The sequence below is a fragment of the Acomys russatus genome, chromosome 14, assembly GCF_903995435.1.
Source record: "Acomys russatus chromosome 14, mAcoRus1.1, whole genome shotgun sequence".
Classification (NCBI taxonomy): Eukaryota; Metazoa; Chordata; class Mammalia; order Rodentia; family Muridae; genus Acomys; species Acomys russatus.
Genome location: NC_067150.1, coordinates 41,646,763 through 41,718,851, shown reverse-complemented (window position 1 = coordinate 41,718,851; position 72,089 = coordinate 41,646,763).

Here is a 72,089-nt window from a genome sequence, read left to right as displayed (position 1 = left end):
GATGCTGGTACTCACAGTGATCAGAGATAAGATCTCTGAAAGGCTCTCACATCCTCGGGAATTGCTCATACCCAGAAGCAACGGTCATGGAACAAGCAAAACTTCCACACACTTCTGAACGTGATTAGTCACACCCACTTAAATGCATAAAATGCCAGGAAAGGAGAGGCTCTTATGATATAGATTACATGTTAGAAAGCTGACTTGGCCGGAGCAGGTGGCATGGATGGTAGAGAAACACAACTAATGAATCACTGGCATTAAAGGTGCCCTGGATAATGCAGTCTCAACACTGATGGTGAGAGAGGAGAGAAACGCTTCCTTCTGTCATAGCTGGCTTAGGAGTTGATGGTGACAGGTTCAAGAAGCAGGAGAATTGATCTTGACTCCTAAGCAGGATGACCAACTGGGACAAAACGCAAAGGAGGCGGGGCCCAGGCCTGACTCACTGTCTCCTTCCTGTCCTCGAGCCTCTAGCGTCAGGCCCCCCTCCTCTGAATGTTTTCCTCTCAAACACAGTTCCAGACAGTATCTATGCTCCCTAACATAATGGCAGAGCCTCCTGCTCTCAAAATTTATTAGCTAAGAATTATTATTAAGGCTTACAGTGCTATTCTAGGAACGTCTGCATTTTAATAACTTTGAAGTCTTTGAAAACTCAGTTAATAAATCTCTGGGAAGAGGACTTCGGGCCACAAGTGAGGATACAATTGTTTAATGAGAACTCACTCTCTGCTTGTCCTGTTTTGTAGACTGAGACTTCAGCAATGAAGAACAAAGCTTCCCTCAGTGGCCTCATTGTCTTCAGGGTACAGAGCCAGGTGCTATGCAAATAAGTGACTCCAAAAAAAATTTTTTTTTTAATTTATCCTTTGAGAATTTCATAGATGTATGCAATATAACTTGATCATATCTACCCTCTACCTCCTCTTTCTTCTTTTGTTCCCCCAACACATTTCCCTCCCAACTTTACATCCTGGTTTGGTTTATTATTTTTAAATTTTTTGCTTAGTCAAATTAGTATTGTCTATATATGTATTGACATCCACAGAGACAGATGCTACCTGCCAGCAGCCATGCCCCTGAAGAAAAATGATTCTTCTTCCTTTAGTAGTCATCAACGGCCAATAACTCCTCAGCTCCAGGTGGGACCTTGTGTGCCCCTCCCCAATCCAGCCTGGAGTGTTGACTGGCTTGATCTTGTGCAGGTCTTATGTTGCCAGCCAGGGCTGCTATGAGTTGTGACTCCAAGAATATTAAGTGCCATGGGGAAAAATAAAGCGAGAAAAAAAATTTGGATGTACTAGTGCACATGAGCGTGTGTATGTGTGTCTGTGGAGAGAGAGAGAGAGAGAGAGAGAGAGAGAGAGAGAGAGAGAGAGAGAGAGAGAGAGAGAGAGAGAGGTATAGCTAGGTGCAGGTCATCTACTGATATTGCCATGGCCCCAAAATACAAAGTCTCTTTTGAGGAATTTCATTCTTAGCTTGGTGTTTCATGGATGAAAGCCTATATATCATCTTATGTTTTCTCTCTGGCGTTCTGGAAGCAGTCTGCACAAATCAGCTGAGGAACAGGGGTGGGACTTCTGAACCAGCCTGGGAGCAGCTGTGGATGCCTCAGGAAGGCCTCCGACCCTGGGTGTAGCTGTGTGCTGTTCTTCTGTTCTTTCTCCACCACACCTCTCGCTCCTGAAGGGGCAGCAGTCTAGTCAGAGGTGGAATCAGGTGCCCCATGCTGTCTCACAGCAGCCTGGTCAGAGTGTCAGCTCGATTCACTCAGGGAATGAAAAATGACAACAGTTTCTGGCATCCCAAACAGCTCAGCATCATTTGCAGGAGTCTGGGTCTCAGGACACGTGCCCTGTTTGCCAGTTCAGCTTCAAATGAAAGACGAACAAATGAGTTCAGGCACACGCACACTCTTTTTCAGAGCAGGTTCCTCCCCTGTAGACATGCACAGGCCTCTAAATTTCTCTCTTTTCCTTTTTTTTTTTTTTTAAGAAAGGCAGCATCTCCACCCGAAGCCACTCATGCGTCTTGACTTAGAGCTGAGCCGACAAGGAACATTCTTCCTTTTTCTGTCTGTACTTATCATTCTCTTGGGCTGGCGGCAAGGTCCACTGCTCAAACAGTTAATTTTTTTTTTCTGACACCGCAGTGACTGTGTTTGGAATTCAAAATGTAAAGCATGTTGAGTCCTACGTTTCTGAGGGAGACTTGGGCTATCAGCCAGGTCATTCATCTGGCAGATACTGAGCTTGCAATAGTGCAGTGGGGGGAGGGGAGGGAATAGAGGAGGGAGGTGGAGAGAACAGATGGGAGGTGGGTAGGGGAGATAGGAGAGAGATGTGTCCCGGTGACTTTGCAGGACAAAATCCACCAATGGAGACAAGAGGCTCTGGACATGCCCATCTCTGCTGCCAATGGCTGAGTGACATTAGTGTGTTCTAACTGCCATTTTTGCTCCTTCACACATATCTCTACCAAAACATGGTCTAGTGTGTGGCTTAGATGTCACTTTAAATGTAAGAAAAATGAGAATGCTCTTCTATCAGAAAGGGAATGATATAAGGTACTTTTATAATGGCTTTTGAGGAGTCTCACCTCTAAAGTGTTAAGGCCCCAGATCTCCTAAGTCAATTCCAGGATGTCTTTGGATTAGAGGAGCAAATTCTCTGCATAAAGAGATGATTGCTTACTTTGAGACATAAGACAGTAAGAGCCAAGAAACCTTAGGGTCCATGAACCCACCTCCCACCCAGACGAATAATCCCTCTTCCACATTCCTCCAAGTTCCCACAGCACTTGGCAGCACAACGCTCAGAACCACTTGCTTTTGTGTCTTAGACTCACAGGCTGTGTCTTTCTCCCCTTTAATCCAATGTTCCCTGGAACAAAATGAGAGCTTTGAGTAGACACACAATAAACACTCTCATGAACGAACGTGACTGTACACACTCCTGTATTCGTTCCTTAGATGGGGTTAGATGTACCAGTGGCAAAGCTGACAGTGCAATTGTCTCATTTTTGGCAGCTCTGATGGTCAGAATGGTTTTCCATGTAGAGCTAGAGGGAAACTGCTTAAATTCTACATACTTTGCGGGGGCGGAGTGTGTGTGTGTGTATGTGTGTGTGTGTGTGTGTGTGTGCCGTCAAGGCGAGGGCTCTAAAGAAGACCAAGGAAAAGTCTTTCATTGTTTTCATCTCTTTTGCTCCTCAACCATGCCTGCTTCCTAAGTCTCTCTTCATATTGCTCTTTCTCACTTTGGTTTTGAAAAGACATGTGAACATAACTCTTAAAATGAGATGCCTAGAATTATCCAAATAGGATTTTGCTTGCACATGGTTCATAAGAAAATACTTAGTAAAATTCATTCTTACTGGGTCTTGGTACCTTCAAGGAGCACCATGCATATCGCTAGATCCTGGTACCTTGATGGAGGAGCATCATGCCCGTTGCTGGGTCCTGGCACCATCATGGAATACCATGTTCATGAGCTCATTCTCTTTCATTAAACTTGAGGACCACCCTGTGAAATGAAGATCACCATCTCTGCTTTACAAGACATGAAAACTCCACAAGCTCGTTCACTGTGGCCGAGGCTTCGTGGCTAGGATGGCAGAGCCAAGACCTGATCTCAGATGTATCAGGTAGCCTTTCTCTCATCCAGTAAGTATGAATCACACAACTACTGTGTGACATACGGCAGCTGTCCCTGTGATGAGGCGACCTCAGGAATGAGTTCCTCTTATGCACCAAGCTGCCGTTTGTGACTCAGGACTACATCACTTGCCTGTGGTAAGCTGGGGTCAACACAAGCCCACGGTTGCAGCGACACCACATTGTAGTATATTATGTGTGCACTCTCCACTTCCTGTTGCCTCTTGGTGTCTCTCTTGGTTCTCATATACCTCCATCATGAGACGAGGTAGTTGCTAGAGTGCCTGGCCTGGGATAAACACTAAGCTAGTACTTATGGAATGTTAAATCCAAAGTCATGCCTTTCATGACTCAAGGTGGAATTTCAGGAAAGAAAATGGGATAATACCAGAGAAGCGTGCCTTTTTAGCTGAGCAGGAAATTGAGCCATTCCTGGCCACTGCTGCTATGACACAGAAGTTGAATGAAACAACGTTGTGTCCAGTGGGACACTGACTTTTCTGGCCTGGAAACCGTTGCTCATGAACATGTATCTGATGGCAGCTACTATAATCCTTTTGATTTTACACCCCTCTGAAAACTCAAGGTATTTTTGAGGATCTGAATTTGGGGCTTTGTGACTGTGTTAAATCTCATTCACTACCTAAAACCTATTACTGAGTATGGAGTTTGTGCATGTTTTCACTTATCCACTGCAAACGGTGTCAGCTACAAACTTAATTAGCCTGCTTTCTGAGGTTTCTTTGTTTGATTTTTAATAATTGATAAAATGGTGGGTCCTTGGTCTAACATTTCACTTGTACTCTCCGGAACCCCAGGCCCCAAAATTCTTGATTAACAACAGCAAAGAGAGAACTGGAGAGATTTTATCAGTTGAGAATGCTTACACTCTTGCAGAGGACCCTAGTTCACTTCTGTTTATAGACTCCACATCAGGCAGCTCACAACAGCCAGGAACAACAGTTCTAGGGGATCCCATGCTGTATTCTAGTTTCTTTGGGCATCTGCACACACATGGTGCACATAAACTCATGCAGGCACACACACACATCCACATAAATAAAAAAATAAAATAAAATAAAATCTTAAAAGCAAAGAGCACCCAAGATAACCAAATATTGGAAAGGCTAAGGCAGATGATTTTAGTAGGAAGCACCTGCTTTTCTGAGGGCCTGAAGGTGTATCCTAAATGTTACTATTGATACATAGCTGGAAATCCTAGGAGGGAATCCAAACAACTGGTCCAAGTTCTCACCCGGCTTCTTTGTCAGGCTTGCTCCAGAGAAAGTCCGAGCAACAACAGCCATACTGACACTTCTAAGTCATCTTTGTCTTTGCCTCAATATAGGACTCCAAAGTGGCCCTGTTTTGCCATGAATAGAAATTTAGAATAAACAATAAATTGGATCAGTGTCCCCTCCTGTGTCATCTCATCATTGATGGCATGTTCCTCTGTTCCCCAGAGCTGCTTTTTTTTTTTTTTTTAGTTTTGTAGCAAATGAAATTTACCTCCTTGCCCTTTAACTGGAGGTATGCCCATCTTCCTTCTTGAGTCAATGGGATGCTAGTGATTATGAAAAAGTAATGAGAGGCAAGAGTAGGCTTAGGCTTTCTCTTCTGACATAGCCAGAGGGAGACATTCCTAGAGCAGCCCATGGGTTCAAAGAGATAGGAAAAATGTAGAATATGGCGGCCAGTTGATTCCAAAACTGTCTGCTTCCAGCTGATGATGGATGGGTAAAAAAGAGATTTGTCTCTGGGACTATGGGAAGTGTGTGTGTGTGTGTGTGTGTGTGTGTGTGTGTGTGTGTGTGTGTGTGTGTGTGTGTGTTGGTTAATTTTGATTGTCAACCTGATCGGAGTAAGGAACATTCTGGTGGTGTCTCTGATGGCTTGTTCAAAAAGGGCTCTGAACTAATGAATGGAGCAAGTCCTTGATGGAGTCGTGCTATGGTGGCATTATCCAAAGATGGTGAAAGGCGGGAGGTGGGGTCTAGGCAGAGGAAGCAGTTACTGGGAGGGAGGCTCTCCAGGGCTATGTTTTCCCTGGTTACTTCCTGCATTACCCATTCTTCTCTGTGTTTCCTGTTAAAATAAAGTAAATCATGTGCTCCAGCCATCAAAATGTCTTTCTCAGGAGGCCACGGGCTAAACTCGTAGAAGCCACAAGTCAAAACAAAACTTTCCCCCTTTAAATTGCTTCTGTCAGGTATTTGGTTCCAGCAATGACGAAATAATGTATTGTGATGTAGGTCTACTGCAGCAAGACAGAGCGTAATTTTCCATAGCCATTGGCCTCCTGCTGCGCAAAACCTGTTGGCTTGAACATGTGGTTGCAATGTCCTTGGCAGCTCCAGAGCTAGGCTCTCGCTGATGGCTCCCACATGGAACGTCATCTTTGAGCATGCATCCACAGCCCTGAGCTTCAGTTCTTCTGAGGCGGTTAAATATTTACATATACCCATGCCCACACATATCTCTTTTCTGTCCATCAGGACCTAACCTGCAGCTTCTGTTGCCTGGAAGGGCTGAGCTATTTTGGAACTGAACCAATTAAGAGCAACAAGGCCCTGAGACTGATGGGAGGCTCAGCAACCACAGATCCTTACAATGTACAATGCTGGAACTAAACTGACGTGCGTGAGAAAAGTGTGAGCTCTTGATTGGGACAAAGCCGTTTCTGTGTCTCACATGTAAGTACAATTCTGGTATGCTAACTCATCAGAAGGCATTTGAATATTGTTATTAGGTATTGTGGTTGAAAGGTGGGGTGAGCCCATTGCTACTTCATACATGGTGGCAACTGCCTGTTTAGTACAGTCCTGTTTAGTATTAGACCAGTTAATATATAATAATGATGGTGATGGTGGTGGTGGTAATTATAATACATAGCAGTACTCTATTCATAAGACCTAACATCCCTGTCAAACATATATTTTATCTTGTTCAATCTAAACAATAATTCTGTGAGATTAGCATAGTTATTGGTTATACTTATGGACAAGGAACTGAGTCTCAGACAAGCGGAGGGCTTTGCCTAAGGTTCCATGACCAGTAAGTGAAGGCGCCTGAGTTTGTACATGAAGCTTACATGTACATGAAACTCACATCTTAATTAATAGCTCATCTTACACATTTTAACAGAAGGAATTTTAAAAAAGCTTATGATTGATAGTCTAGAGGTAGGGCATGGGAGTCAGCCACAAGGCAGAGAAACAGGGCATTCTGGTATTGTAATTTGCTTGAGGAGCTTCATTGGAAGAGAGTCTGTGGATGATCAGGTGTGGGAATAGAGGGGAAGGTTCAGGAGGACAAAGGTGTGGCTTGGGATTCAGAAAGAACTGCTAAAAACGTAGGGCCAAAAGGAAAGAACCTTGTACCGGATGGTTTTGTGTCACAAGCTAGAGTCATCAGAGAGGAAGGAGCCTCAGTTGAGGAAATGGCTCCATGAGATCCAGCTGTATGACATTTTCTCAATTAGCGATCAACAGTGTAGGCGGGGCAGCTCATTGTGGGTGTTTTCATCCCTTGGCTGGTGGTTCTGGGTTCTGTAAGAAAGCCAGCTAAACAAGCCATGGGGAGCAAGTCAGTAAGCAGCACCCATCCATGGCCTCTACATCAGCTCCTGCCTCCAGGTTCCTGCCCTGCTTGAGCTCCTGTTCTGACTTCCTTTGATGAGGAAAAGCAATATGGAAATGTAAGTCAGTTTAACCCTTTCCTGCTCAACTTGATTTTTAGTCATAGTGTTTTATCATAGCAGTAGAAATCCTAATTAAGACAGACCTGTTTGTGGTCCTCAAGGGAAGAGCACAACTGGGGCATCTGCACTGCATTGGTGAAGTTGTGTTCAGTAAAATCTACAAAACAACAAAAAATGCAAACACTACTGAGGATGATATAGGATTTATTAAAAAGTGAAGAAGCTGAGGTCACAGCCAAGGGTGGCACCGTTAGAATTGTGTTCACAGCATGAGAGCAGACCACACTGAGCATCTTTGCATATCTCTATAGGAAGCAATGCATTCCAGGCCTGACTTAGCTAGAGGCATGGCTGGCTAAGGACAGAGCCTTTGTGGAGGTCAGGTTAGTTCTGGGCCAGGGAGCAGGGCCAGGGTGTGGACTGGTGGCTGGACCCCGCTGCTGGTTATATGTGGGTATGTCCAAACTTCATTAAAGACTGTAGGCTCCCAGTAATTTCTTTCCTAGCCTGTGGTAGAAAAACTCATTCTGCCTGAACAGAGGGCACCCAGGTCGTAAGGGTCTTACATTTACGGAAAGTCCTAGAAGATGAGTAGGACTTTGATAGACACACAGTGGAAGCAAGTTCTTCCTGTCCCTAGGAAAACCAATGTAAGTGTGAACTTGAGATCCAGCAATGGCTGACAGTGTGATGGGCAGCAAACCGGAACTTCCCACAGACACTCTCACAGGAGCTTGTCAGTCACCTCAAATAAACACAGAGCAACAACAGCCTTCCTGTACCAGGCAGCATAGTTTCAAGGCGAGTCTTCTTATTTCATTTCCAGCCACTGTAGCGCTTCTCTCATACAGATGAGGCCACAGATGCACAGGTGAATAAGCTATGGCACAGTTGTGACTGGTATATAAAGAGGGACGAGTGTGTGTGTGTGTGTGTGTGTGTGTGTGTGTGTGTGTGTGTGTCTGCCTGGAGAGGAGTCTAGGAAGGATGCTTGACTGAAGTGAAAGGAGTCACGAAAAGGAGAAGGCAAGGTTCCTGTCACAAGGTCCATGGGGGAAAAATCTATTCCTCAGCATCTGGTCTTACACCAGTTGGTACATGTATTGAATGACCCCCATCTCCCAGCTAGACACTCACAGAGCAGGACACAGGACAGGTGACCACAGATACAATGGTGGCCATAGCAAGGGGATCTTCAAGGAAAAGCTAGGCAGAGGTAGAATGGAGTCCAAAACCACAGTGATCCAACAGATTCCTCATGATCTGGGACAGGAAAGGCCCACAACAGAAGGCAATAAATGTCCACTCCCCCTTACAAACACTGTGTTAATTACGATGCTCTTAAGCACCAAGGTACACAAAACGACAATTGTGTTTCCCTCTGCCTCTGATGTCTTTCCTGGGTCTGGCCTGAAACATGTGGTGTGGATCCATCACCTTGCCATCCTAGCCATGTCAGGATTCAGGTTTTGGAATTCATAACTATAGGCAACTGGCTGTCTAGCAATTTTGTTTTTATTCTGGTACCTTAGAAGCCCACAAGAGGAGGGCTCCCTATGCAAGCCCTTCAGTGGGAAGGGAGAAGCAGGCCAGACTGGGTAGGATTTATTCCAGCCAACTGGACAGAAACAACAATGGGGTTTGGTGATTGACAGCTGTGCATTAACCCTGGGCTCCTGGGGAAATGCAGCCTACCATGAAGCTGTAACGTATAGCTTCTCTTCCTGGGTAAGAAGCACCAGTTGGACCGCCTATCTATTAATCACATCTTCCATTAATCAGGGTACCTCACCATAATTGTGATTACAGTTGGGAATCAATTAATGTTCACCTTAAAATAATGTGTAGAGAGGAAAGCAATTAATGTAATAGAGTTAGAGCCTCAGAAGGACACAAATGTTATTGACAATTATGAAGCATGTCCTGCAGTGTTGTGTGGTGTCCAGGGCTCTTTCACAGAGAGGTTGACAGTGCAAAGGGAAAGGCAGGATCCAGTAGGAGCTAAGGTTGGTTCCTCCTGTTACCATCCTCTGAGAAGCAGCTTGCCTGGGCTTCCCAGCTACCTACCTCATCTCTACCTCACAGCTCAGCCACAGCCACTCAACCTCCAAAGACAAAAAGAAAGAGGCTGAAGAAGAGCCATGCTTTCCTGTCCTTTACCACTGAAGGCCTGGTTTATTATTATTTTTTTCTACCTAGGAACAGTCTGTGGTCTTCCAGGATTGGATCTGTCTGGGTATTTGTTTGATGGGTGTCATTTGGAAGAGATTTATGATGTTCGGTAGGTTTGACCTAAGCCAAAAACAAGGAAGCATCTTAAACTCCTTGTGAACTCGTGTGTGTGTGTGTGTGTGTGTTGTGTGTGTGTGTGTGTGTGTGTGTGTGTGTGTTACATACACATGAGTATGTGAGCTTCTATTGGTGTTTGTCTCTTTCCCTTGACACAATGTCTCTCACTGAACCAGAAGCCTGACATTTTGACAAGCTTGATTGACCAGCAAATTCTGAATTTGCCTGTTTCTTCCTGCTCACTCCAATTCTAAGTTTTCAGGTACATGTACCTGCTTGGCTTTTTTTTTTTTTCTCATGGATGTTGGGGATTTGAACTCAGATCCTCAAGCTTGTAAGTAAGCACTGCTTCTCACTGAGATATCTACCTAGCCCAGCTATTTTTAAAAGATAGTTTTGTAGTGTGTCTCAGACTGGCCTCAAACTTCCTAATCTTGCCTCAGCTTCTTGAGTGCTTGGATTATAGACATGTGCTACCAACATTTGCAACCATATTACATTTTTCAAGGAAGCACCCCTACCTGTTTGTGTATGCTCTACCCTCTAAAAAGAAGCCAGTGTAAATGAATATATGACCTACTGAGGTCACACTAAGGTGATTTAAGGGCAGGAAGAAACACAGTACACTGCCTTTCTACTAGGTCTACACCAAACAATCAAGATACTGTATTTTTTGCACTATAAGACGCACCTGACCATAAGATGCACCCAATTTTTAGAGAAGAAAAACAGTAAAAGCAGCAATTGGACCATAAGGTGCACCCTAATTCCTCCCCCCTCTTTGTATGTAGTGGCCCTCAGGAGGTACCCTGAGTAAAAGATCTGGGGTTCAGCCCTAAGACCTGAAGCTTTTGCCAGCACTTGAGAATAAAACGTCATAGTATGCAACTTCATCTGGGAGTGCATTTTCCAGATGAGAGAACTCAGGCCTGGAAAGGGGAAGGGGGACCGGGGAAGGGGGAAAGGGGGAAAGGGAAGGGAGGAAGGGGGAGGGGAGGGAGAAGGGGAGAGGAGGGGATGATCAGCTCCATATTCGACAGAAACTACAGCCTCATTGGCAGGGAGCTGCAGCAAGGCTGAAGTCTGGGTACAGATAAAGCCACAGCGACTGAAAAGGGAATCTCCGGAAAGCTTCAGTAGAATATTTTGGGTAGGTGCTGTCTGTGTGGGGTCACGCCAAGTGTTTTACCCATCTTAATGAGGAACGCGCATGCTTGCCCACGCCTAGTGTTGTTTATTTGCTTTCTCTCTTAAGCTCCCTGGAAAAGTCCCGACTCACATTTCCTTGATACGCTCTTTCTCTGAATATTTATGTCATCTGTCTTCAGAACAGCCATTGCAGATGACCCTGAATTCTGCCACAGCTGAAGTTCTGGGGCTCATCCCTTCCCAGGCCATTTTTATCCCCCCCCCCCCCCCCCGTCTCCCTCCTCAGGCTGAGACCTGGGGCCTCTTGGATAGAACGACGGAGTTCATTTGAACCTTGCTACAAGTACTCTGTTTTCTTCCTCCAAGCTAAGGGTTCCTTCCCGTCACTCTGGTCATATCCAAGGTCTGTAATGACCCCCGCAGTAGCCTCAGTGGGAAACTGGATTGTGTGGGCAAGACTGTTCTCCACAGCAAACGGTGATTTTGGTTCAGCTGCCAAATAAACTCTCATCGATGACCCACAGGCACTGGCATTTCATATTTTCTCGTATTTAATCGATGTCAAGGCACAGACATTGCGCAGGAGAATATCTGAGAGTCACACTGATCCTTAATTCTTACTCGTAGGCCACTCTAAGATCTGCTGGCCCAATTAAGTATGGCTTCTCTTAAGATCGATAACACTTGTCTTGTCCATTAGGAGTTAGAGCGGCAAAGGCCTCCAAATCCACTAGATGGCAGTAGTCAGTTAATCATGTAGGAAAGGGTTGCCTAGAGAAGCAATTCCCAGCAGAGCGGCCACGCTCTAGGATTTATAATCAAGTCCAGAATGTCTAAATATAAAGATACTTTCTCCCTTCCTGCATTCCCCAAAGATTACTTTCACTCTTTCTAATTATTATTTAAAAATAACAGCTTTGGGCTGGACCATGCAAGACTATAGCAGAAAAGAAACAGCAGCATCCAACCCTGAAGCGGTTGACTGGGGAATTCAGGAGTCAGAACAGGACCAACTGAATTCAGCTGCCGCCTCCTCCCACAAGCAAAAGGTTTCTTCCTAGCCGTTACTAGCCAGCGCTCTGTCAGCTTCCAGGCCTTCAAATCAGGCACCATGAGCCCCAAACCACACAACTGTGCTGAGCTCTGAACCAAACCCTAATATTAATTTATGGAACCACAAAGCCATTACAAAGTTGTGTTCTATTTTCCTTCTAGAAAGAAAGGGAGAGGGATGGATGAAGGTGGGGGGAGGGGAGGAGGAAACGAACTCATAGTAAGGAGTGATTCGAACTGAAATCAAATCTCCATATATCCTAGCGCCTTGGGGGCTGGGGCTGCAGGAAGTTCTCTGAATCTGGCCTGAACTGCATGTATATTTCACAGCCCTGTTGCCCTGGTTTGAGCCATGGCTTTTGGAAACAACCTTGATTTCTTCCGAAGCTGCGTTCAACACTATCCTGGCCTCCAGTACTGGTGTTCTACAGTAGGCTTGTGTGGAATTGTGCCCCCCGGCCCCCAGAGTAGCCTTTTACACAGAGATCCCCGACTCTTTTATGAACTCCTTATTAGGCTATTTTCTTGTTGGTCTCGGTCATTTCTCTAGCAGCCAGCGAGTCTGGTGGTTGGACCTGAGATTTATGTAGGACACTTGGCTAAAACATAAACAGTGGCTTAGCGAAGGGGAATCTGCTTCATGTCAACAGTAAGACTAGGCCGGGGGCCTCCCGGAAAGCTGAATTGGATGCTTATCCACGGAACAACATTACTAAGGATTTTGGCCCTAGCCAGCGGCAGTGGCCCAGCTGCAGAGCACAGTCTCCTAGTCAGGGTCATACTCTCCCAGACCCAGCCTTACCTGGGTTGGCAGGGAGGGAACCCAGCATTTGACTCCTAGTCATTGGTTAGCAATAACGTAAGCCACTCACAGTTTTGGTATCCACTTCATTTAATCTATTAACCAAATAACCCTTTGAGCAGTTGAACCAAGCTTTTTTTTTTTTTTTTTAATATAAGGTTTGGAATTTGTACAATTCTGGAGGAAGAGTAGCTATAAGAAAACTTAAGTCAAGATTCCAAGTATGATATTGGACAACAAAGAAAATGCTGATTTAGAATGACACAGGATGAATGGCGCCCTTACAGAGTGCCTCCAGCCAGGGCTTCTGAGTGGAGGGCTAAGGAGGGATGCTCCACTAGCTTCCTGCTCCCAGAGAAATCGTTCTCCAGAATGCCCTAGTGACTCTGAGGGAGTCACTTGTCCAGGGGACCACTTAACGTGGGGCTCTAATTCAGTTGTGAAATTACAACTTTTGACTCTCGAGATGTTATACACACTTGCCATCCCAGTGCCCAGCCCAGGCGCTGTACATGAGAACTGTGAATTCCAGGGCAGCTTGAGCTACACCTCCAGCCTCCATCCCTCTAAACTCTTCTCAACTCTTGAGCTCTCTCCATTGCACTATGCCATCTCCCTCTGTCACCAGACTGCTCCAGGGCTTTGTGTCCACCTTGAAACCTACAGTGCAGAGTTATTATTGGTGTGAGTTATTAATTTCCACAGCCCCTTTCCTAGTCCTGAGGCCAAGGAGGATCTTTGAGGCAAGGAACGAGAAGGTGGAAGGGCTTACCTCCCCCCTCCCCCCCACCCCCCGCCCCAGATATAGTCCACCTAATTTATCCCAACTCTGTCTCATGGGATGCGAGCTCTATTCTTGCTTTCTGAGTCATACACTATAGCCTAGCCTGACTTTGAAGTTGAAGCAATTCTAGGTGTGGCAATTGCAGGTTGGCAGTGCCATGCCCAGCTACCAGCTTCCCATTTGCTTGTTGACTTCTGAACCCTTGAGGGGTTCAATCTTTAGCAAGAAGATGCTTCCTCGGGGAGAGCCTCCCTGAGAGAGGCTTCTGGGGTGGCAGGTCTTTTTGAGATAGTGAGCTTTCTAGGTCAGTTCTAGACAGGTCCTGGGGCCTCTGAATGTCCATGGTTTCCTGCGGGGGGGGGGGGGGAGGGTCACATTCTCCTTTAGCCACTGAGTGCCCTTTCTCTGAGCACTGTCTTCACTCCTTCCTCCCTCTCCCAGTGAAACTTTTCCCTTGGTGCAAGGCTCTATTGTTAGTCTTTTGTGTCTTAGGGTGAATTTAAGTCATCTGGTTTCTTCCTGTGCATGAGCAGCAATTCCCCATTAAAGGAACAAAGCTCCAACCTTCAAAGGAGTAGGAAGTTGGGAGTGGATGAGGGAATGCCCCGAGTTGGAGGGCAGAGGTGGAGGGCAGCCTACATTTTAGAAAGGATGGCACAGAGGCAGCTACTCCAGTGTTTGTAGGGGAAGAGAAATAGAAATTTTAAATGAACTATTGCCTGGCATGGGTCATGAATCAGACCCTCTGGTAGATGCTTTCAGAAATATTCCTTGCTCATAGGAATTCTGTAAGGTGGGCATACAATGTTTAATAGGTGATGTAGCCAAGGTAACAGACAGGTACAAAGTGACACAAATGCTGGAAAACAATATTGGGACAGCTGCCTACTTTGTACCTGGCACACAGCTGTGTCATCTCATGAATATTTGGTATATTCTACAGGTCTGATGAGCATTCAGCATTGGGCCCATTTTTTAAAAAATAAGAATCCTGATACTCAGAGCTGTGAGGTAACTTTCCTAAGGTCCATGTCATGCACAGTGGTAGGTAGCTTGTAAGTTCTAAGCAAGTGGCTTCTGGGGTTTTAGAATAGACTGGCTCACAGAACAAATCAAAGCACTTGGAGTTCAGTTTACCATATCTGTTTAAAACACACAGCAGGGGCAAGGAGAGGGGGATGGGTAGGTTGACTCAGGAATGGAGTGGTACAAGCAGGTGGAGGGACCACACTCTTTGAATCCCAGTTTCTACAGACTCATCTGTCTCCTTCCTGTCTGCTGCATCCTTCCTCCCTGCTGATTCAAGAAGGCATAAAGCACAGAAGGTTCCTGGCCAAAGCATACGGTTGATCTCTGACAAGAGGGTCATCATGGACAGAACAAGTGTGATTGAACAGCTATGGCTTGCCCAATTTCCTTTCCTGACATTCAGGGATGTTATGTCAACTTCTTGTATAGAGCCTGTGGGGCCAAAATGAAACCATATGGATGTTCACAATGGGTAGCTGATTTGGAGTGTGTGTGTATGTGTGTGTGTGTGTGTGTGTGTGTGTGTGTGTGTGTGTGTGAGTGTGACAAGATTTCAGCCCAGAGGTGATATTATCATAGTTGTCTTCTCTGCATTGGTTTCACTTTACATTCTACTTGCTCTGTATTTCCTTAGCATGGCTTGCAGATTGCCACTTTATTATTTATGGCTGGCGTGCCTTCTGAGGTCTTCCTACAAATCACAAGCCGCCTCCCTACTCATTATCCACACTTTACACATCTCCTGCGTTTTGCTCGTGAGTGACTTGCTTTCTGTCTTTGCTGGTTTAGTTACCTACTGCTGTGTAGCAAAATGGCTGAAAACTTTGAAGCCTAAAATAACAGCTCAGATGTTTTTGATGCATATATAGTATTTTAAAATTACGCTTTGAGAATTTCATACATGCACACAATGGATTTCAGTCATTTCTCCCCTACTTCCCTGTCCAATTCCCTCCTCATCTCCCAAAACCCCTTCTAAACTTCATGTTAGTTTTTGTTAAAAAAAAAAAACAAAAACAAAAACAAAACAAAAAAAACATTCCACTGAGCCCAATTAGTGACTAGGTATAAGGACATTCACTGGAGGATTGCCAATCTATGAGGGACTTTCAGGAAACCCATCCTTAAAGAACAAGGTCTCCCCATCTCTTAGCAGCCATCAGTTGTCAGTAGGTTCCTCAGCTGGGAATGGGACGTGTGCACTCCTCCCTCACCGACACTGGGATATTGACCAGCCCGACCTTACACAAGTCTTGAGTAGATAACCACAGATGCCAATAACTTACATGCTTTAGTCTCTGTTTCTGTGGACAAGGAAGTTGGGAGCAGTTTGGTTGAGATGTTCTGGCTTAAGGGATCTTCAAGAGGTTACAGTTATCTAAACTTAGCTAGGACTAGAGGACCCACTGCCAAGATGTTATAGCCACAACTGGAAAGATGGTCGTGATGCTGGGGATTCTCAATTTCTTTGTGCATAAACTTCTCCATAGGGCACAATGAGGGTCCTTATGAGCTGGCTGCTATTTTCTCTCATCTGAAAGACAGAGTATATCCTATTACCTAGCCTTGGACAGCACACATGATCACATAAGACAGCTCTGTCTAGCATGAGATAGTATATATATATGTGTGTGTGTGTGTGTGTGTGTGTGTGTGTGTGTGTGTGTATACATGCATGCATACGTACATATGTACACACACACTCACACACACACACACACACATATGTATATGATATAGGGAACAGAAAGCTAGGATCATCCAAGTCCTCTTGAAGACTGCTTTCCATAATGTGTCCTAGGTAACACAATGGTCACCTGTCCTTCTTAAGATTGTTATCCATCCAGTTTCTTTCCATAATCCTGTAAAGAAACTGTCCATTTGGAAAGCGGCATGGCAAGCTTGCATTACCATCCTGTACATAGTGGGTGGTATCCATCTCCAAAACTTTTCTGGTCCCCAAGATGCTCCCATGGGAGGCTCTAAGGTCTGAGGTTTTCAAACGCTTCAATAAAGCAATCATAACTGACGTAATCACCACTATCATGACCACCGAAGCGTGCTTCTCAGGGAGTTATGCGGGGCTGAGGAGATGGCCCAGTTGGTAAACAGCTTGCTGTGAAAGCATGAGGATCTGAGTCCAGGCACCAGGACCCACATTTAAAAACAAGAAAAGCAGTGGTGGTAACAGCAGGGACATGTGCTTGTAATTCAGAGGTAGAGATAGGCAGATCCTGGGGCTTCTTGTAACCAGGGAGCTTACTTGGAGACCCCCAGGACAGTGAGCAACCCCGACTCAAGAAAAAAGGGATGAGACACATGAGAAGCAACACTAAAGTTGTCTTCTAGCCTCCACACACAGGTGTACACAAACACCTACGTGCAAATATGTTTGAAAACTTGTATACACATATGCACACACACACAAGCACATACATGCAAACATACACAGACACACACAAGCATACACACACACACAAGCACATACATGCAAATATACATAGACACACACAAGCATACATACACACACACAAGCATACACAGGCAAGCACGCACACATGCGGGCACAAGAACACACACACACACACACATTGGGGGGTGTTATGCATAAGATCTTCTCAGAACCACTAAGAAGGAACTCTAACTCAGCATGTCAGTGGGAGAAGGTGGCTTTCTCCTTTACCTTTCACATGGCCTCCTCTGAATGGCTCCTTTCTTGTATCCTCTGGCTATGAGTAGCACCTAGAAGTCTTTAATTCCAGACAGGAGATGCTGTGGTGCCTCTGACATATAGGCAAGTAATATCAACTTATGTTTCAATCTCTCATCCCCACGAATTCTGACCTCTCAGGAAGGCAAAATCATTTCTGTCTGTGATGTTGGCCTGTGTGTGTGTGTGTGTGTGTGTGTGTGTGTGTGTGTGTGTGTGTTTCTTCTTCTCCCTTGTCCATATATCACATCTCTTCTAATCTGTGGCATCTCTTGGAGTGGGGTGGGGCATGAAGAAAAAACACTACTAATTCATTCTTGATTCGCCCCAGATCATCAGTTGGCTGGCATTATCAGGAACATCAGTTGTTTAAAGCTACTGTTTGATGATCTGTCCCACAACCAGGCTTCACTCAGGATGTGACTGGCTATGATTGCTTGACACTGGCCAAACCGTATCATGGTGATTCCAGTATGTTCCATATTACTATGACATTTCTTTATGCTTTGCCAATGGAATAAAAACTGAGAAGCCTAGGGCCTAGGTTGGGATATGCATAAAATTAGATTTTTACTTATTCATGACTTCTTTCAGGAGCAGAATGGAATGAGTCTCTTCAGAAGAGACACTCATTAGAAATCTAACCATTTTCATCCTTCAATTCTTGATATGGTATTAGAGTTGGAATGTAAAATAGCTCCCAAGGACTCATGTGTTTGAACGTTAGGTCTGCAGCTGGTGGTTTGGGAGAAGCTGTGAGACCTTTGAGAGATGGGGCTTAGCTAGACTCCACAAGTCCCCAGGACAGGCAGTGAAGGTCACACCCACTGCTGCTTCTGATATTTGCTACCTGCTGAGATGAACTGAAATCCCCTGAAACCATAGGAGTTACATAAGCCCTTCTTCACTTAGGTTGCTATACCGGGCATTTTGTTACCGCCACGGAAAACATCATCAGTGCACATGGCTAACTACAAAGCACAGTGCTTATAGGAATTATTATGGGCGATAGCTGATGTTTATTGTTTTCTCTACTGTGGCAGCTAACATAATGTGCCGGCTTGCCTGGCTGCAGAGGGTTCAGATACTGGTTCATATGTATGTTATCCTGGGCGTTGCTCTACAGTGGCTTTAGATCAGCTTTGTGTTTAAGTTGGGAGACCATGCAAGCTGGTTGACCTCTCAAAAATGAGGAGGCCTCATCTAATCTGTTAAAGGACTGTCCCGAACAAAGCATTGATCCTCCCCTAAGTGAAGACCATTCTTCCTGTCTGGTGACCTTCAAATGGGGACATTGGTTTCTCTCCCACCTTTACACTTGACTTGAGATATTAGCTCTCCTGGTCTCAGATCCACCAGCTTTGGGATAGCAATGACACACCATTGGCCCTTCTGGGTCTCTAACTTGCATACTAACTCCTCAGATCTTGGAACTTACTGGATGCCACAGTTATGAGCAATTCCTTATCAAAAAAAAAAAAAAAATCCCATTGGTTCTGTTTCTCTGGAGAGCCCTGCTCAATACACCCTCCTGTGGTTTGGTATCAGGACATCATCTTCATGGTCAGGCATGCCACAGCATTTACATTCCAGTGATGGTCTGTCTTTTCATTTGCCTAAGCAAGGTCACTTTGGCCATTTCCGCCCCCAAAATACTAGCAACGAGATACCTTTACCTGAGAATCCTAATAGCATACTTCACTCTCCTGCCCTGGGTCACCATCTAGTGCAATGGGATCCTTTTCATCTTCATCTAACTCCAGCTCTTTCCCAGGACACATGGTAGTGCACAGATTGATATGCCTTCCATCAGGGACCATTTGATGATCTTCACAAAGATTTGATAGACTGGAAAATGACTCCCTGGGAGGCCAAGATCCCAGGATCTTTGTCTGGATCTTATCAGGTGTGAGACATTACACTTTCGAAAGGACTATAGGCAAAAATGCAAGCCAGTGTTTATTGACACTAGGCTTCTAACCTTGACTTCTCAGACATATCCCTCCACTTTATTTTATGTAGGCCATTTACCTTCAGGTTGGGCCCAAGACATAAGAGTTTTGTTTGTTGTTTTCTGTTTGTTTTGTATCCTAGTAAGGGATTGAACCCAGGGCTTACTACTAAACTATATATTCAACCTTCTCCTCCTTTTTTTTTTTTTTTTTTTTTTTTTTTTAAGACAAAGTCTAGCTAAATTGCCAGGCTTGCCTTCAACTCACTCTATAACCAAGGCAGAACTTGAATTTATTACTCTCTTTTGTTATCCTCTGTAACAGCTGAGATTACAGGCCTGACAATGAAAGTTCTTGAGTGGGAGAGAGGCCAATGAAATGAGCTTTGGTGTGGATATTTGTTTTTTTACATTTTACTTAATTTTTATTAGTTTGTGTTAATTGCACAAAGTAATTTTGTTGAGACATTTCTATACATGTCGTGGTGTTCTTGCATTATATTTGCCCTGTTATCCTTTCATCTCACTTCCTGTTTTCCTATTCCCCTTCTATTTTCTACCATTTTCCCCATTTCAACTACCTTTCTCTCTCTCTCTCTCTCTCTCTCTCTCTCTCTCTCTCTCTCTCTCTCTCTCTCTCTCTCTCTTTGAGACAGGATTTTTCATTCACCAAGCAGGCAAGACTAGCTGGCTAGAGAGCTTTTAGAGATCTCCTGTCTCCACCTCCCATCTTTCTGTCAGTGGCATTAAAAGGCACACACCATTGGTCTAGCTTTTACATGGTTCTGTGGAGCAAACTGAGGTCTTCTGATCACAAAGTCAGTGATTTACAGACTGAACCATTTCTCCAGCCCTCACAGTCTTTTTGACTAGCTTATGTGATCAAGTTTCCAGAAAGAAATTGTTCCTTCCACTGACTCTTCTGCAAGGCAGGTTAGCCGAATGTAGAGAGGCTGGAATGTTGCAGGCCCTGAGTCTAATTACAGTTTGTCTTGGGCTCTTTAGCTTCCTAAATGACCGTTCCTTACCTACCTCTGTCTGACCTTACACACGGTGAGGAACAGATAAAACCTTTTAGAGGATGTTAACTTGACAAAACCTAGCTTCCACCAACTGAAAGGCTAGGAGTGTCATCAGATAGACTCCCAGTCCTGTAGCTGAGGTTTCTCTATTCTGCTGTAACCACTTACTTAATGTTTCCACCAATGTTTTTGGAAAGTGCCTTGATTTATGACTTTCTTTGGGCTGTTACTATAAGAATTTCATGAAACTGTTATCACATTGGAATCTGGGGTAGCCTGAATCTGTGGTCCCAGGCCCTGGTCACAGAATAACTGTCACTCACCTCCTTTGATGTGAAGGTTGTGTTGTTTTGTTGATACCTACTACTCTCAGGATCATTATTACTAAAAAGACTTTCAAAAGTCAACTGCATCCACTTCTCTGCCTATCTTTTTTCTCCATCTCTGTGTTGCATATTGCCCAATTAACACACCTTCTGAATGGCTTCCTTACTCACTGAGAGGTCCAGAATCTGGGTCACACAGATTAGGCTCATATTTTTTGTGATTGACTCCTGATAGCATCTGTAGCTCTGATGTCCCAATAGCTGGTTGGTAGCAAGCTGGGCCTATGTATATCATCCTTATTTCCTTACATGGTATGTGGCATGACAATTTCTGCTTCTTCCTTTTAAGGATGTTTTTCCATTTGCACTCTGCTGAGAATTCTGCTCTTTGTCTTTGAACATGCGTTTACATCAATATTTATTTTTTCTATGGCTTTAGAAGACATTGGTTTTTTGTTATTTTTACTGTTTCTATGTGCTCAGTAAAGAGGGAGATGATATTATGTATTCTGTTTGCCCTTATGAATGAGAAAGAAGCTTGATTCTCCCTTTCAACCCCAATTCTTCCTCTTTTCATTGTATAGACTGCTTATCTCTATATTCCCTACCCTACTTGGCTCTGAACCCCTGTTTATATATGCAAAGACACATTGATATGTCCTACTAAATAGTAGAATATATATATATATATTTATATATATATATATAATATATATATATATATATATATATAGATATGTATGTATATATGCCATCATTCCTCTTTGGCAGTCTAGAATAATTGGCAAGAGCTTTGAAATTTTCCATTTTTTAAAATCTTCTTCCATTAAATCTCAGCCAGGAGAAGGAAGCCATAAAGAAAATTTCACTCTTTTTAATATGAATTATATATTTTTGAAAAGGCAACCATAATGGTGTAAAGTAATAATTGTAGAGCACTTGTCTATCAAGTTTTTCACTAAATAAATTATAAACACAAATCTACTTTTTTTGCAAAATCCCAATTGCAGATATGTCATCTGCATGTGTAAGTGAGAAAACAAGGATTAATAGTGGATAAGTGATGGGAGCTGGAGGGATGACTCAAAGGTTAAAAGCTCTGACTGCTCCTGTAAGAGGACCTGGGCTCAGTTCAAGTACTTATAACCAACTCCAGCTTCAGGAGATCCTACACCTTCCTCTGGCCTCTGAGGCAACCCACACATAAGTTACATACACATGATTATATGCACACATATAGTAAAATAAAGACAGATGAGGGCTAAGTGGTTGTCCATAGCTCCTTAGCTATTGATGGACAATCACAGTATTCAAAAATCATGCTTGTATACTTTTAAACTTTTTCTCTAATTCATAATGGTAACAATTTCTGATTTTATAGGCCATATAAGGTTTTGCGTTTTTCTTGAATATGAAAGATAAAAAGCTGCCTTAACCTGGTAGACTAGAAAATCAAGCCATGGACCATATTTGACCTGATGGCCACAGCTTTCCAATTCCTCCTCTAGCACATCTGCACACAGCCACAGGTATCTCCAGACAGCACAAGTTGCCATGCGCACATGAGCACCATGAACACCAGGCACATTATGGCTATTTGTTGTTTAGAGGACTTTTTTTTTTTCACCATGTAGCCACTCTCTGGTTTCTACACTGGGAATGAGACTGGACAATGGGACTCTGTCTTTTACTATCCTGGCATTTTTCAGTCTGAGCTTTTGGGAACCTTGGTGAAGAGCTAATGAGTTCTGTGACATTTTCTCATCCACAGCTCTAAGTGACAACTGATTTGACAGTTTCTTCTCACTGAGAGGCATTTGTGCCCAAGAGAAGAGGAAATGCATCCAGGGTTTTCTTTCCTCTTTGTTCTCTCCATTGATAGGTAATCATTTGACATTTAGCATGGAACACCGGGCCACGCCCAGTTGGTAGTCTGGCCATAGGTTCAAGCTCAGAGATGATAAAGGCCTAAGGTGAAGGAGACAACGGGAGGAGCACAGCGGGCGTAAGAGATCGAGGCCATGAGGCATATTACAAGTGAGCAGAACCTAGACCGAGCCTGCGTGATGGCGGATGGCAGCATTATAAACACATACAATTCATCAGCAGAATCATGTTTTGGGCAGGGGGGGAACATGTCAAATTCTGCAGCAAATGAGTTCACTTTGCAGCTTTCACCTGGGGATGGATGTCAGGGCAGCAGTTTAAAATACAAGTTTATAGCAGAAGGAACTGCTAGACTAAAGAGGTTGAATTTAGCTCCAGGATAACTTGGATCTATCGGGAAAAAAAAAAACAAAAAAAAAAACTCTGCACAGAATTGAGTCTTCACAAAATCCTAATTTGGGAGACTGATTTTGGAGGAGGAAGAGAGAGGCCTTGCAAACCATGATGTTACCCCGTTTCCAGGGATCCTGGCTGTGATACAGCAGAGGCTGTGAGCCAGCAGCAGTGAGAACATGACAGACAGATGCTAAAGATACTTTGCCTGGAGAATTAGACAAACTTAGAATTTAAAAAAAAAAAAAATGTAATTTTTTTCTTTTAGGTATAGTGTTTTCCCCAATACTTTATTTTGAAAAATTCTAAACTTGGCCTTGGGAAAATCATACAGTAAATACTCATATAATTTTCATACAAATTGACCATTAGTATTTTTGCCACATTTGCTGTGGATATTCTTCTAAATAACTACATTTTAATAACTATATTCAGGAGATTTAGGGACAATACCATATATCTTCAAATATCTAACTTAAGTTCAGATTTTTGTGATTACCTTAATGGTGTCTTTTTAAAGGCTATTTTTTTTTTTTTTTAATGTTCATTCTAAGGTCAGGAATTGCATAGAGTTCCTATTGTGACTTTTTAGTCTTTACCTTAGAGCCACTGTCATTGATCAATAGATAATTATTTAACACTTATTATAGAGCATTGGAGAATGACTATTTTGGAGGTCGAGGCAGAAAGATCAGAAAGTCAAGTCTTGCCTGGGCTACAGAATGATTTGAAGGCCAGCCTGGGCACATCAGTAAGACTACGTATCAGAATAAAAGTGCAGAGAATACTGGGGACTATAACTCAGTGGAAGAGCACGTACCTTCTGATGACTTTATAACTTCTCGTCATGGGCTGCTGTTATCATTTATTTAATTAGTCTCTTGCACCTGAGCCTTTGGATCGTTTCCAATGGTGTTTTTAATTACACACACTGCCACAAAGAAAACCTCCATGAATGTTTTCATTCTGTAACTGTCAGAGGACTATCATCAGGGCAACTGAGAAAATGGGGTTGCAGAGTTAAGGGACAATGTGCGTGTCACTTCATCAACCATGGCCATGTTCCTTCCACAGGAAAAAACTATTTTTTGCTTTCACACCAGAAAGTAAGAGAGTGTCTTGTGACTACTGCTACACTAAGAAAATAATTGCCAAGAGTTTGGAGTTTAAAAGCTTTATTGCTGTTGTTGTTGTTGTTGTTATTATTATTATTATTATTATTATTATTATTGTTGTTGTTGTTGTTGTTGTTGTTATTGATGTATATACATGTGGATAAGAACACAAGCTACAGTGTGAATGTCCAAGTTGGATGATAATATTATAGAGTCAGTAGTTCTCTTTAATTCTGGCAGCCTTGTACAGCATTTACCCACTAAACCCTTCCACTGGCCTGACTTTGAAATTTTTTCTAATTTCTTTTTTTTTTTTCTCATTTCTTAACTGAGAAACTAGTTTATTTTAAATTTACATTTCCCCATTATTAGTGAAGTTAAACATCTTTCAGTGTCTCTAAGGGGCATTGTATATTTTCTGAAGATTTATTTATTTATTTATTTATTTATTTATTTATTGAGACAGAGTCTCACTATATAGCACTGGGGGGCCTGGACCTCTTTATGTAGACTAGCCTGGTCTTAAACTCAAACTCAGAGATTCACCTACCACTGCCTCCTGAATGCTGGAATTAGAAGCAAGGACCATGCCCAGTATTGTATGAAAACTATTTCTATTAGTTGCTTTTCTCTTTGCTGTGACCAAATTGCTGACAAAAGGCAGTTTAACGGAGAAGAATTTATCGTGGCCGTTGGTTTAAAGAAGTGTGTTCTATCATGCACTATGAGGTTATGCAGCCCAGACTCCTTACTTTCTCACATCTTGGTGGAACAGCACAGGGCAGACAGGAAGCCGGGCAGTATTGTAAGTTCTAAGATCCACCTCTCAAGTGATCCATTTCCTCCAGCCATGTTCTATATTCTAATGGTTCCATCATCTTCGAAAACGCCACCACCACCTGAGGAGGACCTAGTATTCAAACATGCAAGTCCACAGGAGCTATCTCACAGCTGAACATTGCACAAAACTGCTTATAAGTCGATCAGATTTTGAACTATTAATATTAATATTACTAAATTAGGAAGAGTAGCCCCTTTGTGTAATGTTATGCTTTCCTGCCCCAATTATCTTTTGTCTTTGTGTGGTGTGTGTGTGTACATGCATATATGTACATGCATGTGTGCACATATGTAGGCCAGAAGACAACACTGAGTATCATTCCTTAGGCACAATGCACCTTTTAAATGATGATGTCTGTCATTGGCTTGGATCTTGAGAAGGTAGCCCCAGGGTTACACTTGTCCTCACCTCCTCAAGTGCACACTGCTTCTGACCTTTTCTTTCTTTTTACAGTAGGCTCTGGGGATCAAAACCGGGTCCTTGTGTTTGCATGGCAAGTATCCTAGACTGAGCTATCTCCCCAACTCTTCTCTCTCTCTCTCTCTCTCTCTCTCTCTCTCTCTCTCTCTCTCTCCCCCCCTCCCTCCCTCCCTCCCTCTCTCCTTGATTTTGTTCTATTAAAGAAGGTTTATTGTTTGTTTGTTGGTTTGTTTCTGGAGACAGGGTCTCATACATATTTCTGGTCAGCCTGGAATTTTCTATGTAAACCAAGCTGGCCTCAAACTTACAGAGATCTGCCTGCTTCTGCCTCCCAAGTGCTGGGATTAAAGTGTGTGCCACCATACTGTTATTAAAGAACTTTAAACAAGTATACTAGATTCTTTTTAAAAAAACATATCTGCCAAATGCATTTCCACACATAGTACCTACATGGTTATATCATCACAGCCCGAACGTTTATATGTTTAGATAATATGCTGAATGATATAAAGAGACAAGGCCACTGTACTGTTATTATTTTAGAGATTTACTTTTTGTATATGTACATGCAGTATGTGTCCACAGGAGCCAGGAAAGGGAAATCAAACCTGCTTGAACTGGAGTTACAGGTGCCTGTGAGCTGCCTAAATGTCAGTGCTGGGAACTGAACCTAAACATAATTTTTGGTTTCTTGACTGTTTTGGAAGATTTCATTTGCATTTCTTTTTAGCCTTTGCTTAAATTTGTTCTCCCTGGAACGTCTTCAGTTTTCCTATATAGATGATTTTATCTTTTCCCCACCTCACTTTCCAAGTTTTGTCAAACTTTTAACATCTTTCTGTTTTATTTATCTATTTATTGGTTTATTTTGTTATCAGATCAGTGTTTAAAATTATAACTTAAATTGTTTTCAAATGTGCAAACATGCATTTAGGACGCTTAATCCAAAATGGGGTGCAATGTTATATTTTTCCCTCAACTTCATGGTGTGTGTGTGTGTGTGTGTGTGTGTGTGTGTGTGTGTGTGTGTACAGCACATTTGTACCAACTGAAAAATTTTATATCTCATTTTAAATTTACTTTTATAATAACTTTGTATGATAATGTTAGTCATCAGAAAATGACTTTCATTTTGGAACACTTTCGTGGACTAGCAGTATAGGGTGTATGTAGACAGGAATGGAGGAGACTTAAAATGATTTTATTTTTAGTTCAGGAGTATTCTCTTACTGAGACATGAAATAGAATTTATTTACTGTGTGGTGCCTTTGGCAGGCGAGGAACAGTGTAGTGTGCCTTCTGCACTGGTGATTTTCTTTTGTTTCTGAGGGGCCATTCAATGTCTATTTTCACCTCCTGGTGCCAATTTTTATCCTTTTTTATTTTGGCCAGAAAGACTCAAAATTGTGCCGCTTTGAAATCACTTCCTGTCCCTCAGAACCCTTCCCTTCTCCAGGTTTTCCCATTTAGTGCTTTGGTCCTCCAAGTCCTTTCCAATGGATCCCCTGCTCTGCAGCGCTCAGAAGCACCTAGCCACATGTGTCATGTCCTTGTTTTCTCCTTTCTCACTTTCCTCTGAGTCCCCATCCTCCCTGGTCTCTATTCATTTTGCCTTGTGGAATACACTTTCCAGATGGCTTTGCTCCTGGCTTGCTTTACTTCCTGACTTTGCACTATTTTACCTTCATAATATACTTGGCTTCCTACCTGTGCTACACTCCTGGGTTATGACTGCTTTTATTTACTCTTGTGTTACTCTCTATGAATTTTGTTTTCCTCTTTGAAGATGTGGGAGTTAAGTAGCTATTGTTATTCTTCTAGAAGCTGGAGCCTTCATGAATTTGAAATTTGAAAAGCATGGGAAAGATTCTTTAGTAGAAACCCTTCTTCTATTTACAAATGAGAAGCTTAGAAGTGTTGGAACCCATTTGTCCAGGGTGAGACAGGACTGAACTCAAGACTGTTGCTCTACCTCCTTCTCACTGGGAAGTAACAAAGTCCCCTTCAAAGCCAGGGCAATTGTACCACAGGAAGGAATCCTCAGAGGCAGAAGTCTGGGGGTTTCCATTTAGGTCCCAGAGGCTATAGCAAATAGCAATAGCCCAGCCTCTTGAATTGCTGGGTACTGAATCCCAAGAATGATCTCTGGTCCATTTAGCTGTAAGGTCCTACATGAACTTGTCCCCACACTTTAATCTATGATGTTGTGGACCAGGAAAGCCAAGGTTTTGGAACCATATCTAAGCTGGAGTTTTGCTTACATATAGAATTACATAAGAAGGGGAGGAAATCAGAGTTCTTAAGCATTATATTCTCACCACTTCTTTCTCCACTTGATTCTTTTTTTTCCCCATCATGGTAAAGAAAAAACCCAACAAACAAAGCGATAACAGTAATACCCCGTGCCCTCCCTCAAAAAAAAAAAAAAAAAAAAAAAAAAAACCAGGAGGAAAACCATGAAGTCAAGGCTAAGGCTTCAGTCACTTACTTAATGACACTAGTGGTGGAGTTATGGCATGCTGGACACTTAGCTGACTTGGAGGCAACAGTGAGACATAAAGCGAAGTTCTTGCCCACAAAGAGTCCACTGTCTTGCTAAATGAGTTTGCGAACATTATGTAACCAGTGTGTAAGTACTATCAGATGTGAAAATAGCTAACAATGGGGGCACGGAGGTGGAAACAATGATGCTGCCTTGGACAGAAGTCCTTGCTAATGAGGTGGTATTTGAGTTGAATGTGAAAGAATGAGAGGGGGTTTGATGGCCAGAAACCTGAGGGAATTATTGGCATTTGGTCATCAGGGCAGGTGGGAATGAATGGTTAGAGGGTTAGCCTTGGCTCTGCACCAGAGGGCACATCTCAAAAACCTCACTTTATTTAGGATGATTCCCAGAGGTCCATAAGAAATGGTATATGGCTCTAAGTAATGAAGCAAGGAGCTTGTGATTCAGAATGTGGAGGGAGCCACAGGACCAGGCCTGGAAGCAGAGACATAAATTAAGAAGATGTTGTTAATATGACTGAAAGGTAATGGAGGCCTCCAAATCACTCTTTGCTCTTACGTATGAGCACTGTCTGTTGGAAGTCTATAAAGTACTCAACTTGTCGGAACCTAAACCATCCTTTCTTTTTTTCCCCCCCTTAATATGTATTACCTATTGAAGTCATTGAGCCCTATAACACAAATTAGATGACCAAGAGATGGGTTTTCTCCAACTCTGCATTTCATAGTTACCAACACTTAAAACTCTGAGGGTTTTTGTTTTGTTTTGTTTTTACTATTTCTTCTTGGACTGGAGAGATGGCTTAATGGTTAAGTGTTCATGGTGCTCCTCTAGAGGACCCTAGTTCATTCCCTGCACCTCTATCGGGTGGTGCCTTACAATCATCTATAACTCCAGCTCCAGGGAATGTGACACTTCTGACATCTATAGGCACACACAGTCATGTGCACATGCGCGCATGCACACACACACATGTACACACACACACACACACACACACACACACACACACACACACGCAGTCACATGCACATACACATACATACATACATACATACACATAGTGAAAACTAAAATAAATCTTTAAAAAAAATCTCTTCCCTCATCCCTAACTTCTAGGAAAACACCATCAAATAAAACCTATCCCAGACATCAGTGATCTGGAGTCTCAGTGAAGTGATAGAAATTTAGGGATGGAAAACCTAGACCACACTGGAAAGGGAAGGAATTATAATCAGTGAATGTGACAGTGGAAGCCATGGCTTGAAAAGAAGCGCCATGTGGTTGATGCTATAGTTTGGACACAAATGAGGATAGTATTGGAGTTCTCCTTGCTACAACAAAATGCTTGGGTGAAGGAGCGTGAGGAGGAGCAGTTTGCTTTAGCTCATGGTTACAGAGGGATTTTCATTCATTGTGGTAAGAGGCTACATGGAACATCAGTTCTTCACAAGCCTGGAGGCAACAAAACATGACTTGGGCCCAAAACAGTTTAACCTTTGAGGCCAACCTGGTGGCTCATTTCAAGCAGCCAGGATCCATGTCTTAAAGACACCACAAGCTCCCCAAATTAGTGCTACCAGCCAGAGACCAAGTTATCAAACTCGCAAACATGTAGGGGACATGCCACATAAACCATAACAGGAGCTAAGGTGTGAGAAGGACATTGTCAGCAATCAGAAAGAGAAGACATTGAGAGTCTGCAGTGTTGAGGGTATCACCAGTATAAACACCAAAGTCCCCAAGACTAAGATAGCAGTTAGTAGGAGTGCTAGTCACTGTGGTTATAATTGTCACATCAGAGAGATGTTCAGACACTGAAGTCACCACTAAAAGAAAGGAACCACCACCACCAAAAAAAAAAAAAAAAAAAAAAAAAAAAAAAAGGAACAATCAGAATCAAAGGGTGAGAATCATACCATTGTATCAAATTATGTCAAATATAAAAACATAAATATCATAATCCAAGGGTACCTGAGTTGGTATGGAGCCCAATTAGTCCCACCTTTCTTAATTTAGCTATATTTTTGGGCCCCTTGCATTTTCTCCATCTCCAGATCCAACTCTGATTATTCACGTTGAAATCTTCTAAGAGAAAGGAAATGTTTGCAGAAGATGGGCAAAACCAAGAGTCTTATTACAGATTTAAATAATGCAGTCTGGATTATCTGAAACTCTTCCTTGGCCAACTCAATTTACTTGCTCTCTTTTCCAAAATATCAAAAGACAGATAGCTTTGGAAGTTTCAAGAACCAGGAGGACGTTCTTCTTTTTTCCCATTCTTGCGTGGCCAATGGATCGTAAGAAAACACTTAGAAACTTGCTTCACTCCTACATGGTCCTTATATTTATTTCTTGTTTCAACCTTGATCCATTTATACTTCATCCATCACCCCTTTCCTCTGATTCAGGAAAGATGAGGGTCAAGAGTGAGCACTCTAAAATATGGACATATCACCTTGTAATATGCATATGTATGTGTGTTAGTGCAGACCCATCATTGGAGTGATGAGTGGTGGAAGGTGTGGTTAGAGTGGGGAGGGTACCAGAGAGCATTGCAAGTTGACTGGAGTTGGAGGAAACGATGCATGGCCAACTGACAAAATATTAACAAGAACATCTCACTTAGAGCTCAATCCACAGCTCACTCCTATGATGGTAGCTATTGAAACTGGTTGTAGATGGGATTTCTGAATTAAGTGTTCAGATGGCTATTACAAATAAATCTGCTATCCCAGCATCTCCAGATGAGGACCGACCTCCCACTGATGGGCTGAACTACGTACACATTGCCTCATTCATGGTGTTGGGCATTGCTTCTTGTTCTCCAGCCATGACAGATCACTGATTGGTGGAATCCCTGATGTGATAAGAAAGACCTGTGCCACCCCAGCTGCCATTGCTTTTTAATATGAGTTACTTCAATAGAAAGACTTAAATGCTTCTTTCTATTGCCTTGTCCCAGCACTTCCAGAGTCATAAATTCTTCTCCCTCTCTGATATTACTGGCATTTCAATCCTTTCTAGATCCTCAAGCACTAAAATTGAAAGAAAACATGATTGTGGCTTTATACATTTTTCATTTGCTGAAATCCCCACTTTGAAGTTGAGGGAAGCAATGCTCCTGGCAGAGTGGTATGGCCACCAAGAAAGCCTGCAGAGAGGTGGGATTTAGAGAAGCTAGGAGAGCAATTTGAGGCTTCATTCTGAATCTGCTATGGGAAGCTTCCAGCTGACGGTAGTGTGTGTGTGTGTGTGTGTGTGTGTGTGTGTGTGTGTGTGTGTGTGTGTTCATGTGTATGTAGGGGCACATACATGTACATGCATGTAGAAGGGAACCCCTGCTATCCTTTCTAAAACAATACCCATCCTGTTTTTTGTTTTTGTTTTTGTTTTTTGTTTTTTGTTTTTTTGAGATAGGCTCTTTCATTAGCTCAGAACTCACCAAGTGGGCTGGATTGCCAGCTAGCTCCAGGAGTCCATCTCCATCTTCCCAATGCTGGGATTCTATGTACCTACCAGCCAGCCCTGTCCGCGTCCCCCTTAGTGTGTTTCCTGGGGACTCACTCAGATCCTCAGGCCTGCAAGGCAATCCCTTTAGCAGTGAGGCTACCTCCCCATCTCTGTGTGTGTGTTTCTCAGGAATTATAATCAGGCTGTAAATAAAAGGCTCTCCTTCTCTCACGACCCCTCTCAGGACATGGGGGAATGAAATGGGAGAGGACACTTGACACTCACAGCTTTGTTGAGAGATCTGTGCCTCATTTGATTCCATCTCTGGCCTCCAAGGTGCTATGCGTAGGTGGTTGTATAAAAAGGAAGGAGAAGCTGTGTCTCTATTCTTAAAATCCCTCTTTCAAGTCGTTATCTTCAGTGCTTAGTTCCAGGGTCTCAAAAGCCTGGGAGTCAGTATGCTCTTGCTAGCCCCCAGCTCTCAACCCACTTCTGTGGAAAGGGCCTCCTCCCTTGAGGGGGAAAGAAGTGCAGCTTGGCATAAGGCCCAAGAAAGAATGAAATAAAATGTCCCCTTAGGCATGGCCCAGGGGCATGATTAGCACTGATGCTCATCAGCATAAAATATCTTCAATTATAAGGGATTAAGAAACCTGGAAAAGCAAAATACTAAAGCAGATGAAATATGAGTGGATTAGTGGAAAACAGTGCCCCAGGATGGTGCCCCAAGATGATACCCCAGAATGGCCTCCCCAGGATGGCAGAGGCTGAGACTGCCTCAAGGTGGACATGTTCATTAGATGCTAGGGGACTACAGCTTCTATTCTGACTCCTCAATTCACTGTTTTGGAGCTGTCTAGAGGGATTGGGGGTGAAGTAAAGCTGCCTCCATGTTCACCCTGGCAAAGACAGCATGTTGTAAAATCCTCTGCTTTTCCCAAAGCAGCTGACTTAAGCCACACAAAGGGGCTCAAACGTGAGCCGAGCACCAGATGTCCATGGGGAAATACTTGCATGCTTCTCCTAGATTATTTTCTATGGGTTTATATGGATTAGGTAGACAAGAGCAAGATGAAGCATGCTGTACTTGCACTGAGTGGGTGGAGCAGTGTCTTGTTGAGACCACCTGGCTCTGAAGAATTGCAAGAGCCACCCTTTAGGATGCAAAGCAGTAACCCCAGCTTCATGACTATAGAGCTACCTGCTTGGCTACATGACCAGCAGCCCATCAGCTCAATCAATATTTGGTGCATTGTCTATTTGCCCAACTGTTACCTTTCAAGTATTCAGTCAGGAAAGACATGCTGGGCTGAAGCTGAAGGAGGCTGGAGAGCACGGGGATTGTAAAGGACCAGTGCTGGACAAGGAGCGATGGAGACTGAGGATCTAGAAGGTGCTGAGGTGACACACAGGGAAGAATTCCCAGGCATAGAACGAGATAGTCTAAGATTAGAGAAAAGTGTGGGATAAAAGTGCTATGGTTGAGAGGAGTTGGGATTGGTTGGATCTTACACCCACTCACTTGCTTTACAACTTGAATCAGTTACTTAGCCTTATTCTGTTTCCTTGTCTTCCATAGACATTAGTCATAATCACTTTCGTGTCATGAAGTCATTGTGAGGGTGACGTTCAATAATGTGTGTGAACCTTCTTACACAGAGCCTGGCTTAGAATAAGCACTTAGTGACTTTCCCTCCTCCTCCTCCTTCTTCTCCTTCTCCTTCTTTTTCTTCTTCTCCTCCTTCTTCTCCTTCTTCTTCTTCTCCTCCTTCTTCTCCTTCCCCTTCTCCTTCTTCTTCTTCTTCTTCTTCTTCTTCTTCTTCTTCTTCTTCTCCTTCTCCTCCTCCTCCTTCTTCTTCTCCTTCTTCTCCTCCTTTTTTTCCTCTTCCTTCTCCTTCTCCTTCTTCTCTCCCTCCTCCTCCTCCCTACCCTCCTTCTCCTTCTCCTCTTCCACCTGTAGATCTGAGAATAAGAGAGGTAGTCATTCAGTGTGGTGACAGAAGAAGACTGCAGGGGACCGATGAGCTTTCATGGATGTCTGGCCTGGGTTGCTTGCCTTACATCAGGGACATAATGCTATTCATGATGTAGGGGGCCTCAGGAAGCTACACAGCCTCTAACAGCAAAGAGGAAAGAATGGAAACAATAGCAATTTGGAAGCATGATCTGATAAGTTTCATTTTATGCCCGGGGATGGGTTAAGTTGGATTCATGGTCAGTGAACAGGGCCAGGGTGTGTATAAGCTTAAAGGACACTGACAGGTCAACCTGATGCTTTCCACCTATGCAGCATGGGAGAAGTGAGTCCATTGACCTTAAAGTGACCTTCCCGTTTCCTAGGCAGACTTGTTCTATTTAGATGGGTTTATTGAAGAATTTCTGGAGGCTGGTTTTTAGAGAAGGCTCAGCTGTCCCTGCTTTTAGGGAAAATGAGGGGTTCACATGTATCACACTAGAACCCATTTGTTCATTCACCCATTTGATGAATATGCCAAGAAGCCTTCGGGAGACTCTTGAGGGCATAAGTCTGGTCAGTCAACAAACAGTGTAGTCAAGGAGGGAAGATCAGCATCGAAAGAAAAAGGAATGGGTCATGATCTGCAAGTGGATGTGGAATCAAGGTTCAGCACAGGGATGGCAAAACTGAGAAAATGGAGCCAGGGGCCTTTGCTCTCTGAGATTTGGCAGTTACACTGTGACTCATAAGCATATATAAATAGAACAAAACATAGGAGTGAGGCTACTGGGGTAAAATACAGACTGGTCCCAAAGTCTCCAGATCGTATAAGCCTCTAGCCCTGGTATCAGAATCCAGACTAGTTGCTTGCCAGGTATAAGTGACTTGACCAGAGGTGGATGGGAGACATGTCCTCAGTGCCACCTCCTTTTGGGACCACTCTCATCTAGGTTATAAGTCCCCCATAGTTTGCTTTTCTAGAGTCAGGACTTCTCACAGGTGCTGAGAAAAAGGGGGCAATGGGAGCACAAGTCTACATCCTGCAAAAGAGGAAACCATCTGTTTCTGTTAAGGTTGAGTTACCCTATCTATTAAGGCAACTTGATGTTAAAAACCAGGACAACACTAACAGCCAATGGGAAGTCAGGATGGATGCCCTGGCTTCTAGGAGCCTCTGTTCTTGTCTGTTGAAAAGGCTAATGAATTGCATTTATGTGCACCATACTCTTGCAGCCTAAAGATTTGATTTGGTTTCCACGGCCAGGAGCCAGATACCCACTGGGAGGCCTTCCAAATCACCCATCTTGATCTTTTCTTAACTGCTCTCAGGGGATCCAGAAAGTGAATGTGGTATCTGGCACCAGTGGCATGGCACTGTGCCCTGAGAACTCGAGAGCCTTGCTCATATAGGCCTCAGGTTTGCTTCCTCTCCAAGCAAGGCCCTTCTACCCAGATGGTATAGACTCAGATTCCAGGCTACACTGAAAGGCCAGGTTTTGCCAACTCCCATCTTTGGGGAGGGGTTTGGGGGAAGATGGTCTGCACAGATCACATGCCAAAACACCCAAAGGTTTGCCAACCAAAAGGTGGTGAGTGGTCTTGTCCCATAGGCACCACCTAAAACAGGCAGCAGATGGAAAACTAGGGCAGGGGTGGAAAACAGCTGGATGGCATTTGCTGCGTAATAGTTCTGTGGGGACTTGAAAATCATTGTTTAATTTCCCTTCCTGCCCTCACATGTAAACAAATGTCCTATATCAGGGCATAAAAATCAGAATTCTTAGTGGTTGGCATTCACCATCCCTGTCTCTGCTGCCATCTTCCTGGCCACCAAGATGCACACATGCACATACATTTACATGTACACACGTACACACGTACACATGTACACACACACACACACACACACACACACACACACACACACACACACACACACACACACACACACGAGAGCACCTGTGTGTATCCGTGTGCTCACTTAAATCAACAGGCCAGTCTTTCTAACTATAAACCAAAGCCTGGCTTGGCTTTTTTAGGAGTTAACAGTGGCTCCGTGGGACTGCAGTCGGAGAACTCAATCAGAGCCATGGCGATTCTTGATATTTACACCGTCCTATTATTTGCTCAGTCAGGCTTCTTGCAGCTGTGGCTTGCTAGGTATCTCACCAATAGTACACATATTTTATGCTATTTTTTCCATTTTTTCCCAGTTTCTAAATAGACATTTGGGGAAGGGGGATTTACCATAGGATCTTGGGGACAAGGTACAGTACCCCCCAAGAGCATGAGAGGAGGACATTTGTGGGTCCACTGGGAGGGGGTAGAAAAAGAGGCCACTGAATTCTAGTCCTAAAGTTCAAGCAGACAAAAGGGCATCTCCTCTGACAGTCCTTCACAGAAAAAAGAAAAGAAAAGAATTAAGACCAACCTCCAAGTTTCAATTCCTTAGCTGCTGGCCGGGAGGCCATGTGGCCTGGGCACGCCAATCCTCACTGCTGTTCATGGTTTCCAGATTGAGTCCTTTTGGGTCCAAGGAAGGGCTCTGGACCATGGACTTTGACACAGATGTCAAGGAAATGTTCATTTTTTCAGACTAGGGCAAGTGGTTATCTGTGGTTGCCTCCAATAAAGACCCTTTGGCCTCAGTCCCCAGCAGCCTGTGGATATAAAAGCTCAAAGCCATGGCTCTGTTTGCCTTCGCTTCTGTGGACAGCATCGCAGGGACCGAAGGAGCGGAGTGTGTACACAGTACTCTCTAGTCTTTTCTCTGTCCAGATAAGGACTTAATTGCCTTTTCCCCTAGAAAATAGAAAGGTGGGGGAAGAAAAAAAGACAAGACTTTCTTCTTTTAAAAAAATTGTCCCTTCTCTTTTGAGAGCTACCCACTCCAGCTCCTCAACGTGATGAAACCTCCCCAGGCTAACCCATCGAATTATGGGAGCTCAGCAGAAAGATTACAGCTGCCGTAGAGGTCACCTGACCCCGATGCATCAAGTCCTGGAGCGAGGCCAAACCTCCACTTAAAATGGCAATCTTGCACAAAGTGGTACAATGACATGTTAAAAATATAGAGATGGATAGAGATGTAACATGAAAATATGTCTTTCTCCTGCTCACACCCTTAGAAGCAGGCACGTTAAAGGTATTAACCAGCATTCGTCTCTGGAGATATCCTCTGGCTATGGGCTTTGGAGCCTAGACAGGAAGTGGGAATCATGAGGCAATGTGAAATTAATCCAGACAAAATGAAAAGAGAAAGGATGGAGCCTAAGTATCTGGTTCAGGAAGGCCCAGAAGAGTGGGGCCTGTCTGCCCACCTGCCTTGACCTCTCCAGCTCTCTGCTGGAGAGGGGAGCCTTTGTCTCCAGGGGGTGTTGGCTGTGTGACCCAGGGAGTTGGAGAGCAGAAATGAATTGCAAATCTTTTCATTTCTGAGGGACAGTAATCCAAGGAGGAAATCTCCCTGCACTGGCCCAGACTCTGAGGGCACCTGGTGAGTGTCGAAAAATTTGCCAGGCACACACAGGAGGCAGCCATGTGGATCATCCATACCTGTCCCCAGTAGCGCCACTCCGTTTCCAGGGAGACCCAAATGTCCCAGACTCCCTCCTTAGGGATGGGAAAGACATAAACAGCCTTGCCTATGGTTCTAGTTTTTAAATTTCCTACAAGCTTCCCCCCAGGGTAATTCCTAAATCTGTTTTCCCCACTTACTTCCCCACCCCCAGCCCAGTTCAGGTAGGAGGGAAAAATCTTTCTCCTTCTTAAGGCCACATGACTTTTCTACTCTTAAAATGCAGCATCTGTTGCCCTGTGAGTTACTTGTGCTGGCTCTGGAAGGTGTGGCGGAAAATTCCTGGCCCTAGCAGCCTCTGTGGATAGACTTTCCAGAGCGAAGGAGTAAATTGCAAACACACTGTTGTTTTCAACTCCTTTGGGACTGACCAGCCGCCTGTCATGAAGCTTACTCTGTCTGCTCCATCATTTATTCTTCCCCTCCCTGCACTTCTACATTTAGTCTTGGAACTGCTAATCTCTGCCTTTGTGTAATTTTGGTTGAACTCCTCCTCCACATGGAGCTTAGTGAGTGTGCCCATGTGAATGAACCCCAAGATAAGCACATGTCCACCACCCCTGGAAGGCTCCTCTTGCCTCTTCCCAGTCTGCGCTTCCCCTTCACTCCCCAGGACTGATCTCTTCTCGAAAGTCTACAGGCTCGTTGGTGTCTGGCTTTTTACGTTTAAACTCTTTTTTTGTTTGTTTGTTTTATTTTGTTTGTTTTGTTTTTGTTTTTGTTTTTCGAGACAGTGTTTCTCTGTGTAGTTTTGGCTGTCCTGGACTCACTTTGTAGACCAGGCTGGCCTTAAACTCACAGTGATCTGCCTGCCTCTGCCTCCTGAGTGCTGGGATTAAAGGCGTGCGCCACCACACCCGGCTTTAAACTCTTATTTTTAAGAGTCATCCATGTACCAGTGTGGTTGTATCCATCGATTCTCTCTCATCAACAGTGTATGAGCGACCCAGTTGCACCGTACCCTCTCCAATTCTTAGTATTATACCGCTCTGCACTTCGAGCTGTTTCCATAGGGAGCTGCTAATATTCTGCTTATGTGGGGGACTCATTTCCTTAAGCCACGTGTTAAGTTCCCCTAAAACAACCATATTTTGCAGGGATTAGGGTGAACAACTTTAGGCTCTACTAGCATGAAAATGGAAAGACATTAGTGCCAGGCATACTGGGATATTTGGTCACTGTAACTGTAGTGTAGTGGAAAGAAGAGAATGTTTGGCAAAGGCCTGACTTGGTTTGAACCCGCATTTACCCACTATTTAGCTGTGCAAACTCAGTCAGAGGAAAAAGTGCTGACAGCTAGAGTCAGATGGGCAGCAACACTTTAACGGTAGAAGCTAGTTGCTGGGTATATAGTAGGAAGTAGTTCTACCTACTTTATTGTATATTTGGAAATACTGATGATAAAATGTTGGGAGGGAAACACAGTAATGCTTCTTGGCTGCAGCAGCATGCATCTCAGAGCTCACAAGTGATTTCTTTCAGGACGTGGAGCGGCTGAAGAGAGCAAATGTCCTCATCCTCTTGGTCACCACCCTCAGCCACCTTACTTGGTCTCTCTCTTTTATAAACACCTTTCAAAGAGAGAGAGAGAGAGAGAGAGAGAGAGAGAGAGAGAGAGAGACACACACACACACACAGAAGATCAAACAGCAAATAAGAGCAAATGGGGCAGTACTTGTCTTTAGCTTCTCGTAGTTATAAAGCTTTGCTCAGTCTTCTTGGCAACAGAGCTGGGAGTGGAGTGTCACAGCTCCTGCCCTCTGTGACCTTGGCTGGTCACAGGTAGAATAGGCTAGACTATTAACCATGACCCAGTGCCTTTCTGAGCCACCTTCTCTAGCCTCTCTGGCTTCTAACTTTGCTGTCATCACTTGCAAAGCCGACTTACTTTTATCATTTTTCAAAGCCATCTCTTGTTCCCATGGCAACTTACTGGGGGTCTTCTGTCACCATGGGAACATGGCTGCTGGGTTTAAATACACCTTATCACCACAGCATTAAAAATATGGGGAGAGAGGGAGACTGGTTGTCAAGGAAACAGGATTCAGGTCTTCTTTAGAAGAGATAGGCTGGGGAAAAGGAAAGGAAGTGCTGTTGGGAGTTGAGAATGAATGCCACACCCAAACGTGGCCCTGTTGGGACAATTGTGCACTGCTTTGAAGATAGATTTTGTAAGTGGTCTGGGACTCTCTCTCTCTCTCTCTCTCTCTCTCTCTCTCTCTCTCTCTCTCTCTCTCTCTCTCCTGCTCTCTCTTTGTGTGCTTATGTGCATGTGTGCATTGTGTGTGTGTGTGTGTGTGTGTGTGTGTGTACATGTATAATTGCCTTTTCATCATATCTGTCTGAAGAACCCTGCAAGAAAGCACATAAGGTGTCAGAGGAATCCTCCCATACTGTAGTCTGAGAGATGGGAGCAGCATGCTCCATCTCTCCCTTTGAGAAGGTCATCAAGAACTTCTTCTTGATCGTCATGGAGAAGAGTGCCATCCATGACAAGTGGCCCGGAAGAACCAAACCAGAAGAGAGCTAAGTAGCATGGGTCAAAAAGCCATACAAGAAATTTCAATGATGAGAAATATGAATTCTATGCATGAAGTAAAAATAACAGTGCATCTTAAAATGGCCAGTGCTGCTGTTTCGAGACCATCTGCTCTTCCTGAGGCAAATGGGACAGTCAGGCAGCTACCCTGTCAAAGGCAGAGTTAGTAAGTTTTTTTCTGGGAGGCAGGACACCAGTCTTGCTAAGCATAGGGGAGAGCTGAAGAGACAAGGAGAGGCACTTGGCCTTTTCCTAATACACAAAGAACAAGCCCACGGAAGGTATGTGGTAAGCCAGGTCACCCAGAGCTAGGTACCTGAGGTCCTGAGGTCTAGTCCATGCCACTGCCTAGGGAGAGTCAAAGAAACAAAGCAAATTCCATCCAGGTCAACTATGTCATTTCCACCCAAGTGCCTAAGCCATCGTACACACCTGAAAATTTTAAGCCCTAGCAGACTCCACCTAAGGAAAAATCTGAAAGAACTTGCCCCAGGTCCAGCAGACAGCTTTGCTTCCTTCTCAGTGGCTCCCAGGATCTGGATCCCCACACTATTGTCAAATCCATCTTTAGTGTCACCGTGCTTTGCTGTGTCCCCTCCTAAGGACCACTCCTACAGCCCCTCCCCTCTTACTATGTCGAACTTGACCTCTTTCCTGCATTGCCTGGGAGTAAGAAGAGAGACAAGAGAAACAAGCATTCCTAGAAGATTCTGGCTGAATAGTAGCCTTATCAGTTTCTAGCTCCGTGGCCTTGGAGAAATCCCCAACTGAAGTTTCTAATTCTAAAATCAAATTTGCAAGATGATTTGAGGATTAAATGGGACAATGAATGTCAAAAGGCTTTGCACACTCTGGGTACTGTTTCTCTGGGGTGGCACATTACCATTCTCTCTGGGAGGCTGGCGGAGGCCGGTCCAGTCCAGTCTTATTCAGAGCCATAGATACGGCTGTTTCTGTGATCAAGTGACAGTGACAGCAGCAGTTACATCCTTCCTTGGTTGCTCTGCAGAACCCAGACTAGTTTCATTGAACAATGGATCAACAGGATTGACTCTATTGATAGAGACTTTCATTTCCACTAGACCACCTGGGGCAGGCAAGGCACCTACAGCATAAGGCCCAAGGAGCCCAGGTCCAGACTTAATTGAGGCAGCCATTTGGAGCAGCTGCAGAGGATGCACACAAGCGCTATGAATTGCTAGTCTCTTCCGAGTGCCTTGATTCATGGTCTGACTGCCAGGAGAGGACCTCTCTGATGCTCTCAACTCCATTATCTTGAGCTCTCCCTACCCTGGCCACTGCCCCATTTTCTCCTCTTAACACTTGTCCATTTGGCAGGCCAGCTTGGTAATAGCTCCAGGAAAGACAGATTATCAATCCTTCTCCAGAAAAGACCAATTACTCATGGCCTTACCCAGTGTTTTATGAAAGGAAAAAAAAAATAGCAAGAGGAATGTTACCTCTTGTTGCTACCTAGGGGTTTTGCCTGGGAGCAGAAAGCAGGTCTGGGTGGATTCGATCAGTGCAAAGGGCAGGATGCTGATGGAAAGGGATTTGGGTAACAGGATGCAAGGGTGGAGATTGTTTAGCATGAGGCTCCCATGCCAGGCTGTGTGCATTGCTAGGGCCAGTTGGCAGTGTGCCTGGGGCAAAACCACAAGGTATCTATAAACTGTACTCTGCTAAGTAATTCAAAGCATCAATTTTGTCATAAAATAGAGAAAGATATATTTTGATGCAAAGTGCATGAATTTTGCATGAATTTTTAAGGAAATCAAGACTTCTAGTGTTTTTCTTGTCTACTCTTTGGTTTATTTCTCCCGGGACTAAGAAGTATACGTTTCTTCTCTTTTGTCATTAGAGTATTTTATTCAATCATCCACATAACTGTTCACTTACTCAAGGATTTATTGAGTGGCAGCTATGTGCCAGGCTGCACAACACTCATGGACCCTGATCCCCTGGTGGTTGGACCTTGGGGAAAATACTTGAAAGACAATGTATCAAAATTCCTCATTTGTTTTTGAAAACCTGGTTTGGGGAAATGGTGAACTTCTTCTTACCACAGAAATGGTGACAGCACAGCGGCAGCTGCTTATTGAATGAATGAATGAATGAATGAATGAATGAATGAATGAACGAACAACACTGGCCTTCTACATCGGATCAGACAGACAGACTTCTACAATGCTTCCTAACCCATGACTCTATTCCTTCTCTTTTCTTTTAAAAAAATTATTTTGGGGATGGAAAGATGGCTCTCTGGCTAAGAGCATTAGCTGCTCTTCCAGAGGACCTGGGTACAATTCCCAGCACCTACATGGCAGCTTACAACTCTCTGTAACCCAAGTTATAGTGCATCTAACTCCCTCACGCAGGCATACAGGTAGGCCAAATACCAAATGTACATAAAAAAGATTCATTTTATTTTTAGGTATGTGTACATGTGTATGTCTGTGTGTGGTATGTGAGCATGGGAGTGCAGACGGCCACATAGGATTCCCCCTGGAGTTACAGTTACAGATGTTTGTCAGCCATCTGATATGGGTGTGGGAGCTGAACTCAGGACCCCTGAAAGAGAAGCAAGCGCTCTTAACCACTGATCCCACTCTTTAGATTCCATCAAACCCTTAGATTCCATTTTAACCCTTAGAACAACAGACAACATTTATCACTTAAGAAACAATGCAACTGACATGCAGAGGATAAAACCAGTTCTCTGACTCTACGTTCATGGCTCTATGGAGTCTTTTAGTTCCCACACAGCTGAGAGTTCGAGCCCTCTAGGTAGATGAGGACCTTGGGAGAAGATTTGCTGCTGAAGTAGTTCTGCTTGAGACCCTAGTGGGACCCTTGGAGTGCTGATGGTACTGGTGGCTTTGGGCAAATAGATATAAAGCTGGTACTCCGTGTCTAGAGGAGTACTGCACCTTTGGCGGTGTCTCTTCATCCCCTGATCGCTGAGCAACTTCTCATGCAGGCCACGGGCTTTTTATGGTTCCCCAGGATTCTGTGTGACATCTCTGAGACGTTTTGTGACCAGGCAAGTGCAGAGAAAGTCATCAACAATGGTGGGAAAGAGAAGTACTCCTCTTCCCACAGCAGAGCTCCAGGGACAGAGAAACCCCATTTAATACAACCAAGTGAGGATTCCATACTCTACCTGTCTGGGTGGTGTATTGCCCAGACCCAGGGCTAAGGTACAGGCTATTTGACTTAGAGGTGACTTTTATGGTGGAGAGGGAAGAATGTATCAATTCTTACTGTCACTATCTCAGTCTAGCTAAAAGGAGCAATGAGGACAGAAGTGAGATAGGGAAGGAGACAACACAGAAAAAGAAGCTCAGTGAATGCAGGGAGACCATATGGAGAGGCTGTGGTTGCTGGGTGAGGACCTACATCCTTGGGAAGCTGTGTTGAACTCTCCTCTTATCTAAAAGTGCAGCAGTCCTCAAACATTGTCAGTGAAACGCTCATCAATTCAGACATGCGCGTTTCAGGTACCCAATCCTCACACTGATGGGGTCAGCTCTTTGGAAGCAAGAAACAAACAAAGCTCTCATAGTGTCTATACATCTCTGATGCAGAGCCTGGGGCAGAAGGGCAGAGCTGTTTGTGCTGGGCCCTGGAAGAGCTCTGAGAGCAGAGGGCGGGAACCAGAGCAAGCCCTGTTGCTCTGAGGAGCAGGTCTATAGAAGATGTTCTTGTGTCCCACTTGTACCTCCAGAACTCAGCGCTCACCTCAGTTTCCCTCGGGTTTACCACCGCTCCATTCTATCAAGAGGATCTTCTGTAATTTTGCTGTCTCTTACAATGAGCAGAATTGCTTTGCTTCTACAGATTAAGCAGCCTGCTGTATTTTTTTTTTCTTTATTTCCAATGATTTAGAGAGGACCTGGACAAATGAGGACAAATGAACCTGTCTCTAAGCTAAAAGGGCAGAGAGGTACCAACAGTCTCAGTAATGGAGGGAAATGGTATTTTAATAGAGTGTTCAGAAAAGCAAAATTGATGCCAAAGATCCTCAATAGACAAAATATCCACCAGGTCTGACATGATGCCCGTAATGTCCTCACTCAGGAGCCTGAGGCAGGAGGATGTGAATTTCAGGCAATCCTGGTATAAGACACTGTCTCAAAAACTTGCAACGTTTCAATGAAGACAGATCTGATGCTAATAAGTCCTTTTGCTTCAGGCTCCAATGCTGCTCTGACACCGCATGGTATTGTGTGCTGTCCTTGCCCCTGATAGGCTCAGTGGAAACATGGCAAACATGCTCCCATTTTAAGGAGCTTCCAGTTGGGTAGATATATAAAACAGGTAGCTTATCCACCAAAACCTGACCCTTGTGATTGGTGAGAAAAGCTAAGCTTTTGGTGGAATTGTGTGGAATAGAAGGATTGTGTGGAATAGAGTTCCTCATCTTGGCATGCAATGTTTTTGCCAAGGATAGGTGTTCAAGTATAGCCCCACAAAATTCATATTTTGAAGTCATAACGTCTGTTACCCAGAAATACGTCCTTATTTGGAAACAGCATTGCTGCTGATGTAATTAAGATGTGATTATGCTGGGAGAGAGTGAGCTCCCATCCAACATGACTGGTGACCTTACAAAACAGACAGAGTAGCTCTTAGCATCCACATGCACACAGAAAGGATACATGTTTCAAGACAAAGGTGCTTCTTTAAGCCAAGAGGCATTAAATGACTGTCAACAAAATACCAGAAGCTAAAGGAAACACACTGGACTGATTCTACTTCACATCCTTCTGAAGGAACCAACCCTAATGACACCCTTTTCCTATTATTTTTGTTTTTTGAGACAAGGTCTCAGTATATAGTCCATATTGCTCTGGAGCTCATTTTAGCCTAGGGTGGCTTTGAACTTGTAACTCTCCTTCTTACAGACTGTCAAATACTGGAATTAGAGGCACATGCCACCAGGACAGCCCTCATATATTCACCTTCATAGCTAAGATATTATTTTTCTCTTGTTGAAGTCACTCTGCTTGTTTAGAATGAAGTTGAAGGTGATGTGAGCAGAAACAATTACACACAAAAAGATGTTCTAAAAGAATTGAGAACTCTAAGGACAAAGAGGTCTTACGACTTTCCTATGCCCCATTGACCCCCCCAGCACCACCCCCCCAACCCAAGCCATTTCTAATACAATTGAGTTAAACCCATTGTGGTGATAGAACAAAGGGTTGAAGAGGGGCAGGCATGCACACACACACACACACACACACACATACACACACACACACAAAGAAAAAGAAAAAATAAAAAAAGGAATAAAAAGAAAGAAACCAGAAAATGATATTTATGAACTCTACCTAAGTTTCTAGTGGACGATTCTGGATGTCCCAGGCTTATATTTTATAAGATCAATTTCTGCCAAATTAATAATTTATTAATCACAATGAATGATAAAGATGTTCAGCTAAGTAAAGATTATATTAGTCAGCATTCTCTAAAGGAATATAACTTAGAGAATTAATCTATTATCTAACTACATATCTATCTACCTATCAGTCATCTATCAATTATCTATCTATTATCTATCTAGCTAGCTAGCTAGATGATAGCTAGCTAGCTACAGAAAGGAAATTTATCATAATGGCTTACAGGCTGTGTTCCGGCTTGTCCAACAGTGGCTATGTACCAATTAATAGTCCACGAGGCTAGATGTCTTAGCTGATCTTTAGTATAAGCAGAGTCCTGAAGAGGTAAGCTCTATTGCCAATGAAAGAATGGACTTTCCAGAGAGAGTCAGGACAACCAGGCAGGTAAGAAGGGAAAGCTTCCTTCTCCCCTGTCCTTTATACAGGCTGTCACCACCAGGTGTGGCCCAGATTAAAGGTCTTCTCACCTCAAAGATCTGGACCTTCAGAAGACCCAGATTAAAAGTGGGTCTTCACAGTTAGGTTTTAGTTAATTCCAGATACAATCAAGTTCACAACCCAAAATAGCCATTCCAACTATGTAATCTCTATACAAGGTATAGAGTGATCACCACAATGAGGCTGTCTGGTGAGATTTTGGAACTAGGTATGGAGAACCCAGAATTAGAAAAAAACTCATCATTACAGAACGCTCTTGATAGAAAATTCACATATCAGTTACTTTTTTCAGAAGCCACCAAGATCCATGTTATCCTTTAAAAAAAAAAAACAAACAAGCAAACAAAAACAAATTGTTTTGCTATTTTGAAAGAAGGTATTTGAAGAAGTCCTGAGGTGAGTGAGGCCTCAGACATTTGGGGAGCCAGAAGGTATATTGACATTGACCACTGATATAAACAACACAAAGTATAATTATATATTTTGGCCCATTGTTTCAGAGGGTTCAATCCATGATCACTCAGCCCATGTGCAAAACAAACCTCAAGGCAAAAGGAATGTACAGTAGAGGCAGCCCAGCAGGTAAGGGAAGGGATTTGGGAAGGGGCCAGGGTAGATGTATTATCTTCTATGACACAACTCCAGTGACTTACTTCCTCCTACTAAATTCTGCCTTCCAATAAGTCCATCAGGAGATTAATTCATTGATTAGCTCAGAGCCCTTATGATCGGAGTGTCTCTGGAACTATTGTCACAGGCACTGGCAGCAGCATGTTTCACTAATCTAGGCATTCTCAACCCAATCAGGTTGACAGTCAGAGTGAACTCTCACAACCAACCCTTTGCCAACTTAACACCCATACATACCCGATTCTTTTGTCCCTCCCAAGTTTCAGGATTATTTAATAATAGAAAAATGCATTTGGTCTGTCTCTAATCATTCCCAGACCTCAACAATTCCCCTAGTCAAGAAAAGTCTAAGTCCAAAGTCTTTTCTGTGATTTGAGGAAAATTCTTAGCTGTGAGCTCTTATAAAATCAAAGAGAAAGTTATGTATTTCTAAGGCACAATGGCACAACATACGCAACCTCACTTCCAGAGAAGAGTGGGCACATAGAAAGGAGGACTGAGACCAAAGCAACATCAAACCCCAGAATGGCAAATGATAAATCCTGGAGCTCTGTGTCTAGCATCTGGGGCATGTAGGACCCAAGGCTCTGGGGCAGCCCTGTCTCTACAGTTTTAATGTCTGAAGTCCACATGGCTTCTGCCCTAGGGTAACTCTGATCACTACCTATGGCTTTTCTTGGCAAACACCTCAAGTTCTTGACCATCTCAGGGATGCCTTGAAGCCACTATACATTGACTAGCCTCCTAGTTCTTCTTCTGAGATCTTGGTGAAAGCCTCCATGATCTTGCAACTCTTAAGCCTGTCCTGCTTGCAAAAATTACCATCACATGAAGGATACTGAGGTCTTCCACCTCCTGGAGCAGCTTGTAGCCTCCCATCCTTGGATAACAGCTGTACTGGCCTCTGCATGCCCAGCAAGCTAAGAATCCTGAGACAAATCTTGGGAGTACCACCTTCTAGGCATTCCTGGCCAAGTAGGGTGTTTGAGTGCTTTCTGTTATAAGAGGGAGCCTTTCAAATGTGCTTTCCCTTTCAGAGCCCTTGAGGCTTCAGCAATTGGCATCTGACTAATTCCTCCCATAGCCTCAAGGCATCATTTTTACAAAGTTCTTGACTTTTTTTCTTTTTAAACTAATGGCACCAATCTCTTTAACAACCACGCTTTCCTTACCAATAGGGTGCCAATACTCCCCCTGGCTGGCCTGAATTGCATGACTTAAGCCAGGACATGGGTAGAATATAGGCAAATTCTTTGCTAGAATATATCATGAATGGCCTTGAGTCCAGTTCCCAATTACCTCTGAAACTTTAAAACGCCTGGCCATCATACCCACATTCTCTCTGAATTCTGCTCTCCCGAACTCTCACTAGAAACACCCATTAATCTTTATTTAGAGCACTTTCTTTAGCCCACATACCCAAACTTTCCCAAGTTTCTCTCAGAAACCATTGTCAAATATTTAAGAACCACATGATTATGTTTAGTCGTGGCAGTGATACCACTCCTCTGGTGCTAATTTTCTGGATTACTTTGTTTTCTTCTTTTCTTGTTACGGTTACTGGACACCTAGCATTGTTTCAGAGGGTCAAGCCCATGGTTGCTTGGTCCTTTGTGCTTGGATGGAACACCATGGTAACAGCAGTATATGGTGGGGAAAGGTTCTCACATCTTGCTGCATAGGAAGCAGAGAGGGGTATTATGGGGAGAAACCAAGTCATAGCCTCAAGACCACACCCAGTGATTTACTTCCTCCAACCTCACATTCCTCCTTCCACAACTTCCTAAATATGCTACAATATTATTAACCCACTAAGAAATTAGTTCAGAGTCCTCCACGATCTAATTGCCTCTAGGAATACCATCTCAGACATGTCCACATTTATGCTTTACTAATCTCTTATCTGTCTCTCGGTCAAATTGAACTGGCTATCAAAATCAATAATCACAATGGCTAAGAGGGTAAGAAAAGCACAGACAGTTTGATGAGCTGCCTCTCCTTTCCCTTTGTGAGTCAAGCAAGTAAGAAAAGAATAAGTGGCAGAAAGGAAAGCGCCCAGCTTCCTGGATGCCCACACTCTTGCCCATCCTCAGCATCAGATCTTGGTCCTCAGGCGGTATGTGTCAGCCTGTAGGGGTGACAGATGTGTTCTCAAAGTACATGGTCGGCATGGCTATCCAGCAAGGTAGTCAAATGTGCCTTCCTTGGGATCAATCAACCCTGAAGGCCATGTAACTGTGCAAGATCCACAAGCGTTGACTTCATGTTCGTTGTAAGAAGAGGATGGTCCCTTGACCATGGCGTTCATGTCCATGTCAAGCTGACCTTGCCTTGTATTTCTTAGAGATGCACCACCTCTTGTCTAGATTTGCTCTCATCGTTTATATGATTATGGGAGCCTGGAAAAGACATTTAAGAGATCACTCCTGCCTGAGCCAATCTCTCTTCCCACAGAGAGGGGACTGGGCAGTGAGAGGTCAGGAGTGGGGTACAGCACTCCCTCTGGATGATGGTACCATGAGAAGGAGTGGTTTCTCCCATCTCCATGTGAGCCACATGGGACAACAACAGAGCAGCAAGCAGGTCTGGGATTACTCTGAGAGCCTCGGGGAAGAGTCCTGACAAAGAACGGGTATTACAACAAGAGGTCTGCTCTGGCTGTAATCAAACACAGCTTTTTCTTCAGCCATTTATTTTTAGTTGTTTTCTGGGCCCATAGAATCATTGCATTAAAAAAATCTTCCTCATTGTGGCATGAACTATACTGGTCCTCCACGAAGCCGTGCCCCTCTGTGCACTGGATGTCCTAGGAGGCTACACCCACGGGGACACGATGAGCTATAGTGGTCCACAGATGGGAGTAGGGGGAAGATGATGTCTGCTCTCCATGCTGGAGAACAAGATAGAAGTTTTTTTTTTTTTTTTTTTTTAAATCCCCCACAAGGTCACATCACACTGTTGACTAAACAGAAGCAGATGAGAAAGCAAAGGTATTAGAGCCTCTCCCCACTTCTGCTCAGCGAGCAATGCCCTAATGGAGAAGTCTCAAATATAACTATCCCACTTAACTCTTTGTTGTTGCTACTTGGATCAAATTCCACTTGTTTTCCAAATCCTTTTACAACAGTGGGATTTTTACGAGGGCAAATACAATATCATAAATCACATTTTATGACCCTGGCCCTGAGGTTAATTTCAATTTTTTTTTCAGTTCTACAACTCCCCAACAATGGAATTTAAGGCAGAGTTTGAATGAAACTCTCTGATCCTTTGTTTGATGCATCGTAAATTGGGGGTGTTAAGTACAGCTGGCCTAATTCCTCATTGGTTTTGTTGAACTAATGACATTACTTTCTATACTCCTGGCTCCACCTCTTTAGCATATCCTGCTGCCATGTGCCACCAGCAGCAGCAAGAAGAGCATGGCCTGCAGTATACTATAAAATGCCCAAACTCATCTAAATGGTAGTTTATTGCTTGTTGACAGGAAATCAATCACAATTGTAGAAGGTGTTTTGGGGTTCCTGCTTATGTGGTGATGGTTGTTAGAAATTCAATCTGCATAGGATAATTCATCTTCCTCTTCGTTTTCCAGTGTCTGATATGCCACACTCCTGTAACCTTGCATTTCTTTCCTCATTGGACAGAGGAGCCAGAGCTGGCCCACTCTGCCTCAACTCTTAAATCAGTTTGCCTTTGCATTCCCCACTTGGCATATATGGTTTATACAGTGTGAGTGGCCTTCTGACTTATCAGTGCCTGGAAGAGAGGTGGGCTCAAGAGATATGCTCAGTGCCAAGTAGGAGGTTTAGAGAAACTCAGCTCCATTAAAGAGCTTCCCCTTGTGCCTATGTGGGTTGTCTAGGTACACCAGGAGATGCTAAGGATTCACAAGGGAATGTGATATAGGACTGCTAAGGCTGAATTAGGGACAGAGATTCCATAAATAGATTCCTTTAATGATGATATCCTGATATGATTTGAATAGGTGTCCTTTAAAAGTCAGCAACGTTGTCAATATTAGGAGGGTATCTCTGGAAGGTGATTAGGTCATAATGAAAGTATGGAATAAAATGTGATTTGTAATGCAACAATTAACTTAAATCTATGCTGTCGGAAGGTTGGGCAATACTATGGACCTTTAAGTTCAGTATGTCACTGTATGTATGGCTAGAGGAACACAAACTCTAGAACAATTAGTCCCAACCTTGTTGAACTAAATCTACAAGCATCCCCTTGCCCAGATATTCCAATGTTATGGATATATTGCAAAGGGGTCTTATTACAAATGTGCTCCCCAGAAGCTGAATGAGATCTGGAAAGCATTCCTGGGAGGATTTAAAGACCAAATGTAGCAGGGGTATAGAGGGGTCTATGAAAGGCCTTACAACAGCTAGTAATCATGGATCAAATAAAACTATGTCATGCTAAATCATGCTAAATATCTTTAGACTGGTATGTAAGGAAGAGGATGTGATCTATAATACAATAATTTAATCGTTTAAAAATGTATGCACATGCAGTGATCTGTCCTTGCAATAACATACACAAATAAGCAAGTGCACCTTGAGCTTTCAAAACAATGGGTTGTGCTTGGGTGCCTGGGGACAAGGGCATATGAAAAAGGAAATGGATAACTTCATAAAATAAGAGATGTATCTCACACAGAAAAATATAAAAATAAGATTTATTTAAGTTTCAAAATAAATAAACTAGAAATATGGGCTCACCCATGTTTCTGGATTGGTCAGAATTCTACAGTTTGTACACTCTTCCGATGTTTGGTGGCTCCTACACTAAAACAAGATGGATTTTGGTTCAATCAAAAGTTAAATAGAAAAGCATGAGCAATATGTTGAAGACTGATCACTCAGTTTATCTTATATGAAGCCTGGTGGTTCTCAGAGCTGCTCAATGATTCTTACGTTTTCTCTTGGACACTGATAATTAAGTCCCTCAGCATTTGTCCACAAACTTCACTCTCTAAGACTCAGTTCTTTCTCCTCCTCAACCCTTATACATAAACTCACGAACAACTGTCTAGAGACAATATCATCTATCTTAGGTATGCTTCTTGATTCCAAGCAGGAGAAACTAACGTTGCGGCTTTCAGCAACTCAAAGCCCTTTGTAAGGATGTGCGAGCCAAACAGAATGCACAGAAGACTGGAGGAGCAGGCTTAGAAAATAAGTAGGCCGCAATGAGTTCTTGGAGGCCAGCTTCAGGAGGTATCCAGCCTGATGCTTCCATGCCTACAGCCTCTGACTGCTGCAGGACATTAGTGCTGGAGAGTTGACTGTCCATGAATAAATGTGGCAGCAAGCTTCCAAAGTACTTCCCGCTGTTTGGCCCTGGTTCTCACATTCTTTGATGCTCCCTGCCTGTCTTGGGGTGGATTTTCCTATGACTAACAGCATATTGTGGAAGTGATAGTGTGTGACTTTCCAGTGTCTGAAAGACACTGTGGGTTTCTACAGTTCTTTTTATTATATAATTTGATTTGGGAATCACAAGCTATGAGGTTACACTGTCACTCAAAATGTGTCCTATGTAAAGTCCTTGTGTAGAAGAGCTGGGGTACCCTGCCAATAGTAATAAAATGTAGGCTCTTGATTCAGATCATGCTGAGTACATAATGTTGGCATGATCCTCAGCTCCTGCCAAGCCTTCTGGGAACTGCAGCTCTATCTGACACCATGACTGCAAGTCTGTGAGAGGTCCTGAGCCAGCATCACAAAGCTAAGAGGCTCCCAAACACTAGGGCAGCATAAACAGAGAACATAACTGTTTTTGTTGTTGTTATTTTAAACCACATTTTTTTGGAATAATTTGTTATCCGGCAACAGAGAGCCAATGCATCTCCCTTTACATCTGAAATACATCCACTGTAGTCAAAGACCTGGGGGAGCCTCAGTCTGACTGACTGCCCTAGGCTGTATGTTACGTTCTGGAGGGCAGGCAACTGGAACACGGTGAGATGGAGCAAGGATATTCATGGGCTACCTCTGTAGGTCACAGGGCAGAGGACCATACTAATACTATACACAAAGGGAAGTGTTCACCTCTAAGAGGAAGATTCTTGGAATTTCGATAGTCAAAAATCATCCCTTCCCCCTTCCCTTTGAACAACCAGCAAAACTGTGTCCTTCCTTCCCTGCAAAGCAAACCTTGAGCTGGACTTGGCTCTTGGCATCTTTCCCACTAGGTTTGTGTCTTCCGCCCAGTAGACTCATCCACTGCCTTTATTTAGAGAGCCCCTAGGAGCATGGCCTACCTAGTGGGAGGGTGTGAAGTGGAAAGCGAAGCATGACTGTGTAACCACAAAGCTAAGACTGATGTCCTGCAGAATGGAGAATGCTTAATGTCAGGCTGGCTGGAAGTCTCTCGTAGATGCTTTGTTCATCTCCGTCATTCTAATGGCGCACAGACAGCTTTGTAGGGAAAAAAAAAAAAAACATTAGAAGCATGGTTGGAGCTCAGATACGTAGCTGGTGGCTGTCTTGTTTGTGTCCTCAGAAGCAGTAACAGCATTCCTTCCTCCCTCCCCTCTCTCTCTCTTTCCATCATCATCATCATCTTCTTCTTCAGACCCTTCTTCTTGAACCAGATATTCAAGGGCAAGGCATTTATTTGAGAAGCACACAGGAGGAGAGGAGAACAATAAAGGCTGAGTTATTAAGCCACTAGCACAGCAGTTGACCAGAGCTTAATCCCATGAAGAAACACTTGGAAAAGTACAAAGCCAGTGGCTCAGAATTATCCCACCTATGGGGCAAGAGAGCTGGGATATTTATGTAGCAGCTCTATAGAGTCCTTGGTGCAGGGCTGCTTCCGGGGTGGTTATTTCTCAGCACTTTGAGTCTGCTGCACATGTGGGCATAGTGGCCTTCTGCGGATGGAAAATGTGCAAGCAACAAAGGCAGAAGCTGCAGGGCTAATGCGTGTTGCCTCACACCTTCTTCCCCTACTGCTGGTTTAGAAATCCCTGGGAATAGAAGGCAGTCTCTACTTCTTCTCAAATCTTACACAGCACCTACTGCAATATTTTGCACATAGTAATGATCAATAAATATTTATGCTTTGCTTAATTAATGATACCACAAGACGGCTTTTTTCCTGATGGTCTATTTCTATTGCCTCCATTCTATCTCCAATTTCCTGGGACAGAATGATGTTTGTGTCATTATATTTTTATCCACTAAGTATGTAAGAGAAGATAATCTGATGTTTATATTTTATAATGCTTCCCATTCAATCGCATTCATAAATAAATAAAAAGTCTCCATTAAACCACAGGCCTTGATATTTGTATCTCTCTTTCAACTTTGTCTCTCTAAGAAGCTGGCTCCAAATTGAGGGAATTTGGAGGCTCCTGGTGTGTAGATTCTTATTAGCTTCCCTGCCTGACTCAGCATAGTCCTGTGCCAGCAATAATAGCTTGTTCCCTTGTGCACTCAGGCTTTTCCAGTCCTTGAGCCAATGAGAAACAGGCTTCACATTTTATTAGAACTTCCCATCTCTGAGGGGAGTGTGGAAGATCAGGTAGAAGTCTGTTGCTTTCATTCCCCCTTCCAGGTCAGACCACTTAGGTGCAGCAAGGAATTAGCAGGGCTCTGGGAGCTAGAAAAGCAAGCAGCTCTTTCTCTCCTGTCACTGTCCACTGGGCCAGTTTCTTCCTAGGACCTCAGTCTTGGAGCCTTGCCACAATCCTAGGTCAATAATCATAGGTATCATGTTTTATGGGTACCTTTCCTATTGGTTGCTGATTTCTGTTTTATGTTGCAACACCTGTCATAACTCCAACAGAATCCATGCCATCTTCAACCCATGGCATCATCAATCCATGCCATCATGGACTATCATCCTGAAAATGATATCTGCTTGGATACCAACAGCAGGGGGTTTCTCTGTCCTGTCAAACTGAGTTCCTCAGAAAGAACAAAGGAAATGTTCGTATCTCTTTACAATTGGGAACAATAGAACCTGTTTCATGCACTTGACCCTCAGAGACATTTGCCAACCTTAGCTAATTCCTCATTCAACAGTTCTGTCCTCTTTAGAGCAATCTCTTATAGCTGTGGAGATATTTGCAGCATTGTCAGTAGACACATTTCATTGATGTTTCCTAGATATGGAATTCCACCTGGCTGCTTTTACCCACAGACCAGTAGATGCTGATGGCATCCTAGTGTCCAGCAGAAGGCTCTGCATGAATGCCCTATTTGCACCATAAGGTATCCAGATTTCTCTAGTCACAGATGTTTCTGTTATGCCCTTGGTGGCTTCCTTGACAGTGTCATTACTGAAGAATGCCATTTCCATTTGGGGTTATTCATCAGCTGGCAAATATAGGTTGGGGGCTATTTTTGTATGTCCTAGGACTCAGTGTCTAATTGCCAATGTTGTCCCACTATTTTCTCTAGAACTTTCAGATATCGCCCACTTTTATAACTATTTCCTCAAAACATATTCCTCCCTCCTCTCTCTCCTTTTATTTCAAGAGGCTGCAATGGTTTGTCTTGATGCTGTCTTGATGACATTTTGAACAAACATGGAAACAATCTTTAGGCATGCTTATCGGATGTTTCTAGATTAGATTAGGTAATGTAGAAATGCAGACCCTAAATGTGGGCAGCATCCTTCTGGGGTCTGGGGTCCCTCGCTGACTAAAAAGGAGAACGTGAGCTAGGTAGGAGCATCCGTTGCTCTCTGCTTCCTGACTAGGGATGCAGTGCATGCCTCAACTCCTGCAGATACCACATGGTCAGCCATCTCACGCCCCTGTTGCTATGCCTTCCCTTCCACGAAGGATTCTACTCAAACCTGGGGCCAAAGTAAAGCCTCTGCTGTTGTCAGTTGTTTTCATCAGATAGACTGTCACAGCACCAAAGCAAGGACCTAATGCAAAGGACAGCCCTGCCTCCAGTGTTTTCTTTCTCATAGTTCCAGTACCTGCAGCATATTTTGTTTGAGCTTCTGAATAATAAGGAGCTTCTCTTACTCTTTCCAGGAGAGCTAGGTTAACTTAGACCTGTCTTTTATTTCCTAAAGTTTACACGGTTTTGTTTTTTTTTTTTTTTCTCAAAAAGCTTCCAAGCATTTAGCAACTGCTACAAAGACCCAGAAATTATATGTTGGGCACATTCTTTGCAAAGTCATAATCCTACAGTCTCAAATCTTAGAAACCCCACATCGGTGGTTGGCCCATAGTCAGCTAACCCTAGATACATGGGTTGGTGGAAAAGTCCCAACACATATGTTCCTTGGAGCCTGGAAAGGGAGCAAAGGTGAAAGGGTCACACAATTTCCGGTTATATTGAGCATCTTCTCCCTGGAGACCCAGAGGCCTCTGGGCTCCTGCTGCTTGCTACTTTTCTTGCAGACTTTTCGGAGGATGGCATGACTATTCCCTAAACATATCACTGCGGCTCCTCCAGCACATTCTCTCTTCTAGGAATGTCACAAATGAATTACCATGAGGTGTTGGCACGGGGCCTCAGCCAGCAGGAGCCAATTATTTTTTAAAAGAATTTCCAAGCAAGTCAGATTAGGGCTTCACAAGTTACTGGCCAAGAATCTTTAGGAAGTTGTACATCCGTCCTTTGCTGGGTATACATTGTTGACCTACATATGTATAAATTACATCTTTCCTGGGTCCCTACCCCTAGCTTTGTTCTGTTAAGACAACAGCTCCCACCCATTTGTGTCATCTAACTGGATTGCTTCACTTACCCAAACTGTAAAGGGATGTTTGATCAGACTAGATCATTACATTTCTTAATTAGGTAGCACAGACTCCCCTTTGCCAGATGGATGGAGCTGCACCTATTTGTGACACAACTTAATCACACTTTGCTTTGCTGTCAAGGCCGCGTTTCGGGAGGAAATATGTTCTCTTGGATAGATGTAACATACGCAGTCCAAATCTGGCATCTCTAACCGAGAGAAAGAGGCTTTGTTGAAATGGAACATGTACGAATATATGTCATGGTTAAAATACATTAACAATCTGCACAGGGAAAAGATCCTCCCGAATCTGATTTGCATCCTCAACAAAAGTATTTGTTTATGGAAAGCATGGTCTCTGCCTTCGTTACTGTGCACATCAAATGGGTATTCAGGGATATTTTGCCTGAGGGATAAGAGAGAAAGCATGGACATTGTTGCCTATGTTTGTTGACCTGTCAGGTTGTGGGAGATGTCCTGCTTCTGAGGGATTGGTGTTTTTTTGTCATTTAGACAACCACTCAAGGACTTAACATGTTCCTGTTAGGTGGTTCTCCTGCCACCTAGAGTAAATCTTTTCCTATAAAGCTTTCTTTCTTTCTTTTCTTAAGAGGGGTAGGCCTCTCTTGGCTACTCTTATCCAACTGTGGTAGCAGGTTTTTTTGTTTTTTGTTTTTATTTACTACTGGCAAGTATGAGTTCATTGAAATAGTGAACACCCAGTAGAGACTGGCTTTGAAACTCACAGGGGAAAAGCTTGAGAATTTTCAGACCATACTTTATCTAAACAGACCTGTTCTCTTGGATTTCATGCACGTCACCTCAGAACAGGACCTAGAGTTTGCTCTCTGCATCATGCAGAGCGTTCGCTCAGGAGATCATTGGAGCCTCATCTCCAGGCATGCTCCTCTCAATATGCGTCACCAGAGTGAGAGGCTTCTGCTGATGCTGTTGTTTGCTTGCTTCTATTTTTCCTTTGAGAGGAAAAACTATTCCTGCTCCCCGAGATACTAATTTAGGTTCCTTTCAGTTATTTCTAAGCCACTGAGTAGAAGGCATCACATTAGCATTGAAATGTATGTGTTGATTGTCGTCACAAATCCACATCCCAAGTGCGTGAATAGATGACACTTTCTGCCTCTAGGTTCTAGGTTATTCTGTCTCAGAGGCACCAGAGATTGGCCTTGGCCATCACTTGGTGTCATGCCAGCCTGACCAGGACCCCTGAGCTCCTGATGACTGACATTCCTTTTCTAACAGTACTAGTCGTTGCTGTTTGTCAACTTGATACAAGATAGAGGAGGGAGACATAACTGAGAAAATGCTTCTGTAAGATTACAGACAAGTGGGTGGAGCGTTTGCTTACTTAGTGACTAATGTGGGAGGGCCCAACACTTTGTGGGTAGGTAGTCCTAGGGTATATAAGAAAACAGGATGAGCAAGCCAGGAGGAGCAAGAAGGAAGCATCCCTCCTCCATGGCCTCTGAATCAGCTCCTATCTCTAGGTTCCTGCCTTGAGCTTCTGCCCTGATTTGCCTGGAGGATGAGCCAGAAGCTCTAAGGTGACATCAGATAAACCCTTTCCTCCCCAAGTTGATTTTGGTCATGGTGTTTTATCACAGCAATAGAAACCCTAAGATGCTGGCTGTCCACACTCATGGTTTCCTGCTGCAGAGCCCTGGGACCCTAGTGCTGCAGAGATGTGAGTCTGAGAAGGTCACATCTGGGACATTCCAAACAGTAATGCCTTTAGAAAAGAAAGGAGGACAGAGAGATTCTCTCTACATGTTTTTCTCATGAGGGCTTTGGTGAGAGGCAGAGCTGAACACAGGGTGAGTTCTTGGACTCCCCCCCCCCCCTTTTTTTTTAACATTTCTTTTTAGAAGTCAATGATACAGCTATCTTCTCTTCCTTGAGCCCTTTCATGGCTGCGGAGAACAAGCCATTGTTGTCCATCTCAGAAAGCTGGGATGAGGTCTCTTTACTCCACCTTGGGGTGGCCCCACAGGAGAGTCCCAGAAGTCAGAGGATGCCCTTGGTGCTACCAAGCCCCAGGCACTCCACAGTATGAAATGGGGTGAACTGTTAGTTGGTGGGGAGGGTGCTTCGATTCCAACAGACAGCATGTCCCAGCTGGGTGGCTCAGATCCCAAAATCTTAGGAAGATATGTGAATCAGTCCTTTCAGTCCTCACACACTGCCCCTTTTCTCCTTGAGGACACACACAACACCATGGTGGCTGGGCTGGGCTGGCTTCCCACGACAGCTGCAAGTTGCATCTGGAGCCACCAAGTCCCCTCCTTCCTTCGATTTCGAAGCTATGTCTGGCTCACAGTGACAGCGTCCTCTCTTCTGGGCCCCTGCATCTCATGCCTGGTGGGAGTCTCCCAGTGCTTTGGATACCTCTGGTCCTCTCCTGTCTAGTATGGAATCTACACCAGGTGTTACTCCTAAGAGACTCTTATTTCACCTTCATACCAGTCACTGACAGGAGACGGGAGGAAAAGAGCACTTGGTGGCTCCAAAACCTGACATACTGAGTATTGTCTCTGCCCTCTACAGTATCCCCACAAATGAAAGGTTTCTGTTAACTTCTCCCACCTTATAGACGGATCTTATATTCCACAAGCTACCAGGGTTAAGTTGTGTATATATTCCTTTAATGGTACAAATGGTATATGTTTTACATTTTCAATATTCTAATTTGTTAAATAGCTTTGGTGGGGGCAGTTAATAGCACATATATAATGAATTGCATATGTTTAATTGCACAGTTTAATACTTTTAATGTATATACATACTTGTAAAACTATTCCCCAAAACCGAGATAATGAATATATTTCCCCCCCAATTACCTCTGCATCTTTTATATCTTTCTCTATATTTTAATCTGGCTTCTCTTATCCAGCAACATTATTTTATTTCCAAATGACACATCAGTAATTGTACATACTTAGGTGATGGCAGGTAAAATTTTGGCATATACACACATTGTGTAAAGATGAAATTATAAATAAATACCATATCCATCACTTCAAAGATGTATCTTTTCTTTGGGGTTAAGAAGAGTAAAACATCTTTTCTTCCAGCTACTTGGAAATGCATTATAACAAAATCATGCCAACTACAGTTATTACAACATGCTCCAGAAAACTCTTTCTATCTTCTCCTGAGTTTTAAGCCAGTTGTCTCTATATTTCCTTCTCCTTCTACCCTTTCCAGCCTCTCATAACCACTGTTCCTCTCCCTACTTCCATGAAAGCAACTGTTTTGGTTTCTACATGTAAGTGAGAACATGCAGTAATTTCTTTTCATGCCTATACTATTTCGCTTAACACAATGTCCTCCAGTGCTATCCATATCACCACAAATGCCATTCTCTCTCATTGGATAAGCATTCACTGTGAATATATTCTGCATTAAAAAAATTATTGAAGAACCTTTATGTTGACTCCCGTTTGGCTATTGTGAGCAGTGCTGCAATGAAGGTTGGAGTTTAGATGTCTTTGATAGCCCAATTTACTGGTCATTAACTACATACCTAGTAATGGGATTTCTGAATCGTACAATATTTCCATTTTTATTTTTAAGGAACCTGTGTGGTGTTTCCCATGAAGATTGCATGTAGTACTTTACATCTCTATCAGTGGTGTGAAAGTTTTTCTTCATTCTTGCTACACTGTCTTCTACTTTATATTGTTTTGCATTTATTTGGTTGTGTATGTGCCAGGGAGGTATGTTCATGTCTCTGCACATATGTGGTAGTCAGAGGACAACTTGTGGGAGTCATTTACTTCTTCTACCATGTGGTTCTTGAGGTTGAACTCAGGCCACAAGGCTCAGCAGAACATGCCTTTGCCTGCTGAGCCATATCTCTGATCCTATTTTGTCTTCTTGATGATAGCCCTGCTGTCTCCTCAAGATGTGGGTTTGCATTCCCATGATAGTTTGTGTTGGGTATGTTTTCTTGCATCTTTTGGCTGGTGACAAGCTTTCATTGAGAAGGGTTTATTCGGAGTTTTTGCCCATTTAAAAAATTAGACTCCTGCTGACTGGAGAGATGGCTCAGTGGTTAAGAGCACTGATTGCTCTTCCAGAGGTTCTGAATTCAATTCCCAGCAACCACATGGTAGCTCACAACCATCTATAATGAGATCTGGGGCCATCTTTTGGCATGCAGGCACACATGCAGGCAGAGCACTATGTACATGATAAATCTTAAAAAAAAAAAAAAAAGCACAGTGTGGTAGCCACTCACACAGGTCTTTAAGAGAGATGCCATGCTAGAAACTAACGGGCGATTGTCAAAGAAGTGCAGGCGGTGGGCTGGAGATCTGGTTCAGCACTTGCATGGTGGTACACACCTTTAATCCTAGGGACTCAGGAGGCAGATCACTGTGAGTTCAAGGTCAGCCTGGTCTACAAAGTGAGTCCAGGATAGCCAAGGCTACACAGAGAAACCTTGTCTCAAAAAACAAAACAAAACAAAACAAAACAACAACAAAAAATTAGACTCCTTATATATATTATTATTATTGTATACATAATATATATTATTGAATAATTTGACTTCCTGCTATATCTTGGATATTAATCTCATGTTGAATGGATAGTTGGCAAGTATTTCTCTCCTACCCTGTGAGTATGATGTCTTTTTATTCTATTAATTGTTTCTTTCTCTTCAGAAGTGTTTTAGTTGACTTATTTTTTGTTTCATCTTGATGCCTTGCCTTTTAAGATCATCTCCAAAACCATTTCTGCCCTGACAAATGTCTTAAAGTGTTTCTCCTCTATTTTTTTCTAGTACTTCCATAGTTTCTGCTTTTATACTTAAGTCTGGTTTATTTTGAAGTGGGTTTTGTACATGATCAGAGAAGGGTGTCTTTTTTTATTCTTTGGCATATAGATACCCAGTATTCTTAGCACCATTTGCTACAGAGCCTGTCCTTTCTCTACTGTGTATGCTTGGCACTTTCATCAAAAGTCAGCTTGTGATAAGCATGTCCTCTCTTCTGTTCTTTTGGTCTATGTGTCTGATTCTACAGACAGCAGTGCCATGCTATTTTAGTCAGTATAACTTTGCAGAATATTTTGAAGTCAGATAGTGTGATGTGTCCAGCTTTGTTCATTTTTCTTTAGTATTGCTTTGGGTGCTGGAGGTCTTGTGCAAGTCTGTACACAGTTTAGGAATTTTTTTTTGTCTGTTTCATAAATGCTATCATTACTGACTTGATTGGGATTGCCTAGGATTTGCAGATGACTTGGGGCAGAAAGTCTATTTTAGCAATATTAATTCTTCTAATCCATAAACATCAAATGTCTTCCAATCTTAAAGTGTTCTCTTAAATTTCTCTCATTTGTGTTTAATGAGGATCATTGCTCTCTTTAGCTAAATGCTCATAGGTATTTTATTTTAATCTTATCTTGGTAGCTATTGTAAATAGGAGCTTTCTTGATTTCTTTTTTTCAGATAGTTCTGGCACATGGCAATTCTGTTGGTTTTTGCATGCTGGTGTTTGCATCCTGCCACTGTACTGAAATTGTTTATTAGCTCTGAGGGCCACAGGGAGAAACCTAGCGTGATGCTCTTGCTGCTTCCTGCATATAAGGCTGCGGATGATGCCATGTGTCAACTACTAAACACTTAGGTGATGAGATCTCTAGGTGCTTTCCAGGATCCACCCAACTATGACATCCCAACTTGTCTGCTGGACATCATGAAGGAAAGAAAAGCCAATGCCACTATACTCTGTATGAGCTCCTGACTCGCAAAATCCACGAAGACAGAAAATTTTCCCCCCAAAAGAACACTGAGCATTAAAGAAAACTGATATACAAAAGTAAACAGAGGAACACATAGTTAAACTCACTGAAAAGTTTGTCATGTCAAATGTCTTAAGCCCAGCATCACAGATCAAACCACAAAATCAGAAATGTATCCATATCACATTACTATAGAGATATGTAAACTAGGAAAAGATAACAAAATTCTGTATAACAGTGACAACATAGCTACATTTATGGGTATGTATTTGTTAAATAAACTAAACAATGTGACATAGGGCCCCAAATTTGTCTAGCTATCTGAAAGAGTAAAGTAGGTATATGGACAGGTCTGACTGCCAAATACCTGCCCCTGAGGTGGTAAAATTTTCATGTGGGCTGAAAGTGTTTCTAGTAATATTAAAAAAATTTCAAAAGACCCTCTACTTCTGTTCAACGTAGAGTAGGAAAAGTAAGAATTGACAAAATTATTCCTAGACTAAATGCTGCCTTGATGCTGTCTAAGAAATCTTAAAGGCGAGATGAAAAAGAACCCATGAGCTTCCAGCAATTCAAGCCTAGTTTCAGGAAAAGAACCAAGAATATTTTTTATGAATACATAAATATAAATCCCAACAGTACTCATCAAGGTACTTCATCGTGTTTGGCATTGATAAAAAGCCAATATGAATTCCACAAAGACAAAAAATAGGGCTCCTAATGAGGAGGAAAATCAATCAATTGAAAGCAAACAAGAGGACACACAGGTGTTAGATTAGGAGAAAGAGGGATTAGGATGGCATTCAGAATTTATTTCTGTATGTTGAAAAGTTAAGTAAAGACATGGAAATGATTTTACAGATGAAAACCATGAAGTCTAAAATTAAAAACAAACAAACACACAAACGTAATTTGTTAGATCAGATTAGCAGTGTATTTGTGGAAGAAAAATAGTAAACAAAAGGGTTTTTTTTTTTTTTTTTTTTTTTTTTTTTTTTTAGGAATGAAACCTGCCATTTTTTTTTTTTTTTTTTTTTTTGTATAATGAATGAAACTGGAGGTAGAAATTCTTGATAGCAACATATGTTAAAAACCTACAGTTAGTAACAGATTTCCAAGATGAAACACACAGAGAAACACTCCGAGAGACTTCTATGAGGTGTGGGAAAACATAAAATCTAATATTAATGTAGCTGGAGTCCCTGAAGGAAGAAAAGAGAAAAAACATGTAAAGAAAAAAAAAGTGATCAATTTTTAATTTTTTTGATAAAAAACATAGATCCACAAATATAAGAAGATCAATAAGCCCCAGGCACAACAAACAGGAACTTCCTGCCTGGGCTCATCATAATCAAGTTGCTTTAAAAACCGGTGCTAAAAGAAAAACCTTCAAAGCGATCCAGGGAGGTACACAAAGTGAAATGCTTTTCGTGTACAGCAACCATGCCACAGATGACAGTAGAGCTCACATCTCAATTGTAGTCAGGGAGAAGAGAGCGCATCAGCATCTTTAAAGCAGCGAAGAGCTGATTGGCTCCCTTACTCTGCACTCCTTTGCTTATCCTGTTCTGTCTCTTTAACCACTTCTGCTGTCTGTCTGTTCTATTTCCCCTTCTGCGTGAGATTCAAGCATCCTCCCTTGGGTCCACCTTGTTACTTAGCTTCTTTGGCTCTGTGAATTGTAGTATGGTTATCTTGTACTATATGGCTAATACCTGCTTGTAAATGGGCACATACCATGTGTGTCTTTCTGTGTCTGGGTTACCTCACTCAGGATGATCATCTCTAGTCCCATCCATTTGCTTGAAAATTTCAAGATTTCCTTGTTTTTAATAGCTGAGTAGTTTTCTATTGTGTAAAGGTACCACATTTTCTTTATCCATTCTTTGGTTGAGGGGCATATGGGTTGTTTCCATTTTCTAGCTATTATGAATAAAGCTGCTATGAACATAGTTGAACAAATGTCTTTGTATGATGGAGTAGGGAGGGTGGGACCTGGAGGAGAGGCGGGAGCTATGATTGGGATGTAAAGCGAATAACTAAATAAATAAATTTAAAAATCAAGAAATAAATAGAAAATAAAAAGCAGTGCAGGGCACAGAAAGCTAAGCAATGAAGCACAGGTAGTTTAGTTAAAGAATCAGCCAATGAGCTGCCATAGCACTTCTTTATGGAACACTAAAGATAAAGAACACATGGCCAGCAAACATGGAAAGAAATCATTAGTTTTAGTGGTCATCAGTGAAATACATAAAAATGGATGGGACATCAATTTATACCAGTTGGAATGACTCTTATTAAGTGAACAAACAAATAGAAAATAAATGTTGATAAGGGGTGGTAACAAATTCATAGACACTGTTTTGTGAGGATGAATTAGTTCCACCTCACACGGGAAGTAGTAGAGACGGTCTTTAGATATACAATTAGACCTTCTGTTTGATTGAATTACTCCTCTCCAGGGTGTTTTGTTGTTGTTGTTGTTGTTAAAGCAAATGAAGTCAGCACACCAAAGAGATGTCTGCACACCCACACTCACTGCGGCACTTTTCGTAATAATAACTAAGCTATGAAACCACCCTGTGTGCCTATCAATAAATTAATGTTTAAGAAAATGTGTGTATATACCCAGTGGAGTTTTATTTGGTAATAAGGAAGAATGAAACTTGTAGAAACGCGAATGGATCTGGAAGTAGAAGAAAAACAATTTATAATAACATTTGTTAAAAATCTACAACTAACATCACATACTGTAAAAGGCAAAATTATTACTGTCTTAAAAAAATAGAGCCCAGCATGGTGGCTCATGCCTGTAATCTCACCACTGGGGAGGCAGAGGCAGGAGGATCTCTGTGAGTTCAAGGCCAGCCTGGTCTACAAAGTGAGTCCAGGACAGCCAAGGATACACAAAGAAACTGTGTTTCAAAACAACAACAACAACAACAACAAAAAACAAAACAAAACAAAACAAAAACAAAAAAACCAAACAAATAAAAAAAGAGAAATAATAAAAACTAAAAAAGTCTCTGTTACTTGTGGTCAGTTTCTCACTGGAAGCTTTAGCTATTGGAATAAGTGAAGAAAAGAAAAAGTGTTCATAGTGGAAAAGAGATAATACTGTCTTTCTTTGTAGATGGCATGATTATCTATATAAAAAATAAAATGATAATTCATTTATAATAATGAATTGGAAATATTATAGTACTATTTCTTGCTGTAGCAAAAAGAAAAGTAGAGAAATGCTTAGACATAAATGTAACTAAGGACATCAATGCCAGTCTATCAAAAAAAAAAATAGATTACTAAGAAAAATTAAAGACTTGACTACATAGAAATCAATGTTATGGACCTCGGTCAAATGACTCAATATTTTTTCCTTTTATTGAAAATAGATTTTTTCTCATATAATATATCCTGATTACAGTCCTTCTCCCTCTACTCTTTACAGTTCCTTCCACTTTCCCTCCCATCCTTTTCTGTCTCTCATTAGACAACAAACAGGTTTCTAAAGTATAATAATAAAAATATAACAAAGTAAAATATAATATAGAACAAAAACCATCACATCAGGATTGTACAAGACAAAGAAGCAGAAGGAAAAGAGCACAAAAGAAGGCTCAAGAACCAGAGACCCACTTGTTCTCACTTCCAGGAATCCCATAAAAACACTAAACTGTAAGCCATAATATGCATGCAGAGGACTAGGTGTGGACCAGTGCATAGTGCATGCTGCACCAGTCTCTGTGGGTCCCTGCGAGCTTTGATCATGTTTATTGAGGGTCTTGTTTTCTTAGTGTCCTCCATCCTTCTGGCATTTTCATTCTTTTCACTTCTTCTTCTGCAGGTTCCCTGAGGCCCAAAGGGAACAGTTTGACGGAGATGTCTCATTTAGAGTTCCAAGGTCTCTTTCTCTCTGAGTAATAGCTGGCTGTGGGTATACGTATTTGTTCCCATCTGCTGTAGGAGGAAGCTTCACTGATAATGGCTGAGCAAGGCACTGGTCTATGAGTACAGCAGAATCTGACTCAGTGTTTTAGCAAGGCTAGTTCTTACCAAATTTATATAGCAATTTATGTAATGCTAATGAAACCCCAACAAGTTGATTTTTAAAAGTCCTGGTGAAAGTCCCAGGAACCTAACAATGCCAGAAAAAAATTGTGGAAAAGAGAAAAGGAGAGGAAGGGCTGACATCATCAAATCCCAAGACCAAGATCTGTTAGATATATTAAACTACAATTATCAAGGTGGTTGGCTATTGATAGCTAGGGAGAGCCAGAAAAGTTAACAGACAGCCTAGAGGCAGGCACACTGCTAAATGGGTATCTGGCTTTCCACCCAAGTACAAAGAAATTCAGGATGTGAGAATAATTTTTTCCATAAAAGGTGCTAGAATATTTCTATGTTTGTGTGTGAGGGGAAAGAGGAAGAGGGGGAGAAGCAGGCTGATGTGAGTGGTGGCTAAAACTCAATCCGCATTGCCTATTAAAGTAACTCATTCACAGTAGACCATAGATCAATCTAGATTTTTGTTTTGTTTTTCAAAACAGGGTTTTTGGACTCACTTTGTAGACCAGGATAGCCTTGAACTCACAGAAATTCCCCTGCTTCTGCCTCCCTGAGTGCTGGCAGTCTAGTACAGGTGTGCATCACCATGTCCAGCTTCAAACTAGAATTTTTACATGTTGTGTGTGTGTTTGTGTGTGTGTGTGTGTGTGTGTGTGTTTACACACATATATGACTTGGTGGTACGTGTGAAGTCCCAGGGATCCTCAGGGTTAGTGGCAAGCACCTTTACCAGCTGAGCCGTTTTGCTGGCCCCATACCCTTGAGTATGAAACCTTAGCCTCTAGTTTTTGTAGACATGAACACAGATAAACCATCTTTGTGACCTTACGTGAGTATCATTCTTGACATGACATGGAAGGCATGGTCTACAGTAGAGGAGGACAAATGAAAAATGGGACTTTAGCTCTGAAGCATCTTAAAAGGTATGATGATGAAGAAAAAGCCAACGGCGACTGCAGCTCACACAGTGCTCAGCAGCACAGTACAGCTCAGCAGTTTGGGATCAACTTTGGAGATGACTGTCCCCATCTGGCGTGTTTATTCAAATGACAAGCATGCATGTGAATTGATATGTGCCCCACAAAAGAATGGAATCAGATAAGAAGGGGAACCTGTCACTAAAGAGATGGGGCAGTGGCTGAGAGCAGTTGCTGCTCTTCCATAGGACTCAGGCTTGCTTCCCAGTTCACAACTATCTATAACTCTAGTTCTGCGGCATCTGATACTCTCTTCTGGACTCTGGACACCAGGCATGCATATGGTGTAATTCATTTATACAGACATAATAAAAATAAATATTTTCAAAGGGTCAACCAAAAGAAATGTAATCAATAGTCTATTTTTAAGGTCCACATGATCCAATATTTAGAAAGCCCAGTCTAAGCTAGCCAGTTGAGGGACTTTTTTTCATTTGTGACAACATACGTTCCTCGTGATTATTTCCTGTGGCCTTCATAAACCAATAACTTTATTTTCCTTTGGACAAAGGGTACAGTGTGAATTAACTTCCTTATGGAGTTTTTAGTCTGTGGACTGACTGTTGCAGGTCTTGGTCTTTTTTTAATATTGAAAATTATAGACTTTCATTTTGTTCTGTTGACAGTGTCCTTTGCCTTCAGAAGCTTTCAGTTTCATGAGGTTCCAACTGGGAAAAGATCTTCACCAACCCTTCATCCGACAAAGGGGTCATATCCAAAATAGTAAAGAATTCGAGAAATTAAATACCACCAAACCAAATTATCCAATTAAAAAGTGGGACACAGAGCTAAACAGAGAATTCTCAACACTTAAGAAATGCTCAGCATCCTTAGTTATCAGGGAAATACAAATCAAAACAACTATGAGATTGCATCTTGTACCAATCTGAATGACTAAGATAAAAAACTCAAGTGACAGCACATGCTAGTGAGGATGTGGAGAAAGGGGAACACTCCTCCATTGCTGGTGGGGGTGCAAACTTGTATAACTTTGGAAATCAATCTGGTGCTTTCTCAGGAAACTGGCAATAATTGTGCCTCAAGATCCAGCCATACCACTCCTGGGAATACACCCAAAAGATGCTCCACCATACAGCGAGGACATTTGCTCAACTATGTTCATAGAAGCTTTATTCATAATAGCCAGAATCTGGAAACAGTTGATGTACTTCAACTGAAAAATGGATAAAGAAACTGTGGCACATTTACACAATGGAATACTACTCATCTATTAAAAACAAGAAAAATCTTGAAATTTGCAGGCAAATGGATGGAACTAGAGATGATTATCCTGAGTGAGGTAACCCAGACCCAGAAAGACACGCATGGTATATACTCATCTATAAGTGAATATTAGCCCAACATAGATGTCCTCTGAGAGACTCCACCCAGTGGGGGATCAGGACAGATGGTGGGACTTGCAGCCAGACTCTAGGCAGAATGCTGAAAGTGATGTGGAAGAGTGGGAGGATGGAAGGACCCAGAGGGTTCAGAAGCCCCACAAGGAGACCATAAATGCTGGAGGATCTGGACCCAGGAGGGCACGCACAAACTGTTGCATAAACCAAGGATAATATATGCAGTAAACTTAGACCCCCTGTTCAGATATAGCCATTGGACAGCTCATTCTCCATGGCTGTGAGGAGATTCTGACATGAACTCTGGTGTCCCCAATTTGATCTCACCACTTCCCCTTGGTGGGGAAGCCTTGCGGGCACACAGAGGAAGGGGATGTAGGCTATCCAGATGAGACCTGATAGGCGGTGGTCATACGGTGGGAGAGAAGGGCCCCTTCTATCAGAGGTCCAGGAGAGAGGGAAGGAAGGTAGGAATGGGAAGACACAAGTAAGGGAATAAGAATCCAGGATGTAATATGAATAAATTATAATAAAATTTAAATATATAGACTTTTGTTGAGCTTCTTTCTGAGCTATTGAAAAGAGGGGAAGTTGCGAGAAGGTCTTGATTTAAATTATGCAAATTTGGCCTTGGGATATGTTATTGCGCTAAAATCGATCGTGGCAACGATTGACAGACCTTTGCTTGGTTTTTAGCTCAAGAGTCTGTCACTGTTTTACAGCATTCAACATCTCTTCCTAGTACTAGTGAGAAAGAACTTGAGATAGAAGGTAACTGATGCTTGAGCTAGAGAGCCACTACTATGACAAAATACCCGAGACAATCTACTTAAAAAGAACTGTTTAACTCACAGATTTGGAAGGCTCAGAATCTAGTTAATTGTCGCTGTTGCCGTGAGTCTTTGGCAAAGAGCATATCATGGCAGGGATTTCATGTTGTAGTAAAGCTGCTCACCTTTCTGTGTCCAGAAAACAAAAAGAGAAAGCAAAGTAGGCATCTCAAACTATCCTTCAAAGGCATGCCTACTAGTTACCTAAAACCTCCCACTGGGGTTCACCTTTTAACGGTATGCAATGCTTTCAAATGGTGAAATAGTTTTTGGGGAATACACCTCAAACGGTCTTTGGGGCCATACATCCAAATATAGCAGTTGAAGGCCTTTAGTCTGTACTGGGGTTAAAGTCCAGTACATGTTCCCAACTCATTTACTGCACCACAGTGCAGGTCCGGAGGTCAGATAACTTGCTGGGGGGAGTCGATTCTCTCCTTCTACCATGTGGGACCCAGGGATCAACCTCAGGATGTCAGGCTTTTATCAGCACTTTTGCCTGCTGTGCCATCTTGCTGGCCCAACTCTACTCATTCTTAAAAAAAAAAAAAAGAAAAAAAGAAAAAGAAAGAAAAAATAGATGGCCCATGATAAAAGGTCCATGTACATTTAGGAGGAATAAGAGAGAGCGCTAATGAAAGGAGACAATAAGTCATTAGAAGCCTTCAGCTAAGGATAAGAACTATCACTGAACAAAACTGTATCTGTGAGTTTACTGGCTGCGAGGAGGAAAATATGATGGATTTATTTAATAAAACAAATCATATTCACTTATCAGGGAGGGTAACCTGCTTCCCTCGCATTTAATCCATGGAGGGACTCAATAAATAATGAGAGAAGGGATATCTTCAAAGACAGCTGACAGAAGAACAAGTGTCATTATTCTTTTTTTTCCCCTCCTTACACTAAATCTATACTGTTAAGAATTCTCTCTGGGGAGGTGACTCTACCAAGAGGCTGCGTGGTATTTCTTCCAGCACAGACTTTTCAGCCTCATTCAACGAAAGGCCCACGTGCAACTAGAGAGGAGCCTGCTCCACTCTAGAGACCATTTCTTTTGGAGAATAGGGATTCCAAGGGTAAGCACTGTTGGGCTGTGTTTTGGAAGAAGCTGACAACTCGAGAAGCAAGGTTGGGGACCCCACCTGTGGTCTGCAGCTTGGGGTTTCTTCCAATTTTGTAGGAAAAGAGAAAAATCATGAGAGGATTAATTGGTAAGTCTAGAGGAAAAAAAAAGGGGGGGGGATTTATAGCAAGATTTTTTTGTCAGTCTAATGTCTCTGAGGGTCAGAAATTCTGACTAATGTACCAGCTTGGTTGAATGACACGGCTTGAGAAGACTGGCATGCCTCCACCACCTCTGGACTTTCATCAGATTTCAGTATTCTTACCCAAGATGGGAGACCTGCCTACAGGGAACAAGAATCAGGTACATTACAACTCCTGTACCAACTTCAGCTGAGCAGCGATGGCTGTGCTGAGTGCTGCATAAAGAATATCATTACTGCACAGCAATTTTTGCCATAGACATTGATCAGAGCAACCAACACTGTTAATTCCTAAAGTTAGCATTAATTAACAGCAATATAATCAGCATTAATATTTTAATATGCATGAATACATTAAATATAATTAACATTGTTTGACGTTCTTAATATTCGGCGCTAACAATTGCACACAAGCCTTCTAGCTAGTCCTGAATCAAGCAACCTAGGGCAGTTAACATCACATCAAGGGTCAAGGAAGAGACGTCATTCTCCAGAAGCCTTCCTGTGCTTACCTCTACTTGCACCTCAGAACAAAGAAACCAGATGGCCTGAAGTCTTACTTAGTAGCTTGATTAGTGGCTGTAATCCTGAGGTGTTACCTAACAGAGCTCCATGCTCCAATGTACACATTTCTGGGTGAGAATTAAAATAAGAGCTAAGTTCATAGCTGCTTTATACATAATAGCCAGAACATGGAAACAGCCTAAGTGTCTCTCAGTAGAAGAATGGACTAAGAAACTGTGGTACATTTACACTATGGAATACTACTCAGCTATTAAAAACAAGGAATTCCCGAAATTTGTGGACAAATGGATTGATCTAGAAATTATCATAATGAGTGAGTTCACCCAGAAGCAAAAAGAGACAAACGGTATATACTCACTTATATCAAAACACTAGTCCGAGGGATACGTACCATGAAAATCTTTACTTACCAAGAAAGTAGGTCAGAGGAGAGGACATCCGATTGAGACTTTAGGCAAGAGTAGCATGGAAGAATGGGGAAATAGTAGGACCCACAGGGTCCTGGAAACCTACAAGAAGAACTTTATGACAGGCAGATCTGGGTCCTGGGGTCCTCCTCAAACTAAGGCACCAGCCAAGGAGAATATAGGCAGTAAGCTTCGAACCCCTACCAAGACCTAGCGGACAAACAGGATATTCTCCACCGTTGAGTGGAGAGTGAGATCTGACTCTCACACGAACTCTGGTGCCCCTTTTTGACCACGTCCCCTGGATGGGGAGACCTGGTGGCACTCAGAGGAAGGATAGCAAGTTACCAAGAAGACACTTGATATTCTAAGAGCATATATAGGGGGAGGAGGTCTCCCTCAATCACAGACATAGGGGAGGGGAGAAGGGGGGAAGTGGGTGGGAGGGAAGAATGGAAGGAAACAGGGGAAGGGCTAACAATCAAGATGTAATATGAATAAATTAATAAAATTAATTAAAAAAATAAGAGCTAAAACCTGGGGGACACTGGCAGATATTCTCAGTGGTCAGACAGAGGAAATGAATGAAACTAACAGGTGTGGCAACGAGACTCAGCGCAGACTCTGGCAACCTCGATACATGCACCTTTAATCCCAGCACTTGGGAGGCAGAGACAGGTGGATTGCTGTGAGTTCGAGGCCAGCCTGGTCTACAAAGTGAGTCCAAGACAGCCAAGGCTACACAGAGAAACCCTGTCTCAAAAAACCAAATAAATAAATAAAATAAAATAAAGACCTCACCTAAAACATTCAACACTATGTTTCTGAGAGCTAGGCTGTGTGGGGTGGATATATATGGTCATTCACACATGGGTCATAGGGAGGACACTCACACACATCTGTGACTAAATTCAGCCAGTGGTCAGCCATTGTATCATGTCTGGATGGAGGGCAGAGTGGCTGGGGATGCACTGGCCTCACATTTTTTTTTTTTTTTTTTTTTTTTTGCCAGTGGCAGCTGCATACACAAACCCTTGCTTTGACTGTCAAAAGGAGAGGAAGGAAAGTGATGTTGAGTGGTAGTGAGCATGGAGGCCAAGAGTGTTATCAGAGGTCAACACCCCCCCCCCCCCCGCCGCCCCTTGTTGTCCTTCAAGGAGGCAGAAGGTTCCAAGAGATTCCCACGCAGGGTCAAGCCGGCTTCAAAGGAACCGCTTTGCACTAGTTTATCAGCTTGGTCCGATTTCCGATGGGAACCAAAAGCATACGAGCAGCAGTCTAACCTAACAGAAATGACATGACCCTGACTTGAAAGGCTTGGAACTCCTGTCTTGCTTCTCCCACCCCCATGCCATAGCCTTCCCCCCTCCCTATTGAAACAGAGTCTCACTCTATAGCCAGGCTGGTCTAGAACTCACCATATACCTTAGTCTTCCCTCCAACTCAAGGCCCTTCTCCTACACAGGCCTCCCCGAAGGCAGGGATTACAAGGAGTGAGTCGCCACACCCTTTTTTGTTTTAGCATTCTTGCTG